We start from the raw sequence: 71,370 nt of genomic DNA, 5'->3' as shown, positions 1-71,370 counted from the left end.
TAACCATCCTCCCTTTCAACATAAAAATTACTCTAATATGTTTAAGTCACTAAAATTGAACAAGAAAGCGGGAGTAATTACTATTATTAGCAATAAAATCCCATTTCAATTGATTGAGGAAGAGATAGACCCAGGAGGAAGATTCCATATATTAATCTGTAATCTTAGCGGCAAACCTTTCACGATTGTTAATATTTATGCCCCGAATACACGACAATTTCCCTTTTTCAATAAATTGATCAAAAAAATTGAGAAGATTAAACGGGGCGAGTTGCTGCTGGTGGGGGATTTTAATATAGTGCCTAGTACTAGTATGGACTCATCATCCAAGGCTCGTTTGAAATGTCCATCCCTAGATAACTGGATTTCTGCCAATGAACTGTATGATGTTTTTCAGTGTCACAATACCTCTTCTAGAGCGTACTCTCATTACTCTATGGTTCACAAATCCTCTTCAAGAATAGACCTATTTCTTGCTAATATTTTTTCATTGTCTAAATTTAAATCCATTGAAATTTTGAATAAATTGTTCTCAGACCATTCGCCAATCAGGGCAAAGTTTGCATTAGGCCCTCCGTCCAACAATACTTTCTTATGGAAGACCAATTTAACAATTCTTAGAACACAAAAGTATAGGGGCATCATAGAAGAGTCATTGAATAATTATTTTAAAGAAAATGCTACAGAAAATGTAGACCCATTTATATTGTGGAAAGCACACAAGGCGGTCATTAGGGGTTGTATTATACAGTTGTCCTCTCGGTTTAAGCGAGAAAAAAGGGACAAAATAAGGAATCTACAATCCCTAATTAACTCAAAGGAGGATCAGCAAAATAGGTTACCTATCCCATCGCATGATATTCACATGGAAATTCTAGAATTACGGCAACAATTAAAAACACAACTAATGTCCGACTATGATGCTGCCATACGAGCGTCTAAATTTAATTATTATGTGTCTGCAAATAAGCCTACCCATTATATGATGAAAAAATTAAAAAGAGATAGACTTACCAGGAGAATAAATAGGATTAAAAGTTCAACAGGATGTCTCCATTCGCATCCACAGGACATTGCGAATGTCTTTGCTACATTTTTTGAAACATTGTACAACTTACAACAAGATCCCACGATTCAGTCTCCAGATCAAAATGCAATCAACTCCTTTTTAGCGGGCCTAAATCTTCCTCAAATAGATAAATTAGATTTGGAACAATTAAATAAACCCATTTCCATAGAAGAAATCAATAATATCATTCACAAACTTAAATCGTTGAAGTCTCCTGGTCCCGACGGGTTTGCTAACGAATACTATCAAATATTTTCTAAAACACTCTCTCCTCAGTTAAAAATTTTATTCGATCACGTAGTGAATCTAGGTTCATTTCCGGCAGACATGTTGGAGGCTACTATAATACTAATTCCTAAAGAGAAGGGAGAATCAGAGTGTGTAAAGGATTGTAGGCCTATTTCTCTGATCAATGGAGACATAAAAATATACTCAAAGATCTTAGCGGAAAGACTTAAGCATATTTTGCCTCACCTGATCAGAGAGGATCAGGTGGGTTTCATTACTGGGAGGCAAGCGACTGACGGTACCAGACGCGTTCTTAATCTACTTCATTTGGCCCAATCCACTAATGTTCCCTCTCTCTTTTTAACATTAGATGCGGAGAAAGCATTCGATAGAATCAATTGGTTATATCTCAAGAATGTCCTGTTTAAATTTGGCTTTGACGACAAATTTGTCTCTTCCTCCCTTTCATTATATTCTAATCCCAATGCCAAAATTTATATAAACAATCATTTATCCAAATCCTTTAACATTACTAATGGTACTAGGCAGGGATGTCCCCTGTCTCGCCTTCTTTTTGCATTGGCTATAGAGCCATTAGCCGAAAAAATAAGAACAAATCCTTCAATTTCGGGTTTCCATACTAAAAATCGTTCACACAAATTGAGCCTTTTCGATGATGATTTATTTGCTTCAGTAACTAATCCTGTCAATTCTGTGGTAAATTTAATAGAAGATTTGGGACATTTCTCAAATATTTCCTTTTTCAAGATAAATACGCAAAAATCTAAAGTTTTCCCTTTCAATTTATCAAAAAGTGATATCAAGCTGATTTTAGATCAGACTAAGTTCCAATTGGAAACAAAAAGTTTAAAATATCTTGGTATTGAAATCACCAAAACTTTGAGTCACATTGTCCCTGCTAACTTTGAAAATCTTATAAATACCTTATCAAGGGATTTTCTTCATTTTGATCTCATAGATCTTACACTTATGGGCAGAGTTCTAGTTGTAAAATCGATTATATTGCCCAAAATTCTCTATATATTCAGGTCTATTCCTTTGAAATTTAATGCGAAGCTCTTGCATAAAATACAGACTTTGGTGAAATTGTTTGTTTGGAAAAACAAGAAACCTAGGGTTTCTCATAACATATTGTATAGGGGTAAGAAGCATGGAGGTTTGGCGTTGCCAAACATTGAGGCTTACTATCAGGCGACTCTTGTTAAAAATAGTGTGCATTGGTTCACAAAAGGGGTTTCTCCTATGTGGTTAGATCTGGAGCTTGCAGGTAATAATTATAAGCCTCTGCAGGATACTTTCTTTAGTTTTCTTTTAGAGACTAAGAACAGAAATCATACGCACCCGATTCTGGATGCTATCTTAGGAATATGGTTGAAATTCTCTAAATTAAAAAGAAAAGAAGCTAGAACTTCCTCCTTCAAAAATTTTCCTTTTAAATTGCTAGCTGATATATGCCAATTCTCTCTGCCCAGTGTCTGGTCTGATCGGAAAGTAACAAAAATAGGGGATATATGGGATGGTTCTCGGGTCATTTCATTTTCCGAGATAAAGGAAAAGTTTCATATACCCTCTGACGAGTTTATGTCTTATCAGATTTTAAAAGATATTCTCCATAAATTATTACGCAAAAAGTCTTTGAATCTAGATGTCGTAGTCTCTTTGCTTGGTAACATTAACTCTAGGACTAAATGGTCTCTTAGAAACATTTACTCTCGACTCAATGGAGACATTACTTTCTCCAAACATACCTATATGGAACGGTGGGAGGCGGACTTAAGAATGACTTTTAGTCTAGAGCAATGGGAATATGCTATAGATCACTCATATAGATCTACTGCATCCATGGCCTTGATGGAAACTTATTACAAGGTATTAGTCAGATGGTACAATACCCCAGCGAGATTAGCCCATATAAGTCAGGATGCTTCTTCTTTATGTTGGAGGGATTGCCATTTACCAGGGAACCTTTATCATATTTTTTGGACTTGTCCTAAGCTAAAATTGTTATGGTTAGAGGTTAAAGCTCATGTGGCAAAGCTATCACCAGTTAACATTATCGCCCCAGATGGTACTGTTATCAATGGACATGGAACAGGTGGATGCTTCAATAAAGTATGTGTTGTTACACTTGTTTATTACGGTTAAAAACATAATAGCTCTTTGGTGGAGGAAACCTGATGCACCACCTTTTTCCACCGTTGTTGACAATTTACGATTGCATAGCCAGATGGAGGAAAGAATTGCTCTCAATAACAATGACTTGTCTAAATACCATCTCAAATGGGCTGTCTGGAATTCTATCTTTATGTAAACTTGTTCTCACTCTGGAAAAAGTATTATTTTATGCATTAAGTCTGGACTGTATATTGTATCTATTTCTGTATCAATGTGGAGTTCTCTATTTTTTATTTCATTTCCTTTCCCTTACCCCTTGTTACCCCCTTCTTTCCCTTATGAATTAAAAATTAATAAAATATTATTTGAAAAGAAAAAGTCAAATGGTGCTCATTCCCTTCCAAGCTCTGCCATGCGCCCAAACAGTGTTTTACCCCCACATATGGGGTATCAGCCTGCAACAACATTTGGGGTCCAATTTCTCCTGTTACCCTTAGGAAAATAAAAAATTGGGGGCAAAAATATAATTTTTGTGGAAAAAAATATGTTTTTTTATTTTCATGCCCGGTCGTTATAAACTTCTGTGAAGCACTTGGGGGTTCAAAGTGCTCACCACACATCTAGAAGTCTGAATTCCAAAACGTCACTACTCCCCTTCCAAGCCCTGACGTGTGCCCATACAGTAGTTTTCTCCCACATATGAGGTATCAGCGTACTCAGGACAAATTGGACAACAACTTTTGGGGTCTAATTTCTCCTGGTACCCTTGGGGAAATACAAAAATTGGGGACTAAAAGGTCATGTTTGTGGAAAATATATGATTTTTTTACTTTCATGCCCGGGCGTTATAAACTTCTGTGAAGCACTTGGGGGTTCAAAGTGCTCACCACACATCTAAGTTCCTTGGGGGGTCTAGTTTCCAGAATGGGGTCACTTGTGGGGGGTTTCCACTGTTTAGGTACATCAGGGGCTCTCCAAAGACAACATGACACCTGCAGACCATTCCATCAAAGTCTGCATTCCAAAACGTCACTACTTCTCTTCCGAGCCACGGCGTGTGCCCATACAGTAGTTTTCTCCCACATATGGGGTATCAGCGTACTCAGGACAAACTGGACAACAACTTTAGGGGTCCAATTTCTCCTGTTACCCTTGGCAAAAGAAAAAAAATTGGGGACTAAAAGATCATGTTTGTGGAAAAAATATGATTTTTTTATTTTCACGCCCGGGCGTTATAAACTTCTGTGAAGCCCTTGGGGCTTCAAAGTCCCCACCACTCATCTAGATAAGTTCCTTGGGGGGTCTAGTTTCCAAAATGGTGTCATTTGTGGAGGGTTTCCAGCCAAAAAAGTCAAATGGCGTTGCTTCCCTTCTGAGCTCTGCCATGCGCACAAATAGTGGTTTACCCCCACATGTGGGGTGTCAGCATACTCAGGACAAATTGCACATTAACTTTTGGAGTCCTGTTACCCTTGGGAAAATAAAAATTGGGGGTGAAAAGATCATCTTTGTGGAAAAAATTTGATTTTTTTTAATTTTATGGCTGTACGTTATAAACTTTTGTGAAGCCCTGGGAGGTTCAAAGTTCTCACCACACAACTAGATAAGTTCATTGGGGGGTCTAGATTCCAAAATGGTGTCATTTGTGGGGGGTTTTCACTGTTTTGGCACATCAGGGGCGTTCCAAACGTGACATGGCGTCCAATCTCAATTCCAGCTGTTATGAGCTCATTTTCTCCTTCACTTTTGATGTCCGATGAACTCCCTCTGCTGGTGAAAGTAGGTAGTGAAATTGATTTGGATGGGAAAAACCTGTCATCTGAACAGGTGGAGTGTGATTGGACATCCGGAATCTCTGAGTGGATATAAGGCCGCCGACGCCCTGCTGGGTTGCTGGTGATCCTCTCTGCTCTGAGCTCTGGCCTCCAGTTTAGTCCTGTCTACTAAAGATAAGTTTTTGCTCTGCTATTGTTCCATGAGATTTTGTCTGGTTTACTTAGTGTTTGTGTTCAGCCAGCCCTGGTTGGGACTGGCTGAACTCCATTTTTGTCTCTGATCAGTTGATCTCTTTGCTCTGTTTTCAGAATATACCTGAGTGCTGATATAGTGATTTTGAAGTCTAGTGACTTCAGGGCCTTTTCTATCAGACGTGTTGGACATTATTTTTGGCAGGGTTTTTGCGTGATTGCAGACAGTTGCTTTTCTTTCCTGTCCTATCTAGTTAGTGAGGGCCCCATCGTTTGCTCAGCCTGTCTTTCTGTCTGTGTTTGTGTTTTCATCTGTTTTCACCGTCAATACATGTTGGGGGCTGTCTGTTGCTTTGGGGTCTGCTCTGGGGCAGTTTAGATTTCCCCTTTCTTTCTTTAGGTTTATTTAGTTCTCCGGCTGTGAACGAGGTGTCTAGGACCACCGTAGGAACACCCCACGGCTACTGTTAGTTGTTGTAAAGAGGATCAGGGGTCTGCAATCCACTAGCTTCCAACCTCTCCGGTTTTCTGGACTTAGCTTGTATTTTTTGTTTTTTCCTCCTCCGGTGACTCATTCATAACAGAATCACCAGCCATACCACAGATTCTAGGGTACTCAGCAGGAAAGAATTGTAAAAAAAAAAAGTGTCAGAATTTTTTTTTTTTATGTATATTTTTTCCTCTTTTTCTCTGGGGCCGTAGGAGGAATTTTCTTAATGGAGATTAAGCAATTGTCTGATCGTGTGGAGCAGCTGGCTGCTGAAGTGCGGGGAATTTCCGCCTATCTTGCTCATTCACATGCTGCTGAACCAAAGATTCCTACTCCTGATGTGTTTTTTGGGGATCGGTCAAAATTTTGGAATTTTAAGAATAATTGTAAATTATTTATTGCCTTCAAGCCTAACTCATCGGGGAGCTCTGTGCAGCAGGTTAAAATTGTCATCTCTTTGCTGCGCGGCGATCCCCAGGATTGGGCGGTCCTTACTACCTGGAATGATGGTGCCTTGGCAGCTCTCTTTCGGAAGGGGTTGTCAGAAACCGTAAAAGATACTATGGTGGGATATCCTGTTCCCTCTGGTCTTGACGATTCTATGTCATTAGCCATTCAGGTTGATCGGCGTTTACGTGAACGTAAAAGTACACGAGAAATGTTGCCACCTGTTGAACAAATGTCTGAACCTATGCAATGTGATAGAGTTTTGTCTAGGGCACAACGTCAGGCGTTCAGAAGGCGTAATAAGCTGTGTTTTTCTGTGGAGATGCCTCTCATATGATTTCTGTCTGCCCTAAATGAGAGAAACGCTTTGCACACACATTTGCTGTGGGTGGTGTTCAACCTAAGTTTCTTCTGGCAATTACTCTGATCTGCTCCCTGTCCACATTTTCTGCTAAGGCTTTTGTGGATTCGGGAGCGGCTCTGAACCTGATGGACTTGGATTTTGCTAAAGGTTGTGGGTTTCCTATGACACCTCTGCGGACGCCTATCCCTTTGAGGGGTATTGATGCTACTCCTTTGGTGAAGAATAAACCTCAGTTTTGGACCCAGGTGGTAATGCGGGTCGCCCCAGACCATCAAGAAAATTGCAGATTTTTGGTGATGCATAATTTGCATGGTACCATTGTTCTGGGATTTCCCTGGTTGCAAATCCATAATCCAGTTTTGGATTGGAAATCTGTGTCTGTGGTGAGTTGGGGTTGTCGGTGTGCTCTTGGTGACGCTCCTGTTTTCTCCACCTCTCCCCAGTCGCATGATGTTCCTGACTATTTGGCTGATTTTTGTGATGTATTTAGTGAAAATAAGTCTGCATCTTTGCCTCCTCATAGGAGTTATGACTGTGCAATTGAGTTGAGCCCTGGGTGTAAATTTCCCAAGGGTCGACTTTTCAATTTATCTGTACCCGAGCACGAGGATATGCGATCTTATATTAAGGAGTCGTTGGAGAAGGGTCATATTAGACCATCCTCTTCACCCTTGGGTGCTGTTTTTTTTTCGTGGCCAAGAAAGATGGTTCATTAAGGTCTTGTATTGACTATTGCTCCCTCAACAAAATTACTGTTAAATATCAATATCCGCTACCCCTGATTTCTGATCTATTCTCCAGAGTTAAAGGTGCTGGTTGCTGGTTTACCAAGCTTGACCTCAGGGGGCGAATAATCTTATTCGCATTAAGCATGGGGATGAATGGAAGATGGCGTTTAATACTCCGGAGGGACATTTTGAGTACCTGGTGATGCCTTTTGGGCTCACTAATGCCCCTTCTGACTTCCAGTGCTTCATGAATGATATTTTACGGGACTTTGTGGATAAATTTTTGATCATCTATCTGGATGATATTTTGATCTTTTCCAGGGATTGGGACTCTCATGTGGAACATGTTCGGACTGTGTTCCGGATTTTGAGGGAGAATTCCCTGTATGTCAAGGGATCGAAATGCCTTTTTGGTGTACAGAGGATTTCATTTTTGGGATTTATTTTGTCTCCGTCAACTATTGAAATGGACCCGGCCAAGGTACAGGCCATTTATGATTGGGTTCAGCCCACTTCTTTGAAGGCCCTCCAGAAGTTTTTGGGTTTTGCTAATTTTTATCGTAAATTTATAGCTAATATTTCTGGTATTGCCAAACCATTGACTGATTTGACTAAGAAGGGTGCTGATGTGCTGAATTGGTCACCAGAGGCTGTTTCTTCGTTTCAGGAGCTGAAGCGGAGGTTCACTTCTGCTCCGGTTTTGCGGCAACCTGATGTCTCACTCCCGTTTCAGGTAGAGGTGGACACTTCTGAGATTGGTGCAGGAGCTGTTTTGTTCCAAAAAGATCTGGTAACATCTAAAATGAATCCCTGTGCTTTCTTTTCCCGAAAGTTCTCCCCATCCGAACGCAACTATGATGTGGGGAATCGGGAACTGTTAGCCATGAAATGGGCATTTGAGGAGTGGAGACATTGGTTGGAGGGAGCTAAACATCAAGTCGTGGTCCTTACTGACAACAAGAATTTGATTTACCTTGAGTCGGCCAAACGCTTGAATCCTAGACAGGCTAGGTGGGCCTTGCTTTTCACACGTTTTGATTTTGTGGTCTCTTTTCTTCCGGGCACTAAGAATGTCAAGGCAGACGCCCTCTCTAGGAGTTTCTTTGCTGATTCTCCTATTGTGACCAAGCCTGCTACCATCTTAGGTGAGGGGGTAGTTCTTTCTGCCATCTCGCCCGATTTGAGACGTGCTCTGGAAGAGTTTCAGGAGGACAAACCTGAGCGTTGTCCCATTGGAAAATTGTATGTTCCTGACCAGTGGAGGAAGAGAGTAATGTCTGAAGTTCATTGCTCCGCATTGGCTGGTCATCCAGGTATTTTTGGTACTAGAGATTTGGTGAGTCGGTCTTTTTGGTGGCCCGCCTTGTCTCGTGATGTCAGGAATTTTGTGCAGTCCTGTGGGACTTGCTCCCGGTCTAAACCTTGTTCTCGCTCTAGTGGGTTGTTGATGCCTTTGCCGGTGCCCAGGAGGCCATGGACCCATATTTCAATGGATTTTATTTCTGATATGCCTGTCTCTCAGAGAATGACTGTTATTTGGGTGATTTGTGATAGATTCTCCAAGATGGTCCATTTTGTACCACTCCCTAAGTTGCCATCTTCCTCAGAGTTGGTGCCCTTGTTTTTGCAACAGGTGGTTCGTTTGCATGGGATTCCTGAGAACATTCTGTCTGACAGAGGAGTTCAGTTTGTTTCTAGATTTTGGAGGACTTTTTGTTCCAAGCTGGGAATTCAGTTGTCCTTCTCCTCTGCATTTCACCCTCAGACCAATGCGCAGACGGAGAGAACAAACCAGACTTTGGAGTCTTATTTGAGATGTTTTATTTCTGCTGATCAGGATGATTGGGTTTCATTTTTGCCCTTGGCCGAATTTGCTTTAAATAATAGAGCTAGTTGTGCCACTTTGATGTCACCTTTTTTTTGTAACTTTGGGTTTCATCCTCGATTATCTTCAGGGCAGGTGGAGTCTTCTGCCTGCCCAGGTGTTGACACTGTGGTGGAGAGAATGCACCAGATCTGGGACCAAGTGGTGGATAAGTTGTCTCTCTCCCAGGAAAAGGCCCAGCGGTTTTCCAACCGGCATAGGACCATTGGTCCCCGGTTTAAGGTGGGTGATATGGTTTGGTTGTCATCAAAGAATATCTCTATGAAGGTGGCTTCTCCAAAGTTTAAACCTAGATTTATTGGACCTTACAAGATTTTGGAGATTCTTAATCCGGCCTCTTTTCGATTGGCTCTTCCTGTAACATTCAAGATCCATAACGTGTTTCATAAGTCTCTGTTAAAGAGGTTTGTTGAGCCAGTAGTTCCTGTGGTGGCACCTCCTGACCCTGTATTGGTTGAAGGTAATGTGGAATATGAAGTTGAGAAGACAATGGATTCTCGTCTGGCTAGACGGAGACTCCAGTATTTGGTTAAGTGGAAGGGTTAATGCCAGGAGGATAATTCTTGGGTCTCTGCATCTGATATTCATGCCAAAAGATTGGTTCGTGCTTTTCATCGGGCCCATCCTGATCGCCCTGGTGGCGTGGATGAGGGTTCGGTGACCCCTCCTCAAGGGGGAGGTACTGTTATGAGCTCATTTTCTCTTTCACCTTTGATGTCCGATGAACTTCCTCTGCTGGTGAAAGTAGGTAGTGAAATTGATTTGGATGGGAAAAACTTGTCATCTGAACAGGTGGAGTGTGAGTGGACATCCGGAATCTCTGAGTGGATATAAGGCCGCCGACGCCCTGCTGAGTTGCTGGTGAACCTCTCTGCTCTGAGCTCTGGCCTCCAGTTTAGTCCTGTCTACTAAAGCTAAGTTTTTGCTCTGCTATTGTTCCATGAGATTTTGTCTGGTTTACTTAGTGTTTGTGTTCAGCCAGCCCTGGTTGGGACTGGCTGAACTCCATTTTTGTCTCTGATCAGTTGATCTCTTTGCTCTGTTTTCAGAATATACCTGAGTGCTGATATAGTGATTTTGAAGTCTAGTGACTTCAGGGCCTTTTCTATCAGACGTGTTGGACATTATTTTTGGCAGGGTTTTTGCGTGATTGCAGACAGTTGCTTTTCTTTCCTGTCCTATCTAGTTAGTGAGGGCCCCATCGTTTGCTCAGCCTGTCTTTCTGTCTGTGTTTGTGTTTTCATCTGTTTTCACCGTCAATACATGTTGGGGGCTGTCTATTGCTTTGGGGTCTGCACTGGGGCAGTTTAGATTTCCCCTTTCTTTCTTTAGGTTTATTTAGTTCTCCGGCTGTGAACGAGGTGTCTAGGACCACCGTAGGAACACCCCACGGCTACTGTTAGTTGTTGTGAATAGGATCAGGGGTCTGCAATCCGCTAGCTACCAACCTCTCCGGTTTTCTGGACTTAGCTTGTATTTTTTGTTTTTTCCTCCTCCGGTGACTTATTCATAACATCCAGCCATAAAAGTCAAATGGCGCTGCTTCCCTTCCGAGCTCTGCCATGCGCCCAAATAGTGGTTTACTCCCACATATTGGGTATCAGCGTACTCAGGACAAATTTCACAATAACTTTTGGGGTCACTTATGGGGTGTTTCCACTGTTTAGGAACATCAGGGGCGCTCAAAATGTGACATAGCGTCCGATCTGAATTCCAGCCAATTTCGTATTGAAAAAGTCAAACGGCGCTCCTTTCCTCCTGAGCTCTGCCATGCGCCCAAACAGTGGTTCCCCCCACATATCAGGTATCAGCGTACTCAGGACAAATTGCAAACTAACTTTTTCTGTCCAATTTCTCCTGTTACCCTTGATAAAATAAAAAAAATTGTATCTGAAGTAATGTTTTTGTGAAAAAAAAGTTAAATGTTAATTTTTTTTTTAAACATTCAAAAAATTCCTGTGAAGCACCTGAAGGGTTAATAAACTTCTTGAATGTGGTTTTGAGCACCTGGAGGGGTGCAGTTTTTAGAATGGTGTCTCTTTTGGGTATTTTCTATCATATAGACCCCTCAAAGTGACTTTAAATGTGATGTGGTCCGTAAAAATAAAATGGTGTTGCAAAAATGAGAAATCGCTGGTCAACTTTTAACCCTTATAACTTCCTAACAAAAGAAAATTTTGGTTCCCAAATTGTGCTGATGTAAAGTAAACATGTGGGAAATGTTACTTATTAAGTTTTTGGTGTGCCATATCTCTGTGATTTAAGGGCATAAAATTTAAAGTTGTAAAATTTCCATTTTTTTCACAAATAAACACAAGTTATATCAAAGAAATTTTACCACTTTCATGAAGTACAACATGTCACAAGAATGGCAGGCACCACACTGTTTATGGAGGATGCATCTGATGGCGGAGCCTTCCTTCTCTTTTTTCCCCCTCCCCTGGTTTTTCCTGAGGCAGGCTTCGGTGGTTGTTGCACGGATAGGGTATATGGGGGCGGAGTGGGTGAGTTTCGTGGAACCAATCAGGATCAGGGGTAGTTGTTGACCCCTCCCCCCCTTGGAGGGTCATATATAAGGTGTTTCCCCCCTCCTTTCTCCCTCTTCCTCCCAGTTTTGGAAGCGGGTCCTGGAGGGGCTTGTGGAGCGCTGTCTGATTGGAAGAGGTATGGCAGACCTTCTGCTGGAGGGTGAGCGCTGGCTGCAGGCTCTGATTGTGGGTCTCAGCGCTCACCTCGCCTTTGTTCCGCCACTGGCCCCGTCTCTTATGCCCCCTCCATTACCTGCTCTCTCGCCAGCTGCCGTCAGTGTGCCTGCCCCACTTTTACCTCAGTCCAAGCAGGGAGGCAGGCGGTCCATTAGGCGACCCCGCCTCCTGCTTGGCTGAAGGAGAATCCTCCTGCACAGGCCGGGAGTGCTGGCTGGCATCGTGCTAAAGAGAAGTGCCAGGCCACTGTGTTTCTGCCCACAGGTAACGCGGCCTGTACACTGTAGTAGCGGTGTTCCCTCACCGCCATTGTCACTTACACAGCCGCTTTATAGGACACAGCAGGATCAGGAGGGCCCGGTGAGCGCTGTCTGTGAATTCAATTCACAGCAGCGCAAAGAATTGACAGTTTCTTCAGTCGTGGCCCTCATGGGTTCTAGACATAGTACCTCTTCCACAGGGTCTGTGGAAGAGCAAGGGCATTCACATGCAATTGGGCAGGACTGCGCTCCACCGGCTTCATCCAAGCCCGTGGTGATACCCACACAAGCAAGTGGGTGGTTTTCTATTACTGACCAGCCGGCATTTATACCCTTAATAAATACCCAGCCTTCTAATACTGTAGTGGCGTCGGCACCCCCTCTTGTTCTAGATACGCAGTTGCAGGGTCAGTTTGCCCCCATTTCAGGCATGTCTGTGGGTCGCCCTCCCATGGCCGTGGGGTACTCGGTACCGGGCTGGTATCAGTGGGATGTATCACAGCAGCGGTGACCCGGACCGTGGCCCTGGGCGCCCAAGTAATAGGAAGATGTGAATGGTGGAATGTAGTTAGATGAATAGTTTGTGACGCCACCTGTGGTGTTCGGCTAGGGAGGTGTAAAGCCGACGCTGCAGACAGATCCTCCGGGACAGATGGTGTGGTGCAGCAGTAATGTTATAGCCCTCCACAGGCAGGGCTGTTGTCCCAGGGCAGTGTAGAGTGTAACCCTATGGAGACACTTAGATGATGTAGTGTTTGGCGCAGGGGATGTTGCAGTGCCAGGCGGACGGACGCAGTAAGGAATGGAGGACACCAGAGCATGTAGTTCCAAAGCTTTACTCAGTCTCATAGAATCATAGAATCATAGAATCGTAGAGTTGGAAGGGACCTCCTGGGCCATCTGGTCCAACCCCCTGCTCAAAGCAGGATTCGCTAAATCATCCCAGTCAGATGTCTGTCCAGCCTCTGTTTGAAGACTTCCATTGAAGGAGAACTCACCACTTCTCGTGGCAGCCTGTTCCACTCATTGATCACTCTAACTGTCAAAAAGTTTTTTCTAATATCTAATCTGTGTCTCCTCCCATTCAGTTTCATCCCATTGCTTCTAGTCTTTCCTTGTGCAAATGAGAATAAAGTTGATCCTTCTACAATGTGACAGCCCTTGAGATATTTGTAGACAGCTATTAAGTCTCCTCTCAGTCTTCTCTTTTGCAAACTAAACATTCCCAAATCCTGCAACCTTTCCTCATAAGACAGGGTTTGCAGACCGGTCACCATTCTGGTCGCTCTTTTCTGAACTTGCTCCAGTTTGTTGATGTCTTTTTTAAAATGTGGTGCCCAAAACTGGACACAATATTCCAGATGAGGTCTGACCAAAGAGGAGTAGAGGGAAATAATGACTTCACGTGATCTAGACTGTATGCTTCTGTTAATACATCCTAGAATTGCATTTGCCTTTTTTGCTGCTGCATCACACTGTTGACTCATATTCAGTCTGTTATCTATTAGTATACCCAAGTCTTTTTCACATGTGCTGTCACTTAGCCCTATTCCTCCCATTCTATATATGCTTTTTTCATTTTTATTGCCCAGATGTAGTACTTTGCATTTCTCCCTGTTAAAAACCATTCTGTTAGTTGCTGCCCACTTCTCCAGTTTATTTAAATCTTTTTGAATCCTCTCTCTCTCTTCTCTAGTATTAGCTATCCCTCCTAGCTTTGTGTCATCGGCAAATTTAATCAGTTTACCCTCAATTCCTTCATCTAAATCGTTGATAAAGATGTTGAACAATACAGGGCCCAGGACAGAGCCCTGTGGTACCCCAGTTGAGACATTCTTCCAACTGGATGTGCAGCCATTTACGACCACTCTTTGGGTCCAATCACTAAGCCAGTTATGAATCCACCTAACAGTTGCCTTGTCCATTCCATACTTAGTCATTTTTTCAATAAGGATTGTATGAGAGACTTTGTCAAATGCTTTGCTGAAGTCAAGATATACTATATCTACAGCATTTCCTTGATCCACCCAATCAGTGATACCGTCATAGAAGGAAATTAAGTTAGTCTGACATGACTTATTAGTTACAAACCCATGCTGACTCTGTTTAATCACTTCATTCTTATCCAGGTATTGACATACATGTTGTTTAATAATTTGTTCAAAGATCTTTCCTGGTATAGAAGTCAGACTCACCGGCCTATAGTTGCCTGGGTCAACCTTCTTCCCCTTTTTGAAGATAGGAACAACATTTGCTCTTCTCCAGTCTTCTGGCACTTCTCCTGTTCTCCAAGAATTTTCAAAGATTATGGAGAGGGGTTCGAAAATTTCTTCTGCTATCTCCTTCAGTACTCTGGGGTGTAATTCATCTGGACCTGGAGACTTGAATTCATTTAGGTTAGCTAAGTGTTTCCTCACTATCTTTCTGTTTATAGATATCCTGGATTCTTCTATTCCCTTAATAGGACAGTGAATAACAGTTGATGTTACATTTCCTTTCTGAGAGAAAACAGATGCAAAATAGGAATTTAAAAGTTCAGTCTTCTCAACATCCTGTCTTACCATTTCATCATTTTCATCCTGTAAAAATCCTATAGCATCTTTGACTTTTCTTTTACTTTTGACATATCCCCAAAATCCTTTATTATTGCTTTTGACATCTCTTGCAAGCCTCAATTCATTTTCAGCTTTAGCTAATCTGATTTGTGCCCTGCAGGTTCTGCAGACAGCATTATATTCTTCTTTAGATATGCCTCCCTCTTTCCATTTTATAAACATTTTTTTCTTACTTTTTAGCATGTGCTTAAGTTCTGTGTTCATCCATCCTGGTTTCCTTAAATGCTTCCTATTCTTCCCTCTTTTCGGAATTGTTAACAACTGTGCTTTGAGAATTTCATTTTTCAAGATTTCCCATCCTTCCTGGACATTTTTGTCTTTAAGGATATCCAGCCATTGGATCCCTCCAATTCTCTTTCTGAATCCTTTAAAATCTGCCTTTCTGAAATCTAACCTTGATGTCTGAGTCTTCACAGGTCTTCCGCCTCTAGTTATCCAAAATTCTAAAATAGCATGGTCGCTACCTCCTAGGGTCCCAGCCACTTTTACCTCCTCAACCATTTCCTCCCTGTTTATAAGGATTAGATCCAAGGTAGCAGTTCCCCTTGTTTTCTCCCTTACCTTTTGGAAGATAAAGTTGTCAGCAACAGAGGATAAGAATTTCCTTGACCTGTTAGTTTTGCCTGAGAGAGATTCCCAACAAATGTCTGGATAGTTGAAATCTCCCATGACAACTATGTCATATTTTTTGGAGAACTTGGCCATTTGATGCATAAAGAGTTCATCCATATCTTCAGCTTGCACAGGCGGCCTGTAGTAAATGCCTACAATGGTGTCCTTTCCATTGTTCTGCCCTTGTATTCTTACCCAAACAGTTTCCACAGAACTCCCAGTCTCTGAAGCTTCAATCTCTGTGCAGATATACGCGTTTCTAACATACAATGCGACACCCCCTCCTCGCTTATCAAATCTGTTTCTTGCAAATAAGTTGTATCCTTCTAGTCTTGTATTCCAATCATGTGTATTGTCCCACCAAGTTTCAGTGATTCCAATGACATCATATTTCTTTTCCTGTGTTAGTAGTTCCAATTCTCCTTGTTTGTTGCCCATGCTTTGTGCATTAGTATAGAAACATTTTAGTTTGTGATTGGTTTCTCTTTCTCCAATGTTTTTATTAATTAGATTCTTTCGTCTTTGTTCTTCCTTTCCACTTCTAATAGCAGAGTTCTCAATAGCATTTGTCAGGTGTATGGCTTTTTCTGGTCTTTTGCTTCCCTTCCCATGTTGTTCTAGTTTAAAGCTCTCCTTACAAGTGTAGCAAGGCGACTTCCAAATACATGCTTTCCAGTCTTCGTAAGGTGCACCCCATCTCTAGCAAGTAGTCCATCGTATAAGTAGTTCACTCCGTGATCCAGAAATCCAAATCGTTGCTGACGGCACCATCGACGTAGCCAGTTGTTCACCTGCAGAATCTTATTCCACCTCCTTGTTCCATGGCCATCCACTGGGAGGATGGAAGAGAAGACCACCTGCGCTCCCAGTTCTTTCACTTTCTTGCCTAAGTCTTCAAAGTCTCTGCAGATGGTTTCCAGGTCATTTCTTGCGGTGTCATTTGTCCCCACATGTAGTAGCAGGAATGGGTAGTCATCTGTAGGTCTGAAGAGTCCTGATATCCTGTCAGACACATCTTTAATTTTTGCACCTGGAAGACAGCACATTTCTCTTGAAGTTATATCCGGTCTGCAGATAGCGGCCTCTGTTCCTCTCAACAGGGAATCCCCCATGACCACCACTCTCCGTTTCTTCTTCACAACATTATTCTTTCTCCATCCAGGAGGACTCTGAAGGCGTACAAGGTTGCTGTTTGTTGGCAAAGTCTTATCCTGATGTATTTCTTCATCGTTTTCCTGCGTGAGAGCCTGGTACTGGTTCCTGAGAAGTATGGGTGCTGACTGCCTCCTGATCCTCCTGCTTCTCTGGGTCACATGTCTCCATTCCTCTTTTTCTTCAGGTGCACTTCGAATTTCTTCTCTTTCTGTAACATGAAGAGATAATTCTGCTCTGTCCAAGAACTCTTCACCTTCCTTAATGATGTTCAACGTAGCTAACCTCTCTTCGAGATTTTGCAACTTTTCCTCCAACAGGGACACCAGCTTGCATTTGTGGCATGTGAAGTTTGGCTTTTCCACTGGTAAATCTGTGAACATGTAGCAAGAAATGCAGCTCACCAAATGGCTCCTGGCCTCTTCCATCTTGAGATTTCTTAAAAACGATGAAAGATGAGCCAAAATTCGCGCGCCTATCTGTGCGCAGTTTTTCCGATTTCCTCTTTTCAGCTGCAACGGCCAAAACCCAGTGATCGTTGAGCCCGCGGAGACTCTTCACTTATCCCAGAAGGCACTGGGAATATGCAAATGATCTCCTCAAGACTGGTCCCCTGGTTTTCCGATTTCCTCTTTTCAGCTGCAACGGCCAAAACCCAGTGATCGTTGAGCCCGCGGAGACTCTTCACTTATCGCAGAAGGCACTGGGAATATGCAAATGATCTCCTCAAGACTGTTCCCCTGGTTTTCCGATTTCCTCTTTTCAGCTGCAACGGCCAAAACCCAGTGATCGTTGAGCCCGCGGAGACTCTTCACTTATCCCAGAAGGCACTGGGAATATGCAAATGATCTCCTCAAGACTGTTCCCCTGGCAGTCTGTAGTGCTCGCTTCTGTGCCGTGTCCTCCGGGTCAGGGACTCAGTCAACCTCCAGGCAAGATGGAATGCTCCCTTCCAACACTCCGCCAACTTATGTGCCTTTCCTGAACGTCTCCTCTATAGCGCCTTTAAGTGTGAAGAACTCCTAGTACTGAGTTACACTGGAGTTCCTCCTGACAAATGTTCCCAAGAACTCTACTTGCACGGTAGACAGCTGTAGCCTGCTTCGGGGACTCTCTACTCCTAAGTCCCGGCTCTCTATCCGTGTTGCTGTTGTGCCCTCAAGTCTTAGATGGGAGTAGTGCATTTACAGCCCACTACTCCACCGGTGTCTGCTGCAGAACCATTATTGTCCATACAAACTCGGCGACCGGACCCCGGCCTTGCGCTTAGAACTTCTAGGCAGGGTTCTTCCTCTATTCTATTCCATTAACAACTACAGTGGGGAAAAAAAGTATTTAGTCAGTCAGCAATAGTGCAAGTTCCACCACTTAAAAAGATGAGAGGCGTCTGTAATTTACATCATAGGTAGACCTCAACTATGGGAGACAAACTGAGAAAAAAAAATCCAGAAAATCACATTGTCTGTTTTTTTTTTCATTTTATTTGCATATTATGGTGGAAAATAAGTATTTGGTCAGAAACAACATTTCATCTCAATACTTTGTGATATATCCTTTGTTGGCAATGACAGAGGTCAAACATTTTCTGTAAGTCTTCACAAGGTGGCCACACACTGTTGTTGGTATGTTGGCCCATTCCTCCATGCAGATCTCCTCTAGAGCAGTGATGTTTTTGGCTTTTCGCTTGGCAACACGGACTTTCAACTCCCTCCAAAGGTTTTCTATAGGGTTGAGATCTGGAGACTGGCTAGGCCACTCCAGGACCTTGAAATGCTTCTTACGAAGCCACTCCTTCGTTGCCCTGGCGGTGTGCTTTGGATCATTGTCATGTTGAAAGACCCAGCCACGTTTCATTTTCAATGCCCTTGCTGATGGAAGGAGGTTTGCACTCAAAATCTCACGATACATGGCCCCATTCATTCTTTCATGTACCCGGATCAGTCGTCCTGGCCCCTTTACAGAGAAACAGCCCCAAAGCATGATGTTTCCACCACCATGCTTTACAGTAGGTATGGTGTTTGATGGATGCAACTCAGTATTCTTTTTCCTCCAAACACGACAAGTTGTGTTTCTACCAAACAGTTCCAGTTTGGTTTCATCAGACCATAGGACATTCTCCCAAAACTCCTCTGGATCATCCAAATGCTCTCTAGCAAACTTCAGACGGGCCCGGACATGTACAGGCTTAAGCAGTGGGACACGTCTGGCACTGCAGGATCTGAGTCCATGGTGGCGTAGTGTGTTACTTATGGTAGGCCTTGTTACATTGGTCCCAGCTCTCTGCAGTTCATTCACTAGGTCCCCCCGCGTGGTTCTGGGATTTTTGCTCACCGTTCTTTTGATCATTCTGACCCCACGGGGTGGGATTTTGCGTGGAGCACCAGATCGAGGGAGATTATCAGTGGTCTTGTATGTCTTCCATTTTCTAATTATTGCTCCCACAGTTGATTTCTTCACTCCAAGCTGGTTGGCTATTGCAGATTCAGTCTTCCCAGCCTGGTGCAGGGCTACAATTTTGTTTCTGGTGTCCTTTGACAGCTCTTTGGTCTTCACCATAGTGGAGTTTGGAGTCAGACTGTTTGAGGGTGTGCACAGGTGTCTTTTTATACTGATAACTTTAAACAGGTGCCATTACTACAGGTAATAAGTGGAGGAAAGAGGAGACTCTTAAAGAAGAAGTTACAGGTCTGTGAGAGCCAGAAATCTTGATTGCTTGTTTCTGACCAAATACTTATTTTCCACCATAATATGCAAATAAAATGAAAAAAAACCAGACAATGTGATTTTCTGGATTTTTTTTTCTCAGTTTGTCTCCTATAGTTGAGGTCTACCTATGATGTAAATTACAGACGCCTCTCATCTTTTTAAGTGGTGGAACTTGCACTATTGCTGACTGACTAAATACTTTTTTTCCCCACTGTACATTCCGCCATTGACTTGGGCGCCCAGGGCCACGGTCCGGGTCACCGTTGCTGTGACACATCCCCCTGACACCGGCCCGGTACCGAGTACCCCGCAGCCCTGGGAGGGCGACCCATTGTGGCAGTACAGAATGCTATCCGCCTTCGAATACGTAAATCGAAAACAGATCCATCAGGCAAAAGGGGCCTGGGTAATTTTACAGCCATCTGGAAGTCACCCGTGTCCTGTTACTTTAATTAATATTCATCTCTCAGACATGAGGGTAGGTTTTACGTATCACGTTTGTAGTTCCCCTCTAACAAGATTTCAATTTCAATCTATTTTCGCAAAAATTTTGTTGTCACTGGGTGTGGATCCGCGGGAATACGGCACTCACTCGTTTCGCATTGGGGCAGCAACGGAAGCGGCTAGAGCGGGCCTACCCGATTCAGAAGTTCATAAGTTGGGCCGTTGGCGTTCAGCATGTTTTGCCAGGTACATCAGGCCTGATCTCTTATATTGACCTTATGTGTTTTCCCACAGGTGCTGATAGGCCTACGGTCTGGCTTCTGGGCCATTCATATATATTTTTGGCTGCTCAGCGGGCTGAATACCGTCCCGGAGGGAGAAATTTAGGATTCCTGGATCTGGAGTTTATGTGGCGGGGTATAGGAGGTTTGCAATGGCCTCAAGTGCTTCCTGAGGTGGTGGAAATCGCTAGAACATCTACTGGGCCAGTAATCCTCGTTCTTCATGCCGGAGGAAATGACCTATGCTCCTACAAATTAGTGGAGCTCATGACCATGATGTGTTCTGACATGGATCGCACTCTGGCAACGTGCAAGGGATGGGACGGCCGTGGAACGCACAAGGCGTAAGCTTAATGCTCGAATTTCTAAGTTTACTCGCGATCATTTTGGGGTGGTCATTCATCGACAACTTGAAGGGGATAACGCAGCGTTATTGAGGTCAGACGGCGTCCACTTGACCGATATAGGGCTCGATATATTTTTATCAGGGCTCCAGGACGGTATGGAGCTGGCCCTTTTGTTGATGGGTGGGGGTCGGTTTCCTGCATAAGTTACAGGATCCTCCATGGCGATAAAAGGAACGATAGGACACAAGTTACGGCTCGTTAGCTGACTTGCCTGTAATTTTGGTAAAGGGCATTGGGCGACGAGCGCATCTTAGGAAAATATAAGTTCCTTTCTAAATGGTTGTCATTGTTAAAAATAATAAAGCCGTGACCGACCTTCCCCCATCCTGTCTTGTGCATTATTTGTTTAGGTTTCGTTGTGTGATAAGGTGCCGAAGAGGGGATTTGGGGTTTTGGCTGTGGGGTCGCCACGGTCAACAGTGTCAGAATCACCGGGACCCATGGAAGCTCCAGAGTTACGACCTCATAAAGGGACGGTGGCCAGAATTGTAAGGATTGGCCCGGTCACTAAGGGTCAGACTGCACTCGGTTTTATTATGTACACCCCTCCACATGCAGAGTGTGAGATCAGCTGCCCAGTCACTTAACCCTTTGAATAACTCCCTTCGGTGCCCACTGTGATGCCCATTATTGTCGGGCACCTCGCTGCGCTGTATTTTATTATTGTGGTTCTTATTTTTGTTGTTTTACCAATAAAAAAAAAAACAGAAAAAAAAAATTGCTCATTAAGAAACCAACTTGATCCTCGTCACTCTTCTTCAGGTCTAGGGAATGACGTGCTAAACCCCCGCCCCTCGTGACGCAAAGCTTTATCCACGCCACCTGCATGACGCAAAGCTTTATCCCCGCCCCTGAAGTGACGTGCCGCTGTAGTCCTCGCCCTCCGGAGTGTGGTACCGTTAGTCCCCGCCCCCGGGTGATGTGCGCTATAGTCCCCGCCTCCCGGAGTGACGTGCCCTGTAGTCCCCGCCCCCCGCAGTGACGTGCCCTGTAGTCCCCGACCCCGCAGTGACGTGCCCTGTAGTCCCCGCCCCCCGCAGTGACGTGCCCTGTAGTCCCCGACCCCGCAGTGACGTGCCCTGTAGTCCCCGCCCCCCGCAGTGACGTGCCCTGTAGTCCCCGACCCCGCAGTGACGTGCCCTGTAGTCCCCGCCCCCCGCAGTGACGTGCCCTGTAGTCCCCGACCCCGCAGTGACGTGCCCTGTAGTCCCCGCCCCCCGCAGTGACGTGCCCTGTAGTCCCCGCCCCCCGCAGTGACGTACCCTGTAGTCCCCGCCCCCCGGAGTGACGTGGCGCTGTAGCCCCCGACCCCGGATGTGAGCCGCGCACAGTGAGGGCTCGGCCTGGGTCCATGGGCTCCGGCGCTTTGTCCGCCGGGATTCCGGCCGCCCCTATAGCGAACAAGAAGATGAAGAAACGCAAGGAGCTGAACGCCTTGATCGGCCTGGCCGGAGACGGCGGGAGGAAGAAGGCTAAGAAAGGTTCCGGTCACCGGCTGCTGCTGCGCACCGAGCCCCCGGCTTCCGATTCCGACACCTACACGGAGGAGGACGAGTTCTCTGCCCAGGGGGAGGGCCGCATCCGCTGCGGGAGGTCGGTAAAGTCCGAGACACAGAGCCTGCTCCCTGCTGTGCGCGGTCAGGGCCGCTGACTGCTCTCACTGGCCATAAAATCCTGGGTTTCGGAGGACGTAACTCCGCCCACCTGACCCAAACCCCACCCATTCACAACGTAATTGGCTGACAGCAAGTGGGTGGGGTTTCATCCACATTGATGTGTTCACCTTGGTGCTGGACTGCCCATCACTAATCTGCTGGGGGTGGAGCCTTCGGGAGATCCACCCTCTGCCGCCGGAGAGCAGGGCGTGGCGTGACCGCTGCCGCCGCGCATAGGCGGCTGACTGCTCCTCTCCGGCGGTCACGCCACGCCCTCCGGATTTTTCAGCACGAATTTTGCTAAATCCGCAGGTAAAATGACCTGCGTTTTACCTGCAGAATCCTATAATAGAAGAGGTGTAAAAACGCTGCGGAATCCGCACAAAGAATTGACATGCTGCGGATTCAAAACCACAGCATGTGCCCAGCGTTTTTATCTTACATTGACTATGATGGTAGTGTACACCGCAGCAGAATCCGCAGTGTGTGCACAGACCCTTAAACGTCTTCATAGATCTTTTGTCTCAAAAGGCCCCATATGGGGTATATGGAGCTGTGGGAACTGTAAAGCATGCAAATACACTGCTCAAAAAATAAGGGGAGCACTTAAACAACAGAATACAACTCCAAGTAAATCAAACTTCTGTGAAATCAAACTGTCCACTTAGGAAGCAACACTGATTGTCAATCAATGTCACATGCTGTTGTGCAAATGGAATAGACAACTGTTATTGGCAATTATCAAGACACCCTCAATAACGGAGTGGTTCTGCAGGTGGGGACCACAGACCACATCTCAGTACCAATGCTTTCTGGCTGATTTATTGGTCACTTTTGAATGTTGGTTGTGGTTTCACACTTGTGATAGCATGAGACGGACTTTACAACCCACACAAGTGGCTCAGGTAGTGCAGCTCATCCAGGATGGCACATCAATGCGAGCTGTGGCAATGTTGGCTGTGTCTGTCAGCGTAGTGTCCAGAGGCACTACCAGGAGACAAGCCAGTACTCCAGGAGACTAGGAGGGCAACAACCCAGCAGCAGGACCGCTACCTCCACCTTTGTGCAAGGAGGAACAGGAGGAGCACTGCCAGAGTCCTGCAAAATGGCCTCCAGCAGGCCACAAATGTGCATATGTCTGCACAAATGGTTAGAAACGACTCCATGAGGGTGGTCTGAGTGCCTGACGATCACAGATGGGGGTTGTGCTCACAACCCAACACCGTGCAGGACGCTTGGCATTTGCCACAGAACACCAGGATTGGCAAATTGCTCTTCACAGATGAAAGCAGGTTCACACTGAGCACATGTGACAGTCTGGAGACGCCGTGGAGAGCGATCTGCTGTCTGCAACATCCTTCAGCATGACCGGTTTGGCAGTGGGTCAGTAATGGTGTGGGGTGGCATTTCTTTGGAGGGCCGCACGGTGTTGGGCTTGAAGCCGAAGTGGGGGTCATCAGACTGAGACCTTGGTCTTGCATCGGTGACGTACTACCGTTTGCGGGCGGGACAGAGTACCGGGAGCGTGGGCCTGCGGTAGCGCCCGATAATATGGCACTTCTGATTTGTAGTTAATTACAGCTGTAATTGCCCTGTATAATGCATCTCCTGCACCTCACTCCCTGACGAAGCGGCAGCGAAACGTGCGCTGCAGCAGGTGGGGGGGCTGTGTTGTGCCTATGGTCAGTATCTTGTTTGGATATTGTTGACTTATTTTTACATTAACTGATCATGATGCCATTGATTAGTTGATCCATAATTGGTTAGGCTGGTTTCACATTTGCGTTAAAACAACGCTGCGCCCTGCGTCGTTAAGCCCCGCCCCGAGCCGGCTCCCTGCCTGCCCCATCCGGGATCACCGCCTACTTTCGCATTTGCACGCATGCGATCGGCGCACCCTATCTTTAGCATAGGGTGCGCAGATCATGCGCTGCCAGTGCGAAAGTAGCGTGCTGCGCACTTTTGACGGTGCGCGCCGAAATGCAGCATGTTACATTTCGGCGCGCACGGCGCACCGTCAAAAGTGCGCAGCACGCTACTTTCGCACTGGCAGCGCATGATCTGCGCACCCTATGCTAAAGATAGGGTGCGCCGATCGCATGCGTGCAAATGCGAAAGTAGGCGGTGATCCCGGATGGGGCAGGCAGGGAGCCGGCTCGGGGCGGGGCTTAACGACGCAGGGCGCAGCGTTGCTTTAACGCAAATGTGAAACCAGCCTTAGGCATGCATTTTCCATGCATTAATTCGTATGCACAGGCTATTTACTCTGTGCGTGTGCATGCCTATATTGATACTCATCTTACCCACTGTGTATGTAAGTTTTTCTAAGTAATATAATTTGTTCAATATTCATTATTTCTATGCACTTCCTTGTGGAATTCACAAATGTTGTGATATATACTCCTGGTTGGTTTAACAATCTAATGGTTGCATTGTATTATTTTGTATTTATTTACAAGTCCGGCATAAGCACTTTATTGTCACTTATTTATTAGTGGGGTTAGTTGCTGGTGGCTATTACTAGGCACTGATCAATTGTATTGTTATTATCGGGTTGAATCTCCAGGTTGTAATCCGATCTCTTATATTTATCGTGCTTTGAAGAAACCACTATCTTGTAATCCGAACGCTTTTAACTTCTTATTATTATTATTCAGTTGATTTCCGCAATTAATGCGGCCCGAACCGCTACACGCACAGACTCCGTTGAGGTGGCGTTTCGAAGCCAGCGTCCACGAGAGGTGTGCTAAGTATTTTTCGTGTCGATCGGATTTGTAGTTTTTGGTCAATTTGCTTTTGAAAATTTTTTTTCCTGTCATTGGAATGCACTGTCTCAATGCATTTGAATGGGAAAATGTTGCCATAGGAAAACATTGGGCAGTCATGAGGTGATTCAAATAGCAGGGGGCGGGTTGTCAGAAGCTGTCGGAGCCTGGGGCAGGTTGTCACAGGCGATCTATGAAGGAGAGGTCACTCTGACCCCGTTCTAGTGATTTGGGGATATTCTTAAGTAATTTTTTACACAGTCAGCCTTTGGGGGGTGCCCTGATCCTCTAATGCACACGCTTAAAATTAAATCTGTGATGAAAAAGTCACTTAGACCCCGTTTTTTTTCAGGGTATTTTTTTGTCGCAGTGCAGTTTTAATGTGTGCATTAGCATCAGCTAAGGAATCCTCAGATTTTAAAACGCATGCGTTCTTTGCGGGAAAATCTGAGGATTCCTTAGCTGATGCTAATGCACACATTAACATAAATACCCTGAAAAACAGGCTGACTGTGTAAAAAAATTACTTAAAAACATCCCCAAATCACTAGAACGGGGATGTGTAATGCGGGGGGCAGGGTTAGCATGATTTGTAGTTTTTGCACAATTTGTGTTTGAAAATTTTTTTTCCCGTCATTGCAATGCATTGTCTCAATGCATTTCAATGGGAAAATTTTGTCATAGGAATACATGGGGCAGTCGTGAGGCGATTCAAATTTGAGCACCAGTTGCGGCAGTTAAGCTCGTTGATATGCGCAGGCAGACCCAGTTACTATGCCAACGCCTGCGAAATTTACATGACCCCACCAGGACACAGTTTCTGCCAGATAATATCAGCTCTTAAAGCGAAACCCAAAGCACAAATGTAAATCTAGCTTCATCACATGACGCATGCCCCTGAGAGCGAATGTGCGCCAAAATGGATTTAGAAGCCCAGTGCGCCAAACTGGCTCTTAAAGGGCCAACACGCCAAAGTGATTCTTAAACGGCCGGCGCACCAAAATGAGTCTTAAAGGAGCGGTGTGCCAAATCGAAAGCTGAGTGACCCCAGGCTCCAAATCGGACCCAGAGTGGCCCCGCCCACAAAATCGGACCCAGAGTGGCCCCGCCCACAAAATCGGACCCAGAGTGGCCCCGCCCACCAAATCTGACCCTAAGGGGCCCCGCCCACCAAACCGGACCCAGAGTGGCCCTGCCCACCGAATCGGACCCAGAGTGGCCCCACCCACCAATTCAAGCCCTGAGGAGCCCAGGCCACCGAATCAGATACTGAGGGGCCCCACCCACCAAATCAGACCCTGAGGCCAAAGTGGCCCCTGAAAGGCACCCACAGTTAAAACGGATCCTGAGTTGAAAGTCTTGCAGGGGCAGCAGGCAAGTCTCTCTTAAAGGGGCAGCCCGGGAACCATTTCAAAGCACTATCTGGACTTCCTTCAGGAAATACACATCTAGTTTATTATAGTGGTTTGAAAAAACCACTATATTGTAATCCGAACGCTGCTAACTTATTCTTCTTATTATTAAGTTGATTTCCGCAATTAATACAGCACGAACCGCTACACGCACAGACTCCATTGAGGTGTCGTTTCGAAGCCAGCGTCCACGAGAGGTGTGCTAAGTATTTTTCGTGTCGATCGGATTTGTAGTTTTTGCGCAATTTGCGTTTGAAAATTTTTTTTCCCGTCATTGGAATGCACTGTCTCCAATGCTTTTCAATGGGAAATGGCAAAACGTGCCCTGAGGCGATTGAAATGGCAGTTAAGCTCATTGATATGCGCAGGCACACCCAGTTACTATGCCAACGCCTACGAACGTCACATGACGCCCCCAGGACAGAGCTTCTGCCAGATAATATCAGCTCTTAAAGCGAAACCCACAGCACTAATGCAAATCTAGCTTCATCACATGACACATGCCCCTGAGAGAGAATGTACGCCAAAGTTGATTTAAGAGAAGCCCAGCGAGCCAAACTAGCTCTTAAAGGGCCGACGCGCCAAAGTGATTGTTAAAGGGCCAGCGCACCGAAATGAGTCTTAAAGGGCCGACACGCCAAATCGAAAGCTGAGTGACCCCAGGCTCCAAATCGGAGGCTGAGCCACCCCGGCCTCCAAATCGGAGGCTGATCGACCCCGGCCTCCAAATCGGAGGCTGAGCCACCCCGGCCTCCAGATCGGAGGCTGATTGACCCCTGCCACAAAATCGGACCCTGAGGGGCCCCAACAAAATCGGACCCTGAGGGGCCTCGGCCACCAGATTGGACCCTGAGGGGCCCCAGCCACAAAATCGGACCCTGAGGGGCCCCGGCCACAAAATCGGACCCTGAGGGGCCCCAACCACAAAATCGGACCCTGAGCGGCCCCAACCACAAAATCGGACCCTGAGGGGCCCCAACCACAAAATCGGACCCTGAGGGGCCCCAACCACAAAATCAGACCCTGAGGGGCCCCAACCACAAAATCAGACCCTGAGGGGTCCCAACCACAAAATCGGACCCTGGGGGCCCCGGACACAAAATCAGACCCTGAGGGGCCCTGGCCAGAAAATCGGACCCTGAGGGGCCCCGCCCACCAAATCGGACCCTGAGGGGCCCCGCCCGCCAAATCGGACCCTGAGGGGCCCCGCCCGCCAAATCGGACCCTGAGGGGCCCCGCCCGCCAAATCGGACCCTGAGGGGCCCCGCCCGCCAAATCGGACCCTGAGGGGCCCCGCCCGCCAAATCGGACCCTGAGGGCCCCGCCCGCCAAATCGGACCCTGAGGGGCCCCGGACACAAAATCGGACCCTGAGGGGCCCCACTCACAATATCGGACCCTGAGGGGCCCCACTCACAATATCGGACCCTGAGGGGCCCCACTCACAATATCGGACCCTGAGGGGCCCCACTCACAATATCGGACCCTGAGGGGCCCCACTCACAATATCGGACCCTGAGGGGCCCCACTCACAATATCGGACCCTGAGGGGCCCCACTCACAATATCGGACCCTGAGGGGCCCCACTCACAATATCGGACCCTGAGGGGCCCCGCTCACAATATCGGACCCTGAGGGGCCCCGCTCACAATATCGGACCCTGAGGGGCCCCGCTCACAATATCGGACCCTGAGGGGCCCCGCTCACAATATCGGACCCTGAGGGGCCCCGCCCACAAAATCGGACCCTGAGGGGCCCCGCCCACAAAATCGGACCCTGAGGGGCCCCGCCCACAAAATCGGACCCTGAGGGGCCCCGCCCACAAAATCGGACCCTGAGGGGCCCCGCCCACAAAATCGGACCCTGAGGGGCCCCGCCCACAAAATCGGACCCTGAGGGGCCCCGCCCACAAAATCGGACCCTGAGGGGCCCCGCCCACAAAATCGGACCCTGAGGGGCCCCGCCCACAAAATCGGACCTTGAGGGTCCCCGCCCACAAAATCGGACCCTGAGGGGCCCCGCCCACAAAATCTGACCCTGAGGGGCCCCGCCCACAAAATCTGACCCTGAGGGGCCCCGCCCACAAAATCTGACCCTGAGGGGCCCCGCCCACAAAATCTGACCCTGAGGGGCCCCGCCCACAAAATCTGACCCTGAGGGGCCCCGCCCACAAAATCTGACCCTGAGGGGCCCCGCCCACAAAATCTGACCCTGAGGGGCCCCGCCCACAAAATCTGACCCTGAGGGGCCCCGCCCACAAAATCTGACCCTGAGGGATCCCGGCCAACAATTCAAGCCCTGAGGAGCCCAGGCCAAGGAATCAGATCCTGACGAGCCCCACCCACCAAATCAGACCCTGAGGCCAAAGTGGCCCCTGAGAGGCACTCACAGTTAAAACGGATCCTGAGTTGAAAGTCTTGCAGGGGCAGCAGGCAAGTCTCTCTTAAAGGGGCAGCCGGGTACCATTTCAAACCACTATCTGTACTTCCTTCAGGAAATACACATCTAGTTCTACTTCTTCTCCGCGTTTTCTGCAATTAATGCAGCCCGAACAGCTCGGCGCAGAGACCCCGTTCAGGTGGCGTTTCGAAGCCCTCGGTGGGGACGGGTGTGCTATGTATTTTTGGAGTCGATCCAATTTGTAGGTTTTTTTAAAAAATCGCATTTTATGCAAAAATTTTCCCATAGGAATCAATGGTGACCTTTCCATGACCCTCAACTGACATGGATTGAAGCCACAGCGCAGGTGCAGTGACCTTACAAAGATGGCAGCTCTGTAAATGCAGCTTCCACACATGATCTGTATTAGCGAATAGCCATGAGTGGCTACCAAGTTGTCAGAGGCTGGGGCAGGTTGTCAGAGGCTGGAAGAGCCTGGGGGCAGGTTGTCAGAGGCTGTCGGAGCCTGGGGGCAGGTTGTCAGAGGCTGGGGGCAGGTTGTCAGAGGCTGTCGGAGCCTGGGGGCAGGTTGTCAGAGGCTGTCGGAGCCTGGGAGCAGGTTGTCAGAGGCTGGGGGCAGGTTGTCAGAGGCTGTTGGAGCCTGGGGCAGGTTGTCAGAGGCTGGGGGAAAGTTGTCAGAGGTCGTCAGAGCCTGGGGCAGGTTGTCGTAGGCTGTCAGAGCCTGGGGCAGGTTGTCGTAGGCTGTCAGAGCCTGGGGCAGGTTGTCGTAGGCTGTCAGAGCCTGGGGCAGGTTGTCGTAGGCTGTCAGAGCCTGGGGCAGGTTGTCGTAGGCTGTCAGAGCCTGGGGCAGGTTGTCGTAGGCTGTCAGAGCCTGGGGCAGGTTGTCGTAGGCTGTCAGAGCCTGGGGCAGGTTGTCGTAGGCTGTCAGAGCCTGGGGCAGGTTGTCGTAGGCTGTCAGAGCCTGGGGCAGGTTGTCGTAGGCTGTCAGAGCCTGGGGCAGGTTGTCGTAGGCTGTCAGAGCCTGGGGCAGGTTGTCGTAGGCTGTCAGAGCCTGGGGCAGGTTGTCGTAGGCTGTCAGAGCCTGGGGCAGGTTGTCGTAGGCTGTCAGAGCCTGGGGCAGGTTGTCGTAGGCTGTCAGAGCCTGGGGCAGGTTGTCGTAGGCTGTCAGAGCCTGGGGCAGGTTGTCGTAGGCTGTCAGAGCCTGGGGCAGGTTGTCGTAGGCTGTCAGAGCCTGGGGCAGGTTGTCGTAGGCTGTCAGAGCCTGGGGCAGGTTGTCGTAGGCTGTCAGAGCCTGGGGCAGGTTGTCGTAGGCTGTCAGAGCCTGGGGCAGGTTGTCGTAGGCTGTCAGAGCCTGGGGCAGGTTGTCGTAGGCTGTCAGAGCCTGGGGCAGGTTGTCGTAGGCTGTCAGAGCCTGGGGCAGGTTGTCGTAGGCTGTCAGAGCCTGGGGCAGGTTGTCAGAGGCTGTCAGAGCCTGAGGCAGGTTGTCAGAGGCTGTCGGAGCCTGGGAGCAGGTTGTCAGAGGCTGGGGGCAGTTTGTCAGAGGCTGGAAGAGCCTGGGGGCAGGTTGTCAGAGGCTGTTGGAGCCTGGGGCATGTTGTCAGAGGCTGGGGGAAAGTTGTCAGAGGCTGTCAGAGCCTGGGGGCAGGTTGTCAGAGGCTGGGGGCAGGTTGTCAGAGGCTGTCGGAGCCTGGGGGCAGGTTGTCAGAGGCTGGAAGAGCCTGGGGCAGGTTGTCAGAGGCTGGGGGCAGGTTGTCAGAGGCTGGAAGAGCCTGGGGCAGGTTGTCAGAGGCTGTCAGAGCCTGGGAGCAGGTTGTCAGAGGCTGGGGGCAGTTTGTCAGAGGCTGGAAGAGCCTGGGGGCAGGTTGTCAGAGGCTGGAAGAGCCTGGGGCAGGTTGTCAGAGGCTGTCGTAGCCTGGGAGCAGGTTGTCAGAGGCTGGGGGCAGGTTGTCAGAGGCTGTCAGAGCCTGGGGCAAGTTGTCAGAGGCTGCTGGAGCCTGGGGCAGGTTGTCAGAGGCTGGAAGAGCCTGGGGCAGGTTGTCAGAGGCTGGGGGCAGTTTGTCAGAGGCTGTCGGAGCCTGGGGGCAGGTTGTCAGAGGCTGTCGGAGCCTGGGGGCAGGTTGTCAGAGGCTGTCGGAGCCTGGAAGCAGGTTGTCAGAGGCTGGGGGCAGGTTGTCAGAGGCTGCTGCAGCCTGGGGCAGGTTGTCAGAGGCTGGAAGAGCCTGGGGCAGGTTGTCAGAGGCTGGGGGCAGGTTGTCAGAGGCTGTCGGAGCCTGGGGCAGGTTGTCAGAGGCTGTCAGAGCCTGGGGCATGTTGTCAGAGGCTGCTGGAGCCTGGGGCAGGTTGTCAGAGGCTGGAAGAGCCTGGGGCAGGTTGTCAGAGGCTGGGGGCAGGTTGTCAGAGGCTGGGGGCAGGGTTGTCAGAGGCTGCTGGGGCAGGTTGTCAGAGGCTGTCGGAGCCTGGGGGCAGGTTGTCAGAGGCTGGGGGCAGGTTGTCAGAGGCTGTCGGAGCCTGGGGGCAGGTTGTCAGAGGCTGTCGGAGCATGGGGCAGGTTGTCAAAGGCTGGGGGCAGGTTGTCAGAGGCTGTCGGAGCCTGGGGCAGGTTGTCAGAGGCTGTCGGAGCATGGGGCAGGTTGTCAAAGGCTGGGGGCAGGTTGTCAGAGGCTGTCGGAGCCTGGGAGCAGGTTGTCAGAGGCTGGAGGCAGGTTGTCAGAGGCTGTTGGAGCCTGGGGCAGGTTGTCAGAGGCTGTCGGAGCCTGTGGGCAGGTTGTCAGAGGCTGGGGGCAGGTTGTCAGAGGCTGCTGCAGCCTGGGGCAGGTTGTCAGAGGCTGGAAGAGCCTGGGGCAGGTTGTCAGAGGCTGGGGGCAGGTTATCAGAGGCTGTCGGAGCCTGGGGCGGGTTGTCAGAGGCTGTCGGAGCCTGGGGGCAGGTTGTCAGAGGCTGGAAGAGCCTGGGGCAGGTTGTCAGAGGCTGGGGGCAGGTTATCAGAGGCTGTCGGAGCCTGGGGCGGGTTGTCAGAGGCTGTCGGAGCCTGGGGCGGGTTGTCAGAGGCTGTCAGAGCCTGGGGCAGGTTGTCAGAGGCTGTCAGAGCCTGAGGCAGGTTGTCAGAGGCTGTCGGAGCCTGGGAGCAGGTTGTCAGAGGCTGGGGGCAGTTTGTCAGAGGCTGGAAGAGCCTGGGGGCAGGTTGTCAGAAGCTGTTGGAGCCTGGGGCATGTTGTCAGAGGCTGGGGGAAAGTTGTCAGAGGCTGTCAGCCTGGCGCAGGTTGTCAGAGGCTGGAAGAGCCTGGGGCAGGTTGTCAGAGGCTGGGGGCAGGTTGTTAGAGGCTGTCGGAGCCTGGGGCAGGTTGTCAGAGGCTGTCGGAGCCTGGGAGCAGGTTATCAGAGGCTGGGGGCAGTTTGTCAGAGGCTGGAAGAGCCTGGGGGCAGGTTGTCAGAGGCTGGAAGAGCCTGGGGCAGGTTGACAGAGGCTGTCGTAGCCTGGGAGCAGGTTGTCAGAGGCTGGGGGCAGGTTGTCAGAGGCTGTCAGAGCCTGGGGCAGGTTGTCAGAGGCTGCTGGAGCCTGGGGCAGGTTGTCAGAGGCTGGAAGAGCCTGGGGCAGGTTGTCAGAGGCTGGGGGCAGTTTGTCAGAGGCTGGAAGAGCCTGGGGGCAGGTTGTCAGAGGCTGTCGGAGCCTGGGGCAGGTTGTCAGAGGCTGTCAGAGCCTGGGGCAGGTTGTCAGAGGCTGCTGGAGCCTGGGGCAGGTTGTCAGAGGCTGCTGGAGCCTGGGGCAGGTTGTCAGAGGCTGGAAGAGCCTGGGGCAGGTTGTCAGAAGCTGGGGGCAGGTTGTCAGAGGCTGCTGGGCAGGTTGTCAGAGGCTGTCGGAGCCTGGGGGCCGGTTGTCAGAGGCTGCTGGAGCCTGGGGCAGGTTGTCAGAGGCTGGAAGAGCCTGGGACTGGTTGTCAGAGGTGATCTGTGAAGAAAAGGTCACTCTGACCCCGGTTTACGGGGAATTTTGGCATCGCAGTGCAATTTTCATGTGTGCAGTAGCATCAGCTAAGGATTCCTCAGAATTTCCCACAAAAAAAGCATGCTGTTTTTAAATACCGCTTGCGTTTTTTGCTGGAAAATCTGAGGAATCCTTAGCTGATGCTACTGCACACATTAACATTCGACTGCGACGAAAAAATACCCCGAAAAGCGGGGTCTGAGTGACTTTTTCGTTACAGATTTAATTTTAAGTCTGTGCATTAGGATCAGGGCACCCCCCAAAGGCTGACTTTGTAAAAAAATTAATTAAAAACATCTGCAAATCACTAGAACGGGGATCTGTAATGCATTCATATTCTAACTTTACTTTCTTGCAGTCAAGCTGGCAGCGCTGTTCAAGCACCATGTATTTCCTTCAGGAAATGCCCATCTAGTTATTATTCTACTTCTCCGCGTTTTCTGCAATTAATGCAGCCCGAACCACTCGGCGCACAGACCCATTCAGGCGGCGTTTCGAAGCCCTTGGTGGGGACAGGTGTGCTATGTATTTTTGGAGTTGATCCGATTTGTAGTTTTTAAAAAACTAGCATTTTAAGCAAAAATGTTCCCATAGGAATTAATGGCGACCTTTCCATGACCCCAACTGACATGGATTGAAGCCACAGCGCAGGTGCAGTGACCTTACAAAGATGGCAGCTCTGCAAATGCAGCTTCCACACATGACCCGTATTAGCTAATGGAAGCTGACAGATTGCCGATTCAAGGTCTTAAAGACGCAGCACGCCTGTCACGGTCCCCATGCCTTCTGTCGCGCACCTCGCCAGGCCCCCCGTCGCACACGCTCATACTTACCCTGCGCCGTAGCCTTGCTCCCTCTTGCTCCGGCGACAGCGTCCTCCTCTGACCAGCCCGTCTCTCATCTTTATCCTCCGGCGGTGCCCTGACCCGGTAGCACCGCCGGACCAATGGGGGCACATCTGCGTGTATATCAGGCTGCCCTCCCATAATGGAGGAGCCTGATCGTTGTTGTTTTAGCAGCACTCTAGGTCCTGTGGTTTGCCTTGCATTCGGCTTCCACCCTCTTATTGCTTTGTGCTTCTTTGCAGTCCTACTCCGGTCCTGCCTGTCCGTGTCCGTTCCTGCAGTCCTGCTCCAGTCCTGCCTACCCGTGTCTGTACCTGCAGTCCTGCTCCAGTCCTGCCTACCAATGTCTGTACCTGCAGTCCTGCTCCAGTCCTGCCTACCAGTGTCTGTACCTGCAGTCCTGCTCCAGTCCTGCCTACCAGTGTCTGTACCTGCAGTCCTGCTCCAGTCCTGCCTACCAGTGTCTGTACCTGCAGTCCTGCTCCAGTCCTGCCTACCCGTGTCTGTACCTGCAGTCCTGCTCCAGTCCTGCTTACCCGTCTCTGTACCTGCAGTCCTGCTCCAGTCCTGCCTACCAGTGTCTGTACCTGCAGTCCTGCTCCTGTCCTGCCTACCAGTGTCTGTACCTGCAGTCCTGCTCCAGTCCTGCCTACCAGTGTCTGTACCTGCAGTCCTGCTCCAGTCCTGCCTACCCGTGTCTGTACCTGCAGTCCTGCTCCAGTCCTGCTTACCCGTCTCTGTACCTGCAGTCCTGCTCCAGTCCTGCCTACCCGTGTCTGTACCTGCAGTCCTGCTCCAGTCCTGCTTACCCGTGTCTGTACCTGCAGTCCTGCTCCAGTCCTGCCTACCAGTGTCTGTACCTGCAGTCCTGCTCCAGTCCTGCCTACCCGTGTCTGTACCTGCAGTCCTGCTCCAGTCCTGCCTACCCGTGTCTGTACCTGCAGTCCTGCTCCAGTCCTGCCTACCCGTGTCTGTACCTGCAGTCCTGCTCCAGTCCTGCTTACCCGTCTCTGTACCTGCAGTCCTGCTCCAGTCCTGCCTACCCGTGTCTGTACCTGCAGTCCTGCTCCAGTCCTGCTTACCCGTCTCTGTACCTGCAGTCCTGCTCCAGTCCTGCCTACCAGTGTCTGTACCTGCAGTCCTGCTCCAGTCCTGCCTACCCGTGTCTGTACCTGCAGTCCTGCTCCAGTCCTGCTTACCCGTCTCTGTACCTGCAGTCCTGCTCCAGTCCTGCTTACCCGTGTCTGTACCTGCAGTCCTGCTCCAGTCCTGCCTACCAGTGTCTGTACCTGCAGTCCTGCTCCAGTCCTGCCTACCAGTGTCTGTACCTGCAATCCTGCTCCAGTCCTGCCTACCAGTGTCTGTACCTGCAATCCTGCTCCAGTCCTGCCTACCAGTGTCTGTACCTGCAGTCCTGCTCCAGTCCTGCTTACCCGTTTCTGTACCTGCAGTCCTGCTCCAGTCCTGCCTACCAGTGTCTGTACCTGCAGTCCTGCTCCAGTCCTGCTTACCCGTGTCTGTACCTGCAGTCCTGCTCCAGTCCTGCCTACCAGTGTCTGTACCTGCAGTCCTGCTCCAGTCCTGCTTACCCGTGTCTGTACCTGCAGTCCTGCTCCAGTCCTGCCTACCCGTGTCTGAACCTGCAGTCCTGCTCCAGTCCTGCCTACCCGTGTCTGTACCTGCAGTCCTGCTCCAGTCCTGCCTACCAGTGTCTGTACCTGCAGTCCTGCTCCAGTCCTGCTTACCAGTGTCTGTACCTGCAGTCCTACTCCAGTCCTGCCTACCAGTGTCTGTACCTGCAGTCCTGCTCCAGTCCTGCTTACCAGTGTCTGTACCTGCAGTCCTGCTCCAGTCCTGCCTACCAGTGTCCGTTCCTGCAGTCCTGCTCCAGTCCTGCCTACCCGTTTCTGTACCTGCAGTCCTGCTCCAGTCCTGCCTACCAGTGTCTGTACCTGCAGTCCTGCTCCAGTCCTGCCTACCAGTGTCTGTACCTGCAGTCCTGCTCCAGTCCTGCCTACCAGTGTCTGTACCTGCAGTCCTGCTCCAGTCCTGCCTACCAGTGTCTGTACCTGCAGTCCTGCTCCAGTCCTGCCTACCAGTGTCTGTACCTGCAGTCCTGCTCCAGTCCTGCCTACCAGTGTCTGTACCTGCAATCCTGCTCCAGTCCTGCCTACCAGTGTCTGTACCTGCAGTCCTGCTCCAGTCCTGCTTACCCGTTTCTGTACCTGCAGTCCTGCTCCAGTCCTGCCTACCCGTGTCTGTACCTGCAGTCCTGCTCCAGTCCTGCCTACCCGTGTCTGAACCTGCAGTCCTGCTCCAGTCCTGCCTACCAGTGTCTGTACCTGCAGTCCTGCTCCAGTCATGCCTACCAGTGTCTGTACCTGCAGTCCTGCTCCAGTCCTCCTTACCAGTGTCTGTACCTGCAGTCCTGCTCCAGTCCTGCCTACCAGTGTCTGTACCTGCAGTCCTGCTCCAGTCCTGCCTACCAGTGTCTGTACCTGCAGTCCTGCTCCAGTCCTGCCTACCCGTGTCTGTACCTGCAGTCCTGCTCCAGTCCTGCCTACCCGTGTCTGTACCTGCAGTCCTGCTCCAGTCCTGCTTACCCGTCTCTGTGCCTGCAGTCCTGCTCCAGTCCTGCCTACCAGTGTCTGTACCTGCAGTCCTGCTCCAGTCCTGCCTACCAGTGTCTGTACCTGCAGTCCTGCTCCAGTCCTGCCTACCAGTGTCTGTACCTGCAGTCCTGCTCTAGTCCTGCCTACCAGTGTCTGTACCTGCAGTCCTGCTCTAGTCCTGCTTACCCGTGTCTGTACCTGCAGTCCTGCTCCAGTCCTGCCTACCAGTGTCTGTACCTGCAGTCCTGCTCCAGTCCTGCCTACCAGTGTCTGTACCTGCAGTCCTGCTCCAGTCCTGCCTACCAGTGTCTGTACCTGCAGTCCTGCTCCAGTCCTGCCTACCAGTGTCTGTACCTGCAGTCCTGCTCCAGTCCTGCCTACCCGTGTCTGTACCTGCAGTCCTGCTCCAGTCCTGCCTACCCGTGTCTGTACCTGCAGTCCTGCTCCAGTCCTGCCTACCCGTGTCTGTACCTGCAGTCCTGCTCCAGTCCTGCCTACCCGTGTCTGTCTGTCCAAAGTGGCTACTGAGGTGCTGAATATGCCAAAGTGGCTACCAAGTGGCTGTGTGCACCAAAGTGGCTATCAAGGATTCCTGCATGCCAAAATGGCTACCAAGGGGCCAAAATGGCTACCCATGGGGCAGGGCCCTGCATGCCAGAGGTTCATTGGCACCAAAGTGGTTTCTGAGGGGCCCTGGGAACCAGACTCGGTCCTGAGGGGGCCCGCACATCAAAGTGGGTCGTGGGCTTCACATACTAAAGTGGCCCCTGAGAGGCCTCACATGCCAGACTGGCTCCTGAAAGGCCCCGACATCATAGTGGTTGTTGAGGGGCCACACCATGCCAAAGTGGCTTGTGAGGGGCTGTACTATGCCAGTCGCTCTGGCTTTTACCAACCTGTGATTTGCACCACTAGAATGTCCACAAAATATTTCCATGAAAGCGCGACATGTGCTTTTGTCCATTTTTATTTTTCAGGTTTACAGCTGCAATTAAATGGTCGCTATCATTACTCAGGTCCCCATCACACTGAGCGAGCATCCGATCCATGACGTTTCAGCAATACCCCGCTGTGACGGCGGGATACAACATCGCGGGGGGCATTCCTGAGCATGGCAGATCCCAGTCCCGGACGTTTTCATAGCTGGGGTGTCAGGCATCGTACACTCCCAGCGAAGAAAATTGCTCATTGTGACCGCTGCGATGTCGGGTTTGCGGTATCATTCAGTGTGAATGCTACAAGAAATGTATGTGACAAGGTTCCCTGATTTCTATAACAAATGTTAGTGGCCTGATTAATGAAAATTGCCTCAGAGTAAAACCATTTTGGTTGTCCATAGCAACCAGTGGTCAGCTTTCATATTTGAAACTGCTGAGGTGAAATGAAAGCTGACCTCTGATTGGTTGCCTGTCAGGCAGTGTCACTGTGTGCGGCCTGCTCTTCCTAATCTGCTCGCCACCTTCTATTTTCTGTGTTCGGTGAATAACAAAGCAGAATTTCTGAAGGAATTTCCACTGAGGTAAATCTGCCCCTAAGGGTGTATTCACACGTGTGAGAGGAGCCGTTAACAAAATGCTGCCATTTTTTTCTCATAGCAAATTTTGCCATACAGTATTATATAAGGGCTGGGAGCCAAAAAATAGGGCGTCTCATTGATTCCTTCCCACAGCCCTAAAATACAGTATTTCACCTATGTTATTAACCCCTTCCCGACCAAGTACGCCACATAGGCGTCATGAAAACCTGTGCCAATCTGACCAGTGACGCCTATGTGGCATCATGACTTTAAAGCCCCCCTGCGGGTCGGGTGACCGGGGTCACTAAAAGGTCACCCGACCCGCAGATACAGGAGGCTGTGTTTCTTCACCACAGGGGGCGTGGCTTCGCCCCCACGTGGCTACGATCGCTCTGATTGGCTGTTTCACTTTTAACAGCCAATCAGGGCGATAGTAATATTTCATCAATGAAAATTGATGAAATATTACAATCCAGCAATAGCCGATGCTGCAGTAGCATCGGACATGACTGGAGACCGTGATCCGACCCCCCCCACGACTCGCAGGGCCGATCGACCCCCAATACCGAATGACGGCGGCAATGTGCCGCCACCGTCATCATCTGCTCCCCTCCCCTTTCTCTAGGCTCCCCCCACCTTCCGACCCCCCCCCCCCCCCCCCGGTACCTCCGATGTCCCTCTCCGGCTCCCGGTGTCCCGTGGTCCTGTTTCATGGGCGCCGCCATCTTGGAAAATGGCGGGCGCATGCGCAGTGCGCACGCCGGCTGCAGATTCATTCATTCATTTTGATCACTGTGATAAACTCTCACAGTGATCAAAATAGAATGAAAAGTAAATAAACCCCCTGTTTATCACCCCCATAGGCAGGAACAACTAATAAAATAAAGAAATTATTTTTCCATTAGGGTTAGGGTTGGAATTAGGGTTAGAGTGGAATTAGGGTTAGGGTTGGAATTAGGGCTGTGGTTAGGGGTGTGTTGGGGTTAGGGTTGGAGTCAGAATTGAGGGGTTTCCACTGTTTAGGCACATCAGGGGCTCTCCAAACGCGACATGGTGCAACCATTGATTCCAGCCAATTTTGCGTTCAAAATGTCAAACGGTGCTCCCTCCCTTCCAAGCCCCGACGTGTGCCCAAACAGTGGTTTACCCCCACATATGGGATATCAGCGTACTCAGGAAAAATTGCAGAACAACTTTGGTGGTCTAATTTCTCCTGTTACCCTTGGGAAAATATAAAATTGGGGGCTAAAAAATGATTTTTGTGGAAAAAAAAATGATTTTTTTATTTTCACGTCTCTGCGTTATAAACTTCTGTGAAGCACATGGGGGTTCAAAGTGCTCACCAGACATCTAGATAAGTTTCTTGGAAGGTCTAGTTTCCAAAATGGGGTCACTTGTGGGGGGTTTCTACTGTTTAGGCACATCAGGGGCTCTGCAAACGTAACGACGACCGCAGACCTTTCCATCACAGTCTGCATTTCAAAACGTCACTACTTCCATTCTGAGCCCTTACGTGTGCCCAAACAATGGTTCCCCCCCACATATGGGGTATCAGCGTACTCAGGACAAACTGAACAACAACTTTTGGGGTCCAATTTCTCCTGTTACCCTTGTGAAAATAAAAATTTGTGAGCTAAAAAATCATTTTTTGAGGAAAAAAAATGATTTTTTATTTTCACAGCTTTGCGTTATAAACTTCTGTGAAGCCCTTGGGGGCTCAGTGCTCACCACACATCTAGATAAGTTCCTTGGGGGGTCTAGTTTCCAAAATGGGGTCACTTGTGGGGGGTTTCCACAGTGTAGGCACATCAGGGGCTCTGCAAATGTAACATGACGCCCGCAGACCATTCCATCAAAGTCAGCATTTCATAATGTCACTACTTCCCTTCCAAGCCCCGACGTGTGCCCAAACAGTGGTCCCCACCCACATATGGGGTACCAGCGTACTCAGGACAAACTGGACAACAACTTTTGGGGTCGAATTTATCCTGTTATCCTGGTGGAAAAAAAAAAATTGCTGGCTAAAAATCATTTTTTTTTTAGGAAAAAAAATGATTTTTTATTTTCACGGCTTTGCATTATAAACTTCTGTGAAGCACTTGGGGGTTCAAAGTTCTCACCACACATCTAGATAAGTTCCTTGAAGGGTCTAGTTTCCAAAATGGGGTCATTTGTGGGGTGTTTCCACTGTTTAGGTACATCATGGGCTCTGCAAATGTAACATGATGCCCGCAGACCATTCCATCACGGTCAGCATTTCAAAATGTCACGACTTGTCTTCCGAGCCCCGACGTGTGCCCAAACAGTGGTCCCCCCCCCCACACACATATGGGGTACCAGCGTACTCAAGACAAACTGGACAACAACTTTTGGGGTCCAGTTTCTCCTGGTACCCTTGTGAAAATAAAAAATTGTGCACTGAAAAATAATTTTTTGAGGAAAAAAATATTTTTTATTTTCACGGCACTGCGTTATAAACTTTTGTGAAGCACTTGGTGTTTCAAAGTGCTCACTATGCATCTAGGTAAGTTCCTTAGGGGGTCTAGTTTCCAAAATGGGGTCATTTGTGGGGGAGCTCCAATGTTTAGGCACACAGGGGCTCTCCAAACGCGACATGGTGTCCGCTAACGATTAGAGGTAATTTTCATTTCAAAAAGTCAAATAGTTCTCCTTCCCTTCTGAACCCTGCCGTGCGCTCAAACTGGTTCCCCCCCACATATGGGGTATCGGTGTGCTCAAGACAAACTGGACAACAATTTTTGGGGTCCAATTTCTCCTGTTACCCTTGTGAAAATAAAAAATAGCGTGCTAAAAAATCATTTTTGAGTAAAAAAAAAATGATTTTTTATTTTCACTGCACTGCGTTATAAACTTCTGTGAAGCACCTGGGGGTTCAAAGTGCTCACTACACATCTAGATAAGTTCTGTAAAGGGTCTAGTTTGCAAAATGGTGTCACTTGTGGGGGGTTGTCACTGTTTAGGCACATCAGGAGCTCTCCAAACGCGACATGGTGTCCGATAACAATTGGAGCTAATTTTCCATTCAAAAAGTCAATTAGCACTCCTTCGCTTACGGACCCTGCCGTGCGCCCAAACAGTGGTTTATGACCACATATGAGGTATCTGTGCACTCAGGAGAAATTGCCCAACAAATTTTAGCATCCGTTTTATCCTGTTGCCCATGTGAAAATGAAAAATCTGAGGCTAAAAGAAAATTTTTGTGAAAAAAAAGCCTTTTTTTTTTTTTTTACCGATCAATTTGTGAAGCACCTGGGGGTTCAAAGTGATCACTATGCATGTAGATAAGTTCCTTGGGGGGTCTAGTTTCCAAAATGGGGTCACTTGTGGGGGAGCTCCAATGTTTAGGCGCACAGGGGCTCTCCAAACGCGACATGGCAACCGCTAAATATTCCAGCATGTTTTCCATTCAAAAAGTCAAATGGCGCTCCTTCCCTTCTGAGCCCTGCCGTGCGCTCAAACAGTGGTTTATGACCACATATGAGATATCGGTGTACTCAGGAGAAATTGCCCAACAAATTTTAGGATCCATTTTATCCTGTTGCCCATGTGAAAATGAAAAAACTGATGCTAAAATAAAATTTTTGTTGGAAAAATTAAAATGTCCATTTTTTCTTTCCACGTTGCTTTAGTTCCTGTGAAACACCTGAAGGGTTAATAATCTTCTTGAATGTAGTTTTGAGTAGCTTGATGGGTGCAGTTTTTAGAATGGTGTCACTTTTGCGTATTTTCTGCCATATAGACCCCTCAAAGTGACTTCAAATGTGAGGTGGTCCCTAAAAAAATGGTTTTGTAAATTTTGTTGTAAAAATGAGAAATGACTGGTCAAATTTTAACCCTTATAACTTCCTAACAAAAAAAAATTTGTTTCCAAAATTGTGCTGATGTAAAGTAGACATGTGGGAAATGTTATTTAGTAACCACTTTGTGTCACATAACTCTCTGGTTTAACAGAATAAAAATTAAAAATTTGAAAATTGCGAAATTTTCTAAATTTTTGCCAAATTTCTGATTTTTTTCACAAATAAACGCAAAAATTATCAGCCTAAATTTACCACTAACATGAAGCCCAATATGTCACGAAAAAACAATCTCAGAATCGCTAGGATCCGTTGAAGCGTTTGAGTTATTACCTCATAAAGGGACACTGGTCAGAATTGCAAAAAATGGCCAGGTCATTAAGGTCAAAATAGGCTTGGTCATGAAGGGGTTAATTTCCATGGGGGGAACTATGCCGTGCTTATTCCAGCAGATTTGCTACAGGTTTTGTGGCAATAAGGTCGTTTCACACAGGAGATTCTTTGGCGCGAATATTGCCGGACATTTTAGCTCTACAAATCACAACCTATTATTTTCAATGGCCGTATTCACATGGTCACATGACATCACATGGCCACATGTGAATATGCTCATTGATAACAATGGGTCATGATTGTCCGCAATTCTCATGCCAAAAAACGGCCCTAATGCTGTGGATTTGCTGCATGTCTGTAACAATTTTGCAGTCTGCAGTAAATTTGGGAAAATTTACTAAAATAGGTCTCAGGCATACAGCAGAGTTTGATCATTGATTTTTCAATGATGTTTGGAGGCGAAAACCAGGAGTGAAACTCAAAGACAAAATTTATACTGGAAAAATTTGCACCAATTTTGTATTTTGCACCTACTCCTGATGCTTTTACAGGGCTTTTCATGGCCCCTTTATAAACGTCTATGTTAAAATCACCTGCAAAAATGCGCAGCCAGATGTTTTTGCAAGCGATTTTCAAGGCTCCCGTAGGTTATAATGGGCAATTTCCCAGTACTAATGCGCTTAAATTAAACAGGCTTAAACACATTAGTGATTGTGATACTTGGTCGACTTTTTGCTTGCAACTTTTGACCCCAGTCACATGATTTCACAGGTGTCGTACTCCCCATTGAAATCAATGGGAGAAGGGGAAAAAATCGCCAGTGGTCGCACAACCCCCTGGCATGTTTTTGGCAATTTTTTTTCTTTCCCATTCATTTGAATGGGTAGTGTGAACGCGACTCTTGCACAAAGATAAGACATGACCACAATTTATTTCTCTCTCTGCTTTCGCGCTGAGAAAGTTTGCCAGTGTGCATGGGCACATTGAAATCAAGGGGATGCATCTGCAGCACGATTTTGTCATGTGACAGTTGAATAAAAAAGAGCCAGTGTAGAAAGGCCCTACCGCTGATGGATAAGTATGCAATTAACATGCGCTTTTCTATCCCATAGACTTTTATGAGGCTATGATTGTGTTTTTTTAGTGCTTTTCAATCACTACATGTAAGTAAAAGAGTTTAGCGCTGAAAAAAGTGCTTGTCTAAATAACCCCTAAGGCCTTATTCAGACAAGCACGTTCCAGGTGATATTGCCCTGTGCGTAAAAAAAGTACCAACATCTGCGCTTTTTTAAGTACCAGTCAAAATCACCCAGAAAAGCACTTTTCCTGGGCACTTTCTAGAGAGCTGTTGGCAGCCGGCTGTCACTGCAGGGTGACAGCCAACCCCTAACAGTTAATCGCGGAATATCTCAATGTCACCACCTGTCACATACCGGATAGAAAAGGGTTAATACTCACCCACCCTGTCCTTACTGACGTCAGTGTTCCATGTGACCAATGGATCGTCCCATGAACTAGTCACATGGGTTGCTGATGTCACGCAGGTACTTTTGCACCACAAAGAAAACACCATGGCCAGCAGGACAGGTGAGTATTAACCCTTTACTGTCCGATGTGTGACAAACTGGACCATGCTGTGAAAATCGCCTGCAAAAAACACCTAGGCAGGTGTTTTTGCAGGCAATTTTGCCCTCTAGATAGGAGATAATGGGTGATTTGTCAACGCCAAACGCAGGATAATAGCTCATGTTGCTGTAATTTAAGCACTTTAAAAAAAAAGTACCTTTAACCCCTTCCTGCCATCCGACGTACTATCCCGTCCATGGGAACTGGGCCCCTATGCCCATGGACGGGATAGTACGTCTCAGCGATCAGCGGCGCCCACGTGGTGAGCGCCGCTGATCGCGGCCGGGTGTCAGCTGATTATCACAGCTGACACCCGGCACAATGTGTCAGGGGCGGTCACGGACCGCCCCCGACATGTTAACCCCTTGCACACCGCGATCAAACATGATTGCGGTGTACTAGGGGTTAAAAGGAAGCATCGGCAGGGAGGGGGCTCCCTCCGTGCTTCCCTGAGCCCCCCACGGCAGCGCAATGTGCAGCGCTGCTGCGGGGGGCTCCTTTCCTGCAGGCCCCCGAATCCAAGATGGCGACGGGGGCCTGCAGGAAGCTGGCTTCCTCAGTGCCTGCAAAGCGCAGGCATGAGGAAGCCTTCGGCACTGCCTGTGACAGATTGCTGATCTGTCACTGTGATGTGACAGATCAGCGATCTGTCACAGGACAGTGATGTCCCACCTGGGACTATTTAATAAAGTTAAAAAAAAAATAAAAGTGTTAAAATAATTAAAAAACGCCAAATAAATTAGAAAAAAAAAAAATATTCCCCCAAATAAATCCATTTTTTGGAAATAAAAAAAAAACAAACAAAAGTACACATATTAGTTACAGTATCGCCGCGTCCGTAACGACCCGCCCTATAAAACTGTCCCATTAGTTAACCCCTTTAGCGAACCCCTTAAAAAATAATAAAAAACGAAGCAAAAAATAATGATTTATTATCATACCGCCAAACAAAAAGTGTAATAACGCGCGATCAAAAAGACGCATATAAATATCCCTGGTACCGCTGAAAATGTCATCTTGTCCCGCAAAAAACGAGCCGCCATACAGCATCATCAGCGAAAAAATAAAAAAGTTATAGCTCGCAGAATAAAGCGATGCAAAAATAATTATTTTTTATGTAAAATAGTTTTTATTGCATAAAACCGACAAAACATAAAAAAAGACCTAAATGAGGTATCGCTGTAACCGTACTGACCCGAAGAATAAAACCGCTTTATCAATTTTACCGCACGCGGAACGGTGTGAACGCACCCCCCCAAAAGAAATTCATGAAACGCTGGTTTTTGTTCATTCTGCGTCCCAAAAATCGGAATAAAAAGCGATCAAAAAATGTCACGTGCCCGAAAATGGTACCAATAAAAACGTCAACTCGTCCCGCAAAAAATAAGACCTCACATGACTCGGTGGGTCAAAATACGGAAAAATTATAGCTCTCAATATGTGGTGATGCAAAAACTATTTTTACAATAAAAAGCGTCTTTTAGCGTGTGACAGCTGCCAAATATAAAAACCCGCCATAAATAGTAAATCAAACCCCCCGTTATCACCCCCTTAGTTAGGGAAAAATAATAAAATAAAAAAAATGTATTTATTTCCATTTTTCCATTAGGGTTAGGGCTAGGGTTAGGGCTGAGATTAGGGTTAGGGGTGTGTTGGGGTTCAGGTTGGAGTTAGAATTGGGGGTTTCCACTGTTTGGGCACATCAGGGGCTCTCCAAATGCAACATGGCGTCTGATCTCAATTCCAGCCAATTCTGAGTTGAAAAAGTCAAATGGTGCTCCTTCCCTTCCAAGCTCTGCCATGCGCTCAAACAGTGTTTTACCCCCACATGTAGGGTATCCGCCTACTCAGGACAAATTGCAAAACAATTTTTGGGGTCCAATTTCTCCTGTTACCCTTAGGAAAATAAAAAATTGGGGGCAAAAATATCATTTTTGTGGAAAAAAATGATTTTTTTATTTTCACGTCCGAGCGTTATAAACTTCTGTGAAGCACTTGGGGGTTCAAAGTGCTCACCACACATCTAGATAAGTTCCGTGGGTTGTCTAGTGTCCAAAATGGGGTCACTTGTGGGGAGTTTCAATGGTTTAGGTACATCAGGGGCTCTCCAAACGCACATGACACCCGCAGACCATTCCATCAAAGTCTGCATTCCAAAACGTCCCTGCTTCCCTTCCGAGCCCCAACGTGTGCCCATACAGTAGTTTTCTCCCACATATGGGGTGTCAGCGTACTCAGGACAAATTGGATAACAACTTTTGGGGTTCAATTTCTCCTGTTACCCTTGGGAAAATGAAAAAATTCGGGATTAATTGATCATGTTTGTGGAAAAAATACGATTTTTTTATTTTCATGCCCGGGCATTATAAACTTCTGTGAAGCCCTTGGGGGTTCAAAGTGCTCACCACACATCTAGATAAGTTCCTTAGGGGGTCTAGTTTGCAAAATGGGGTCATTTGTGGGGGGTTTCCACTGTTTAGGTACATTAGGGGCTCTCCAAATGCAACATGACACCCGCAGACCATTCTATCAAAGTCTGCATTCCAAAACGTCACTACTTCCCTTCCGAGCCCCGACGTGTGCCCATACAGTAGTTTTCTCCCACATATGGGGTATCAGCATACTCAGGACAAATTGAACAACAACTTTTGGGGTTCAATTTCTCCTGGTACCCTTGGGAAAATAAAAAAATGGTGACTAAAAGATCATGTTTGTAGAAAAAATACGAATTTTTTATTTTCACGCCCGGGTGTTATAAACTTCTGTGAAGCACTGGGGGGTTCAAAGTGCTCACCACACATCTAGATAAGTTCCTTGGGGGGTCTAGTTTTCAAAATGGGGTCATTTGTGGGGGGTTTCCACTGTTTAGGTACATTAGGGGCTCTCCAAAGGCAACATGACACCCGCAGACCATTCTATCAAAGTCTGCATTCCAAAACGTCACTACTGCCCTTCCGAGCCCAGACGTGTGCCCATACAGTAGTTTTCTCCCACATATGGGGTATCAGCATACTCAGGACAAATTGGACAACAACTTTTGGGGTCCAATTTCTCCTGGTACCCTTGGGAAAATAAAAAAATGGTGACTAAAAGATCATGTTTGTGGAAAAAATACGAATTTTTTATTTTCACGCCCGGCGTTATAAACTTCTGTGAAGCACTGGGGGGTTCAAAGTGCTCACCACACATCTAGATAAGTTCCTTAGGGGGTCTAGTTTCCAAAATGGTGTCATTTGTGGGGGGGGTTCCACTGTTTAGGTACATCAGGGGGTTTCCAATCGCGACATGGTGTCCAATCTCAATTCCAGCCAAAAACGTCAAATGGCGCTGCTTCCCTTCCGAGCTCTGCCATGCGCCCAAATAGTGGTTTACCCCCACATGTGGGGTATCAGCGTACTCAGGACAAATTGCACAATAACTTTTAGGGTCCTGTTACCCTTGGAAAAATATGAATTGAGGGTGAAAAGATCATTTTTGTGGAAAAAATATGATTTTTTAATTGTATGGCTTTATGTTATAAACATCTATGAAGCCCATGGGGGTTCAAAGTTCTCACCACACATCTAGATAAGTTCCTTGGGGGGTCTAGTTTCCAAAATGGTGTCATTTGTGGGGGGTTTCCACTGTTTTGGTACATCAGGGGTTTTCCAATCGCGACATGGTGTCCGATCTCAATTCCAACCAAAAACGTCAAATGGCGCTGCTTCCCTTCCGAGCTCTGCCATGCGCCCAAATAGTGGTTTACCCCCACATGTGGGGTATCAGCGTACTCAGGACAAATTGCACAATAACTTTTAGGGTCCTGTTACCCTTGGGAAAATAAAAATTGGGGTGAAAAGATCATTTTTGTGGAAAAAATATGATTTTTTAATTGTACCGCTGTATGTTATAAACTTCTGTAAAGCCCGTGTGGGTTCAAAGTTCTCACCACATATCTAGATAAGTTCCTTGGGGGGGGTCTAGTTTCCAAAATGGGGTCACTTGTAGGGGGTTTCCACTGATTAGGTACATCAGGGACTCTCCAAACGTGACATGGCGTCCAATCTGAATTCCAACCAATTTTGCATTGAAAAAGTCAAACGGCGCTCCTTCCATTCTGAGCTCTGCCATGCGCCGAAACAGTCGTTCCCCCCCACATATCAGGTATCAGCGTACTCAGGACAAATTGCACAATATCTTTTGCAGTCCAATTTCTCCTGTTACCCTTGGTAAAATAAAAAAAATTGAACCTGAAGTATTTTTTTTATGAAAAAAAGTTAGATGTTCATTTTTTTTAAATATTCAAAAAAATTCCTGTGACGCACCTAAAGGGTTAATAAACTTCTTGAATGTGGTTTTGAGCACCTTAAGGGGTGCAGTTTTTAGAATGGTGTCACTTTTGGGTATTTTCTATCATATAGACCCCTCAAAGTGGCTTCAAATGTGATGTGGTCCTAAAAATAAAATGGTGTTGTAAAAATGAGAAATCGCTGGTCAACTTTTAACCCTTATAACTTCTTAACAAAAAAAAATTTTGGTTCCAAAATTGTGCTGATGTAAAGTAAACATGTGGGAAATGTTAGTTATCAAGTTTTTTGTGTGCCGTATCGCTGTGATTTAAGGGCATAAAAATTCAAAGTTGGAAAATTGCTAAATTTTCGCCAAATTTGTATTTTTCTCACAAATAAACGCAAGTTATTTGAATGAAATTTTACCACTAACATGAAGTACAATATGTCACGAGAAAACAATGTCAGAATCATCGAGATCCATGGAAGCGTTCCAGGGTTATGACCTCATAAAGGGACAGTGGTCAGAATTGAAAAAATTGGCCCGGTCATGAACGTGCAAACCACCCTTGGGGGTGAAGGGGTTAATGCATACTTTTCTGGCACATAGAGTTCTATGTAGCAATGCTCACATTTTTCAAGCACATTTTCGGCACTATATGTGATTAAAAAAGGTGCGAGTTTAAAAAAGTTCACGTTTAGTGCCGGAAAAGTGCTCCTGTGAATAAGGCCTAAGTCTATTATTTGACAGTATTTATGGTTGTATTAGCATCTTTATAAAGAAATGTATTATTACTGTTGCAGAATGCCACGTAAAGGGAAAACGGTCTGAAGCTCAAAAAAACCGTTGGAAAGGGATAAATTTATCTGAATATAAAATATGTCAACTGCCATTAGTTCACAGCTCATTCGAGAAGAAGCAATTAGAAGATATGTATGGATCTGCTAGTTTAAAAAAAGAACATATCAAAAATGTTATTTGTGTACAAGCTTCTCAATATCCTGAAACATCTAGGAACAAACAATGTACTTTGAATGCATTGACATTTCTCATTGTTCTTCATGAGCGTTTACAGCTTAAGAGTAAAGACCTAGATTACATTTTGAAAAAGGGCAACTTCTTGCACACTAGCATAAAGGAAAAGCTAATTGCTGAAGGGAAGTTTGTCCATGACTATTTAAGTTTTGAAGATCTTCCAAACACTGTCTTAATCAATAAGGATACATGCAGTGTTAATAAACTTCCCTCACTTTATGGATATTTCAGGGCTCCTGCACCTGATGGTGCTACCGACCTCTGGACACTTTCCAAAAGACTGCAGTGTTTGACATCAGAGGTTAAATATGCATTACTCTTAATGCGCAGTTTAACTATCGCTGTGTTCCGGGATAACTCGGGGTGTTATGCTTTCTTTGACTCTCATTGCAGGTCTCCTGAAGGGTTGTCCTGCGATGACTGTTTAGGTACTGCTGTGATGCTGACTTTTGAACATCTAAGTGATATGATTGAAAGACTTCTATTGTTTCATGCATTAATAGAAACATCTGATGACTGCCTATATGAGTTCATGCCAGTTTTCTTTATACACATAATGGACAGTCAGCAGCCAAACTGTTCTTCTATGTCTGCTGTGAGTCAAGAGAACATGTCAATCTGCCAAAAGCAGACAGACTTTACATTAGCAGAGTCTACCTGTGAGAACTTGCTGCTAGAGAGATTATTCGTTGCAATCAGAATTTGTAGTGAAATCAATAAATCAAACTGAGCAGCCACAATTTCTTACATACAGACTCTGCCTAGGACAGTCTGCCTTTTCTTCACAAGTGTCCGGACCCTGTTCATTTCATCATTGTGGGTCCCAGCGTCCCCTTGAAGCAAATGGTGGAGACATCACACAGGTCCTTTAGCCTGCAACCAATATTCTATGATGGTGACATCACTACATCACCCCCATTGGCTTCATATACAACCCATCCCAGGTTGTGCCATCGCTATACACAACATTCATATTCTAACTTTACTTTCTTACAGTTGACACCTGATACACTGCTGTAAAGCTGGCAGCGCTGTTCAAGCAGCATGTATTTCCTTCAGGAAATGCCCATCTAGTTCATTTTACTTTCTACTAAGTGCACACTCATTTCCCTCTCTACATATATTTTTTAATCTTTCCCACCCTATTTTTTGCTTTTTCCCTTTTTATCATGTCTGTGTTGTGTCTTTTTAAATTGTTTAATAAAGTGACAAATATGTTAAAATTCTATTTTGTGCCTAATTTTAGGAAATAGTTGTTTAGTTTTATATATGTGGGCATATCCTTGGGCATCTATAAACTTTCGATATTTCCTTCTTGTGTAGGTGTGAGCAGTCTTTATTAGAGCCTTCTATCTTTCCTGTTCTCGCAGGTGGAGCATTCTCCGGTGCTGCCGGATGTGCTACCCTCTCTGCGGCTTCATCGTGCTGGCAGCCTGTGTGGTGACATGTATTGGCCTGGTCTGGATGCAAGTCGTCCTGAAGGAGAACATAGATGCCCTTAAAGAACAGTTCAAAGCAAGTAAGAATGTGTCAGCCTGGCAAGTTCCCCATCAGGAGCTGGAACTTAACCCTTTCACATCCGGATGGTAACTATTAGATCCCTGGCGGTGGAAGGGTTAAAATGAACCAAAAATGACATCTGTGTGAGTTGTGGACCCTATGATTATGACCTCCTTTTCACAGTGGAATCCGCTCAGCGGAGCTCGGGCCAAGAGATCCCGAAGATCAGTGAAAGCTTAATGGTGAAACAGAGGCGCCTCGAGGAAATAGAGAGTGGAGACAAGGGGTTAAATAGACTGTGGGATAACATAACAGAGATGAATAATCAGGTGAGTGGTGATCAGGGGCACAAGGCTACCCCCATGACAATAGATCTGACGCCCCTACTGCTGAGAACCAGGAAGGATGGAGGAGAGTAGATCTGACAGCATAGTGCTCCACAGTGTCCTCTACACCAGGGTTCCCCAGCCCCAGTCCTCAAGACCCACCAACAGATTATGTTTTCAGGATTTCCTTAGTATTGCTCAGGTGATCATTGCTTCACCTGTGCAAGACAAAGGAAATCCTGAAAACATGATCTGTTGGTGGGCCTTGAGGACTGGAGTTGGGGAACCCTGCTCTACACTACTACAGCTCGGACGTTATCTAATCGGGTACCGTGCTCTATACTGTTCCTTGTATGCTTGGATTAATGTATGCATTTGTTTTGCCACTTTCTTGCAGATTGCATTTCTGACCGCCACTGTCACTCAGCTGAAAGTCAGTCTTAAGTCAGCGTCCGATAGGATCAACCTACCTAAAGCAATGGAGGAGCTGCAGAAGGTATGAACCTGCCCGGACCCCATACTCCTCATACCTCTCCCCAGCTGTTCATTGTGCTCTGCTATCTTGTGTTGTTTGTCTCCCACCTGTTTGCATAGAGCAGTGTTCCCCAAATCCAGTCCTCGAGCCACCAACAGGTCATGTTTTCAGGATTTCATTAGTATTGCCCTGGTGATGGAATTATTGCCTATGCAAGTACTGCAATTATCACCTGGGCCATACTAAGGAAATCCTGAAAACATGAACCGTTGGTGGCTCTTGAGGACTGGAGTTGGGGAACACTGGCAGAGTATGTAATGCCTGCTTTTCTTCTATTACAGAGTGTGGCTACTTTGGGCAGTACGTTGACCAGTGTCCATCATGATGTGGAGACATTACAAATAGCAGCAGAGGAACAGAAGAAGAAAGTAGAGGCTCTTCAAAGTGATGTGGTGAGTGGCCACCAGTAGATCATCTCTCTCCACGACACCGTTCATTTGGGGAGGAATGCTTGTTCACCTTCCTGGTCATCTTTTGCAGGTCGTATCTGAGCCCTCAGCTACAAGCATGAGTAGTGTTCTTCAGGTAGGATCCCTATCACTCATCTTCTCTGTCCTGGGTGGAATGGGGTCTGGGGTGGGATTATGATTGCTTCTTATTCTGTGCTACAGGTTCAGGTCTCCTTGGAGGATCTGAACACCACTTTGCTGATGTACATGAAGCAGAATGACCAGCGGCTCCTCCACATGGACTTCACCATAGCTAACCTAAGCCAGAGACTGGCTGCTTTAGAGAGCATACATCTGCATGATAAGGAGGTCGGCATGGTGAGTGTCTGATCCAGTGGCCATCGTCCTTTGGGTCAGTGGCTGCAGGCTCAGCAAAGTATCCTTGTTTCTAGGTGGAAAATTCAACATACTCAATTAACGCAAGCCGAGCGGATGCCTCCGAGGTAAGAGCCAAGTGCATGCCTACCATTGGAATGTCTTAAAATCATGTGTTGAATTAAAGTGCAACTCCCTGGAACTTTTCAGCCTTTTCCCACATGTCATGCTTCAACCATAAAGATACCAAATGTAAATTTTTGGTGAATAATCAACAAGTGGGACACAATTGTGAAGTTGAACAAAATTTATTGGTTATTTTAAATTTTTGTGGAAATTCAAAAACTGAAAAGTGGGGCATGCAATATTATTTGGCCCCTTTACTTTCAGTGCAGCAAACTCACTCCAGAAGTTCATAGTGGATCTCTGAATGATCCAATGTTGTCCTAAAAGACTGATGATGATAAATATAATCCACCTGTGTGTAATCAAGTCTCCGTATAAATGCACCTGCTCTGTGATAGTCTCAGGGTTCTGTTTGATGCACAGAGAGCATCATGAAGACCAAGGAACACAACAGGCAGGTCCGTGATACTGTTGTATAGAAGTTTAAAGCCGAATTTGGATCCAAAATGATTTCCCAAACTTTAAACATCCCAAGGAGCACTGTGCAAGCGATCATATTGAAATGGAAGGAGTATCATACCACTGCAAATCTAGCAAGACCCGGCCGTTCCTCTAAACTTTCATCTTAAACAAGGAGAAGAGATGCAGCCAGAGGCCCATAATCACTCTGGATGAACTACAGAGATCTGCAGCTGAGGTGGGACAGTCTGTCCATAGGACAAAAATCAGTCATACACTGCACAAATCTGGTCTTTATGGAAAAGTGGCAAGAAGAAAGCCATTTCTCAAAGATATCCATAAAAAATGTTGCTTAAAGTTTGCAACAAGCCACTTGGGAGACACACCAAACATGTGGAAGAAGGTGCTCTGGTCAGATGAAACCAAAAATGAACTATTTGGCAACAATGCCAAACGATATGTTTGGCGTAAAGGCAACACAGCTCTTCACCCTGATCACACCATCCCCACTGTCAAACATGGTGGAGGCAGCATCATGGTTTGGGCCTGCTTTTTTTGGAGAAAGAGAAATCAATCACAAACTAAAATGTTTCTATACTAATGCACAAAGCATGGGCAACAAACAAGGAGAATTGGAACTACTAACACAGGAAAAGAAATATGATGTCATTGGAATTACTGAAACTTGGTGGGACGATACACATGATTGGAATACAAGACTAGAAGGATATAACTTATTTGCAAGAAACAGACTTGATAAACGAGGAGGAGGTGTCGCATTGTATGTTAGAAACGCGTATATCTGCACAGAGATTGAAGCTTCAGAGACTGGGAGTTCTGTGGAAACTGTTTGGGTAAGAATACAAGAACAGAACAATGAAAAGGACACCATTGTAGGCATTTACTAGAGGCCGCCTGTGCAAGCTGAAGATATGGATGAACTCTTTATGCATCAAATGGCCAAGTTCTCCAAAAAATATGACATAGTTGTCATGGGAGATTTCAACTATCCAGACATTTGTTGGGAATCTCTCTCAGGCAAAACTAACAGGTCAAGGAAATTCTTATCCTCTCTTGCTGACAACATTATCTTCCAAAAGGTAGGGGAGAAAACAAGGGGAACTGCTACCTTGGATCTAATCCTTATAAACAGGGAGGAAATGGTTGAGGAGGTAAAAGTGGCTGGGACCCTAGGAGGTAGCGACCATGCTATTTTAGAATTTTGGATAACTAGAGGAGGAAGACCTGTGAAGACTCAGACGTCAAGGTTAGATTTCAGAAAGGCAGATTTTAAGGGATTCAGAAAGAGAATTGGAGGGATCCAATGGCTGGATATCCTTAAGGACAAAAATGTCCAGGAAGGATGGGAAATCTTGAAAAATGAACTTCTCACAGCACAATTGTTAACAATTCCGAAAAGAGGGAAGAATAGGAAGCATTTAAGGAAACCAGGATGGATGAACACAGAACTTAAGCACATGCTAAAAAGGAAGAAAAAAATGTTTATAAAATGGAAAGATGGAGGCATATCTAAAGAAGAATATAATGCTGTCTGCAGAACCTGCAGGGCACAAATCAGATTATCTAAAGCTGAAAATGAATTGAGGCTTGCAAGAGATGTCAAAAGCAATAATAAAGGATTTTGGGGATATGTCAAAAGTAAAAGAAAAGTCAAAGATGCTATAGGATTTTTACAGGATGAAAATGATGAAATGTTAAGACAGGATGTTGAGAAGGCCGAACTTTTAAATTCCTATTTTGCATCTGTTTTCTCTCAGAAAGGAAATGTAACATCAACTGTTCTTCACTGTCCTATTAAGGGAATAGAAGAATCCAGGATATCTATAAACAGAAAGATAGTGAGGAAACACTTAGCTAACCTAAATGAAGTCAAGTCTCCAGGTCCAGATGAATTACACCCCAGAGTACTGAAGGAGATGGCAGAAGAAATTTTTGAACCCCTCTACATAATCTTTGAAAATTCTTGGAGAACAGGAGAAGTCCCAGAAGACTGGAGAAGAGCAAATGATGTTCCTATCTTCAAAAAGGGGAAGAAGGTGGACCCAGGCAACTATAGGCCGGTGAGTCTGACTTCTATACCAGGAAAGATCTTTGAACAAATTATTAAACAACATGTATGTCAATACCTGGATAAGAATGAAGTGATTAAACAGAGTCAGCATGGGTTTGTAACTAATAAGTCATGTCAGACTAACTTAATTTCCTTCTATGACGGAATCACTGATTGGGTGGATCAAGGAAATGCTGTAGATATAGTATATCTTGACTTCAGCAAAGCATTTGACAAAGTATCTCATACAATCCTTATTGAAAAAAATGACTAAGTATGGAATGGACAAGGCAACTGTTAGGTGGATTCATAACTGGCTTAGTGATCGGACCCAAAGAGTGGTTGTAAATGGCTGCACATCCAGTTGGAATAATGTCTCAAGTGGGGTACCACAGGGCTCTGTCCTGGGCCCTGTATTGTTCAACATCTTTATCAATGATTTAGATGAAGGAATTGAGGGTAAACTGATTAAATTTGCTGATGACACAAAGCTAGGAGGGATAGCTAATACTAGAGAAGAGAGAGAGAGGATTCAAAAAGATATAAATAAACTGGAGAAGTGGGCAGCAACTAACAGAATGGTTTTTAACAGGGAAAAATGCAAAGTACTACATCTGGGCAATAAAAATGAAAAAACATATACAGAATGGGAGGAATAGGGCTAAGCAACAGCACATGTGAAAAAGACTTGGGTATACTAATAGATCACAGACTGAATATGAGTCAACAGTGTGATGCAGCAGCAAAAAAGGCAAATGCAATTCTAGGATGTATTAACAGAAGCATACAGTTTAGATCACGTGAAGTCATTATTTCCCTCTACTCCTCTTTGGTCAGACCTCATCTGGAATATTGTGTCCAGTTTTGGGCACCACATTTTAAAAAGACATCAACAAACGAGCAAGTTCAGAAAAGAGCGACCAGAATGGTGACTGGTCTGCAAACCCTGTCTTATGAGGAAAGGTTGCAGGATTTGGGAATGTTTAGTTTGCCAAAGAGAAGACTGAGAGGAGACTTAATAGCTGTCTACAAATATCTAAAGGGCTGTCACATTGTAGAAGGATCAACTTTATTCTCATTTGCACAAGGAAAGACTAGAAGCAATGGGATGAAACTGAATGGGAGGAGACACAGATTAGATATTAGAAAAAACTTTTTGACAGAGTGATCAATGAGTGGAACAAGCTGCCACGAGAAGTGGTGAGTTCTCCTTCAATGGAAGTCTTCAAACAGAGGCTGGACAGACATCTGACTGGGATGATTTAGCGAATCCTGCTTTGAGCAGGGGGTTGGACCAGATGGCCCAGGAGGTCCCTTCCAACTCTACGATTCTATGATTCTTCAGCAGGGACAGGGAAGATGGTTAAAATTGATGGGACGATGGATGAAGCCAAATACAGGACCATTCTTGAAGAAAACCTGTTTGAGTCTGCAAAAGACCTGAGACTGGGACGGAGATTTGTCTTCCAACAAGACAATGATCCCAAACATAAAGCAAAATCTACAATGGAATGGTTCACAAATAAACGTATCCAGGTGCTAGAATGGCCAAGTCACAGTCCGGACCTGAATCCAATCGAGAATCTGTGGAAAGAGCTGAAAACTGCTGTTCACAAACGATCTCCATCCAACCTCACTGAGCTCGAGCTGTTTGCCAAGGAAGAATGGGCAAGAATTTGAGTGTCTCGATGTATAAAACTGATAGAGACATACCCCAAGCGACCTGCAGCTGTAATCGCAGCAAAAGTGGCGCAACAAAGTATTAAGTTAAAGGGGCCAAATAATATTGCACGCCCCACTTTTCAGTGTTTGAATTTCCACAAAAATTTAAAACAACCAATAAATTTCGTTCAACTTAACAATTGTGTCCCACTTGTTGATTCTTCACCAAAAATTTACATTTGGTATCTTTATGTTTGAAGCATGATATGTGGGAAAAGGTTGAAAAGTTCCAGGGGGCCGAATACTTTCGCAAGGCACTGTATATGTACGGCCAGGTTCATACTGCGTTAAAGCAGTCCGTTCAACGCATAGCGTTGACGAGCTGCGTTAACGCTATAGCATAACGCGATCACGTTATGCTATACAGCTAGCGCAGATGCTTCATCTGTGCTAGCGGAGACGGATGCTGCGGCCCACGTCCGAGGGTCCGTCACAGAATGAAGGCACATCGCTAGCGCATGCCGATTTATGGCATGCGCTAGCGATGCGCTCCTAATGGAAGTGAATGGCAGCGTTAACGGATTGCATTATGCCGCGGTGTAACGCAATCCATTAAACGGACTGCCTTAACGCAGTGTGACCCCAGACTAACACTGGGTGCTTCTGTTTGCCATACCCTGCATTTCTATGCTTTCGTACTACAGCGTTGTAGGTGGGGAAAATGTAGCTTCCTGATGGTTGTGCACTCTTGCAGCTTCTTCTGGACCCCCTCTTTATGGAGGGTATTGCCCTAGTTTGGTTGATTATGGCATATTAGTAAGCTAGGGTAAGGATTAAGGGGGATCATCCGACTCACTAGGCATGACTTTAAGAATGAGAAGAGGTGCGTCTTGTACATGTGGGTAATCCAGTGCACCAGTGCATCAGAAGTGGAATATAAATATATGGTGGGCTCTATTTTCTGAGATTGATTTCCATACTCCCCCAGATATTTCTTTCAGACTCCTCCTTGCCCCCCAGATATTTAACATTCCTCCCTGCTCTCCCCAGATGCTGCCTTCACAATCCTCCCTGCTCCCCCGCATGCTTTCTCCAGACTCCTTCCTCCCTTCTCCTCTGCATGCTTTCTCCAGACTTCTTCCTCCCTGCTCCCCCGCATGCGTTCTCCAGACTCCTCCCTGCTCCCCCGCATGCGTTCTCCAGACTCCTCCCTGCTCCCACACATGCGTTCTCCAGACACCTCCCTGCTCCCCCGTATGCGTTCTCCAGACTCCTCCCTGTTCCCCCACATGCTTTCTCCAGACTCCTCCCTGCACCCCCGCATGCTTTCTCCAGACTCCTCCCTGCTCCCCCGTATGCGTTCTTCAGACTCCTCCCTGTTCCCCCACATGCTTTCTCCAGACTCCTCCCTGCACCCCCGCATGCTTTCTCCAGACTCCTCCCTGCACCCCCGCATGCTTTCTCCAGACTCCTCCCTGCTCCCCCGCATGCTTTCTCCAGACTCCTCCCTGCTCCCCCGCATGCTTTCTCCAGACTCCTCCCTGCTCCCCCGCATGCTTTCTCCAGACTCCTCCCTGCTCCCCCGCATGCTTTCTCCAGACTCCTCCCTGCTCCCCCGCATGCTTTCTCCAGACTCCTCCCTGCTCCCCCGCATGCTTTCTCCAGACTCCTCCCTGCTCCCCCGCATCCGTTCTCAAGACTCCTCCCTGCTTCCCCGCATGGTTTCTCCAGACTCCTCCCTGCTCCCCCCGCATGCTTTCTCCAGACTCCTCCCTGCTCCCCCCGCATGCTTTCTCCAGACTCCTCCCTGCTCCCCCCGTATGCTTTCTCCAGACTCCTCCCTGCTCCCCGCGCATGGTTTCTCCAGACTCCTCCCTGCTCCCCCCGCATGCTTTCTCCAGACTCCTCCCTGCTCCCCCTGCATGCTTTCTCCAGACTCCTCCCTGCTCCCCCCCCGCATGCTTTCTCCAGACTCCTCCCTGCTCCCCCATCTTGTGCTTCCTGCGGTCTCCTACCTGACCCTGACTCTAAAGCGGGAGTCACACATAGCAATCTCACTAGCGAGATCGCTGCTGAGTCACAACTTTTGTGACACAACAGCGATCTCACCAGCGAGATCGCTGTGTGTGACAGCGATCAGCGACCGGCCCCCCTGTCGGCATCGCTGATCGCTGCAAGAAACCTCTGGACATATTTTTCGTCGCTGGTCTCCCGCTGGCCAGCACACATCGCTGCGTGTGACAGGCGGGAGACCAGCGATCAGCTGTAAAAAATAATAAAAAAAATAAAAAATATTGTTATTCTCACCTGCCGACGTCCCGCGCAGCCATCCCGCCTCTCTCCACGCTCCGGTCCCAGTGATCCTTTGCACGAATGACCACGAGATGTCGCGCTGACGCAAGACCGTGACATTCTCGCAAAGGATTACTGGGACCGGAGCGTGGAGAGAGGCGGGATGGCTGCGCGGGACGTCGGAAGGTGAGAATAACAATATTTTTTATTTTAATTCTATTTTTTTACAGGGATATGGCATCAGCGCTAACGAACACAGCGATGACGGGCGCTCGGCATCGCTGTGCTGATCGCTGGTGAAGCTGTCTGTAAGACAGCTCACCAGCGATCACATAGCGACTTACCAACGATCCTGACACGTTGATATCGTTGTCGGAATCGCTGGTAAGTCGCTATGTGTGACTCCAGCTTAAGATTCTTCCTCCAGACTCCTGTTTCTCCCTCTCCCCAGCTGCTTTCTGCAATCTCCTGCCTTTCCCCCATACCACACTTTCATCATGTTCTTTCTCAAGACTCCTCCCTGCCCTCCCCTTGTCATTTCTCCAGACTTTGTTGGCCTCCATGCTTCTTTCAGTCACCTGCCTCCATTCCTCTTTGTCTATTCAGTCACTAGTTTTTCATATGTTCTGTTGATATTTCTCTTTCCCCCATGACGGCACCACGGAGAGAGAGAGGGATCCGCCCTCAGGGACAGGAAACCTACAGATGAAAAAGGCGGTACCTCTCTCCCACATCAGTTGGTTTCCTGTCCCTGACGGGGAACCTACAGCACGTACCTGCAGTCGTCGTGGGATGCCGGGGACCGAGCCAGTCCGGTGATAGGCAGCGGGGCTCCCTGCCTCAGCTGGGTCGAGGCCTTGCGCAGGCTCCCCCCATAGCACCACCACCGAGGCGGCGGGCCTTGAGGGTGAGTGGGGGAGAGGCAGCGAAGATCCGTGGACGAAGCCTGCTGATCCCAGAAGAAAAAAAAAAAAAGGGGGTTGCTGTCTCCTTTAAGAGTGACGGTGGTCACTCGTAGAGAGCCCCCTGCGAGAGACCCAGAGCTGCCTGCGGAGGATGGCGGCGGCCACCGGGACCGCAAAAGGTACAGGGGTCGGGGCAGGACCTGGGAGCGGCCCGGAGGGGGTGGCGGCGGCGGCCACCGGGAGCCGCAAGGTATATGCCCACAGGGCTTGCAGCGATGGGGGTGGCGGCGGTCACCGCGGGCTGCTGAACGACGGTACCGGGCGTGCGCGAGCAGCATCTTTCTTCAGGAGTCGCAATGCACTGCTGGGAGATCCCGCAGTGCGCATGCGCAGGCGTCACTTCCGGCGAGGGCTCAGACAGCGGGGAGGAGGCGCCAAATTAAAAAAAAAAAAAAATAGTATATATTAAAGCCCCACAAAAGAGGAGAGGCGATCACTGAGTGGAAAGCCTCAGAAAGAGAAGGAGACGCGGCAGCGATCCCCGAAGCAGGGGCGGCAGCAGTCACGAGAACAGCGCCAACGCAACTCTTCGCGGCAGCAGCGGTCATACAGGATCGCGGCGCAGCCAAAGCTCCACCATGGCAGCACAGCCAGAAGTGGATTCAGCGGTGGAAATAATGCCTACGCCCGAGACGGTACCTCTCGTTCCACAAGGGGGTGAGTGATCTCCGTGAAAGCCCGCTTTCTAATGTGCGATTATTCATTTTTTCTTCTCAGGGGCGCAAGTGCACAGCAAAATCCAAGCACATGGTATGTGCTATATGCACGGAGGAGCTGCCCCCTACATGGCAGAAAAAGCTCTGCGCAGCATGCATAGAGCAGACTATAGAGGAGGAATCTCCGAGGTTTGCTTCAGACCTCAAAACATTGATAAGGACCCAGGTAGAGGACGCCCTCAAGCTAGAACCACTAAGAAAAAACGCAGGTCCAGGCATAGATCTCCGGAGTCCAGTACTAGTGAGTCAGGGAGTGAATCATCTAACTTAAGTTGTTCATCAACCTCCCAGTCATCATCATCATCCTCAGAAGGGGGACGCAGCTGCTTCCCTATTGATGAGACGGACGCACTGGTAAAAGCCGTGAGGACAACTCTGGGGCTGGTAGATGAGCGCCCTAAAAAAACGGCGGAAGAGTTGATCTTCAGTGGACTGGAACAAAAAAAACGGAGAGTTTTTCCAGTAAATGAGAAAATCCACTCTCTAATTAAACGAGAATGGAAAAAGCCAGACACGAAGGCCCTCCTAACACCCAAGAGAAAATACCCTTTTGATGACCCGGCCTGCTCCCTACGGAGTAAAGCACCTAAACTGGATGTGGCGGTTGCAAATTTGCCCTTCCCTTCGAAGACATGGGTACCCTGAAGGACCCAATGGATAAAAAGGCAGAAAGCTTTCTGAAAAAACGCTTGGGAGGCGGCAGGAGGGGGACTAAAGCCAGCCATAGCGGCCACATGCACGGCACGCGCCCTAATGGTCTGGTTAGATCACTTAGATTCCCAAATAAAAGGGAAAGTCCCAAGAGAAACAATACAATGGTCAGTTTCTGTAATGAAGGGAGCAGCAGCCTTCCTGGCGGATGCGTCAGTAGCCTCAACTAGGTTGGCGGCCAGAGCGGCCTCCTTCTCAAATGCCGTGAGACGCGCCTTATGGCTAAAATGCTGGCTGGGATATCTGCAGACTAAAACCAGATGCGCGCAATACCATGTGAGGGAGAGTTCTTATTTGGCCCAACGTTAGACGACATCTTGGAGAAGGCGGGAGACAGGGAAAAATCCTTTCCAGGTTTCCCTAATCAGTCATACAAACGGCCTTTTCGGAACAGAAGATTCATGTGGCGAAGACCCCCAAAAGGAAACAGGGAAGGTTGGGAGGATAAGAGAAATAAGAACAAAGGCTTTATGTTCAACAAGCCACCCGATAATAAAAAGCCACAATGAAGGTGCCCCCCGGGTCATGGGAAGATTGTCCTACTTCTTCCAGGCCTGGGAAAAGATATCCGCAAGCCCGTGGATCCTGAGCATAATAAAAGAAGGACTGAGGCTAAAATTCAATACCCTCCCCAACCATTTTTTCGTGATAACACCCCAAAAGACACCACACGAGCAGCTGGCTCTACAACAAGAGGTCGCGAACCTGAGGGAAAAGGGGGTACTACAAGAAGTCCCCTCCCAGGACAGGCAAAAGCTTCTATTCCCCTCTCTTTCTCCGCAGAAAGCCACACGGAACATACAGGGCCATAATAAATCTAAAAAGACTAAACAAGTTCTTGGAAATTCAGCGTTTCAAGATGGAAACAATAAAATCTTGTGTAAAATTGCTTCCCCCATCATGCTTCATGGCTGTATTAGACCTGAGAGATGCATACTACCATGTACCAATTCACAAAGACCACAGGAAATACCTCAGGGTGGCGGTGACAATCCAGTGGGAGATAAAACATTATCAGTTCATAGCTCTCCCCTTCGGTCTAGCTATTGCCCCAAGAGTATTTACAAAAATAATGTCGGAAGTAATGGCCCACATAAGAGAGCAAAACATCCTGATAGTCCCATACCTGGACGATCTCTTAGTAGTGGGCGTCACCTTTCACCACTGCAAACAACAATTGGACATGGTCATGGGATCTCTAACGAATCTAGGATGGATGCTGAATTTGCCCAAATCCAAACTCGTACCAAGCCAGGTACAGGAATACTTGGGAATAATACTGGACTCAACCGAACAAAAATGTTACCTTCCACAGGCGAAGATTCAAAAGATGACACAGATGGTGTCACAAATGATGGCTTCCCCAGTAACTACCCTGAGAAAGGCAATGTCTCTATTGGGGTCAATGACAGCCTGCATGCCAGCAGTACAGTGGGCACAAAGCCACACACGAGTCTTACAGTGGGAAATATTAGACGCAGACGTTTCCCTACACGAGAATTTAGACAGGCGGTTAAATATCTCACCAAGCACAATACACTCCTTAGCTTGGTGGACAGACCCAGCCAATCTAACCAAGGGGGTCTCTTGGGCATTACCAGCGGCAAAGATCTTAACCACAGATGCAAGCCCCTGGGGTGGGGTGCACACCTAGGCAGCCAGATAGCGCAAGGGCCCTGGGCTCAAGAAAGACAGTCAGCTTCCTCAAACATGAAAGAGCTGCTGGCAGTGAAGCTAGCTCTCGTTCATTTTCTAGACTCTCTTCGCTCCCAACACATAAGGGTCTTTTCAGACTACCAAGTAGTGGTAGCATATCTAAACCACCAGGGAGGCACCAGATCTCGAGCACTGATGGAAGTAACAAAATCCATCTTTCATCTAGCGGAACACAATCTGGAATCCCTGACAGCCCTCCACATAAAAGGGTCGGAAAACCGAACAGCAGACTTCTTGAGCAGAACACGCCTAAACTAAAGCAGGGGGAGTGGGAACTAAGCCAGAAATAGACTTATTTGCAAACAGTCAGAACCGGAAATTGGAAGCCTTCTGCTCAATAGATCCCCGGGGGGGCCCAGTAGCTCTAGATGCCTTCACGATTCCCTGGGATTACCATCTGGCTTACGCTTTCCCTCCAATATCTCTTATTCCCTTAGTACTGAGGAAAATACGGGGGGACAAAGCGACGGTAGTAGTAATAGCACCCTTCTGGCCCCAGAGAATATGGTTCCCCTGGCTGAGAAGAATGTCCGTAACAGACCCCTGGGTTCTGCCAGAATCTCCAGACCTGCTATCCCAGGGACCAGTGTATCACCCACACATAAAAAAACCTACACGACAGCTTGGCTTTTGAGAGGGAACTCCTAAGCAATAGGGGCTTTTCATCAAACTTGGTAACCACGTTACTGCAAAGTAGAAAACCAGTAACCACTATGGCATATGGGAAAGTATGGAAAAAATTCATATCAATATCAGATTCTGACCCAACGGGGGAGATCCCAATAGGAAAAATTCTGGAATTCCTACAGAAGGGGTTGGAAATGGGACTAGCTACAAGCACCCTGAAAGTACAGGTGGCGGCCTTAGGGGCTTTGTATAATCATGACTTAGTCGGGAATCGGTGGGTTAGGAGGTTCATGAGGGCCGCAAGTAGATCTAGGCCGATCCCCCTACGTACCACCCCCCCCCCCCCCTTGGGATCTAAACCTAGTATTGAACGCACTAACCAAATCTCCCTTCGAACCCCTGGCGGAGGCTCCCTTAAAAATATTATCCCTTAAGACCTGCCTCCTCGTAACCTTAACTTCCGCCCGCCGCATTAATGATATACAAGCTTTGTCTGCCTACTCACCCTTCACGCAAGTTCTGGATTATAGGGTAGTTCTTAGAACCGACCCAGCATATCTTCCCAAGGTGTCCTCACAGTTTCATAGGACCCAGGAAATCTCCCTACCCTCCTTCTGTCCCAATCCCAAAAACAAAACAGAGGAGGTATGGCACACTTTAGACGTAAAAAGATGCCTGGTCCAGTATTTAACAACCACAAGGGAGCTTAGGAAGGATAGGGCTCTGTTTGTCTGTTTTCAGGGTCCTCGAAAGGTTCAAAAAAGCATCAAAGGCCACACTGGCGAGGTGGATAAGAGAGGCCATCACCCTATCCTACTCCTCCTGCGGGGTGGCCATCCCGGAGGACGTAAGGGCCCATTCAACCAGGGCACTGGCATCATCTTGGGCGGAGAAAGCCGGCGCTTCAATAGAACAAATATGTAGAGCTGCCACTTGGTCTTCCCCCTCTACATTTTTCAAACATTACCGTCTAGGCTTGACCTCCTCTTCAGATCTCACCTTTGGGAAAAGGGTTCTGGAAGCGGTGGTCCCTCCCTAGATGTACAATCTTTGCAATTCTCTCCGTGGTGCCGTCATGGGGGAAAGAGAAAATCGTAGTTACTTACCGATAACGGTATTTCTCTGATCCCATGACGGCACCCGTACATCCCCTCCCCTTCACACACACAGGTGTGCACATTAGAGTGAGTTAGTTAGCTTTAGTACTTAGCCACACGGTGCCTCTATTAAGCTTAAGTTTAGTAATTTGATTAATTTTGGATTTTTTATAACCATTTGAGTTGCAGCTGAAAGTTCTGTGTAATGCTCTGTAAACCAACTGATGTGGGAGAGAGGTACCGCCTTTTTCATCTGTAGGTTTCCTGTCCCTGAGGGCGGATCCGTCTCTCTCTCCGTGGTGCCGTCATGGGATCAGAGAAATACCGTTATCGGTAAATAACTACGATTTTCTTATCCATACATTACTCATTGTTCTCTTCTAAGATCCCAAAGAATGAAGATGTTTCTGAGATCCAAGAGAAGCTGCAGCTCATCCATGTGCTGACTAATGCCCCGGACAGTGACAAGATGAAGGCTGGTGAGTGACATGGAGCATAAACCACAAAAGAAAATTCAGACCTTGACTTCTAGCCTGAGTTTCTAATAAAAGCTGCAACTTCCCAATCTCTGGACTGATCTGAGGGGTACAGTTTGGGTAAACCATGCCCATATGAGCTCCTGGAGCATGATCAGGGCAAGTGACCATTCAGCAATGAGTGGCTGTCTGCACTCCAGGCCCCCAAACTCCTGACACACTGAAGAGCCATTTTAATTGAAAACAAACTGATATTTAAGTAAAGAAGAGCTGTGACCATTCTCATTGACAATATGCACTTGTCTCGTTACCAGTGCTCCGTTTCAATGGCTCCTATGCTGGACACATGACTTAATGGCCTGTTTACAGCAGCTGATAGTCAATCCATGCCACTTACCATCCAACCAGTGAGCAAATCGTTAATTTGACAGTTTATGCGGGAATAAAAATCACTGGAAACAATGGGCCATAACATGCACTCTGTATGCGGACAGGAACATCGAAATAAGAGTGCAGCTCTTATTTTACAAGATTCATCAGAGACTTCACAGGGTCTTGCTCACAAAATAGTCTGTACTGGAGGACCAGATGTGTCCGTTCTCTTTCACATGTGCCGAGCTCTGGTCTCGTGCCCTGTCACCAGCTGATGTTGTAGGACTGCAGTCTGCGGGGATCGAGAAACAAGGCTTCTGTACTAGGTTCATGGTTACATCACTACTAAAGTAATTGCCAAATAATCAGCCATGCTGGCTCCATGCCATCTGTTGTACGTGGTGGCGGTCTCACTACACATTACATACTCTAGAAGATTACCAATTTTCATCCTTCTGCACTATGTTGGGTGTCTCGTGAATATATTGATGCCCTTAATTGAGCCAACTCAAGAATTGATCCAATGCGAAACCTAAAGAGCAAAGAGTGTTCACACTGCACCACCAGCGTGTTCCTCAGGCTTGAGCCGTGCAGCAGCTGTGACAGGCATGATTGTAGTTAGTGATGTACCTCCAGGCTCATGTGGGCAAGAAAATGCTGGTCAATTGTTCTACGGGTAATGCCACGTTTCATTTTTGACCCCATATGTTATTGGTTTCAGACTGGCGCTTGAAGCATTATTGCGCCAGATTATGGTAAACTTTGAGGAAAAAATGTTGAAAAATTTTACAAGCCGTAGGTGGTGTGTAGGCAGAAGACACTGCCTGTAATCCTTCTCGAGGAGGTAAGTGAATCTGTTTCTTGTTAATTTTCTACAGATGATGCAGTGACATCTCCACCACCAGAGAAGAAGAATCCAAGAACAAGACGACGACAGCGGCGTGATTTATTGTTACAGGGAAGTTCTACAGTACAAGGCAAGGGGATGCCTCTTCACTGAGAGACTGGAGGTTGCACTATGTTCTGAATCCTGATGGCAGCTTAAATCTCTTCTTCCTGGCGGTAGCAATGTCGATGTTCCCTTCTGGTGTCATTGGTGTCAGCTTAGGCTGTCCCCTCTCCTGGACACATTGTGAAATGGGTTAGTCGTTAACCCTAATGACTGTTGTCTTTTTGCTCTCCAAATCTTGAGAATATCTTCATGAAATCTGCCCACAGAATCTATGGAACAATTTTCCTTCCATGATCTCCCGCTCTCACTAAAGTTGGGGTCTGCTGCATTGCCAGTTTTGAAGGCGTATGATAGCAATGGAGACAATCGTTTCGCACTGACAGAACTGAAGCTGCTGGTTGGTGTGTATCTGCCATGTTCCATGTTAGACTGTGATGACTGTAGGAGCAGCCTGTGCACGCGCCCTCACCGGCAGCACTCAGGGCTGGAGTCATACCTTCCCCAGCAATAGGAACGCAGATGTTTTATCATTTGTGTGAAAACTGTCTTGTCTTGTAGTTTACATGGACTTGCCTTAAACTTGTCTTGCACTTTACCCTTCTCACATCACGTAGTGATAAGGACTCTGCTCCTGCAGTCGCAGTGTCTGCTGGGTCCTCGGGTTGTGATCAGTGGGTGATTGAACACGAAATTTAGAGATGAATAACTGCGGATAATATGACTGTCCCTTGCTTCTAAAAATCCAGCAGCAATTATAGGGTTAATTTCCAGCTACATTTTCAGCTCATGATATGAGGGCCAATCTCGGGGTTGCAGATTACTCAGATTTGTGTGCAGTTTTCTGTTTAATATACCTTCTATGGGGTACTTGTGTCCTGAGATGGTGTAAAATGTGAAGGCCCCACTGCTAAACAGGGTGACGTGCAGTCTTCATACTGGTGAATTATGCTGCGATTCTTACCTCTGATAAGTGCACTTTACATGGTGAGTCTTGATTGGAAGGTCTTCCATACAAAGCTGTAACCAGAGTGTACAGGACTCTACTGGTTGTCAGTTCCGCTCCAACAAGGGAGGAGGAAGAAACTTGGATCCTGTCAGACCATGTGATAAACTCCAAAGTTGTACGTTGCTCTAATAAAACTGTTTCTATTAACGATGAGATGCCAGAGCATGAGTGAGACTAAAGCCGTGTGTACCCTAGCTGTTGATATAAATGGGAAGCTCTTTCTTTTCTTACCTCGGGTTCAACATATAATGTTTGCCTGCAGTCACTAGAGGGGGAGGCTCTCTGCATACAAAGATACATTATAAGATTCTTTCTGCAGCCACCTCTAGAGGGAGCTTCCTGAATACGGTGATACGTGATAAGATCCTGTCTGCAGTCACCACTAGGGGGAGCTCCCTGTATACAGAGACGTGATAAGATCCTGTCTGCAGTCACCACTAGGGGGAGCTCCCTGTATACAGATATACATGTTAAGATTGTGGCTGCAGTCACTAGAGGGGGAGACTCTCTGCATACAGAGATACATTATAAGATTCTTTCTGCAGCCACCTGTAGGGGGAGCTCCCTGAATACAGAGATACATGATAAGATCCTGTCCGCAGTCACCACTAGGGGGAGCTCCCTGTATACAGAGATACGTGATAAGATCCTGTCTGCAGTCACCACTAGGGGGAGCTCCCTGTATACAGATATACATGTTAAGATCCTGGCTGCAGTCACTAGAGGGGGAGGCTCTCTGCATACAGAGATACATTATAAGATTCTTTCTGCAGCCACCTGTAGGGGGAGCTCCCTGAATACAGAGATACATGATAAGATCCTGTCCGCAGTCACCACTAGGGGGAGCTCCCTGTATACAGCGATACATGCTAAAATCCTGTTTGCAGTCACCACTAGGGGGAGCTCCCTGTATTCAGAGATACATTATAAGATTCTTTCTGCAGCCATATGTAGGGGGAGCTCCCTGCATACAGAGATACATGATAAGATCCTGTCTGCAGTCACCACTAGGGGGAGCTCCTTGTATACAGCGATACATGAGAAGATCCTGTCTGCAGTCACCACTAGGGGGAGCTTCCTGTATACAGAGATACATGAGAAGATCCTGTCTGTAGCCACCACTAGGGGGAGCTCCCTGTATACAGAGATACATGATAAGATCCTGTCTGCAGTCACCACTAGGGGGAGCTCCCTCTATAGAGATACATGACAAGATCCTGTCTGCAGTCACCACTAGGGGGAGATCCCTGTATACAGAGATACATGATAAAATCCTGTCTGCAGTCACCACTAGGGGGAGCTCCCTGTATACAGAGATACATTATAAGATCCTGTCTGCAGTCACCACTAGGGGGAGCTCCCTGTATACAGAGATACATGATAAGATCCTGTCTGCAGTCACCACTAGGGGGAGCTCCCTCTAGAGAGATACATGACAAGATTCTGTCTGCAGTCACCACTAGGGGGAGCTCCCTGTATACAGAGATACATGATAAGATCCTGTCTGCAGTCACCACTAGGGGGAGCTCCCTGTATACAGAGATACATGATAAGATCCTGTCTGCAGTCACCACTAGGGGGAGCTCCCTGTATACAGAGATACATGATAAGATCCTGTCTGCAGTCACCACTAGGGGGAGCTCCTTGTATACAGCGATACATGATAAAATCCTGTCTGCAGTCACCACTAGAGGGAGCTCCCTGTATACTACAGAGATACATAAGATCCTGTCTGCAGTCACCACTAGGGGGAGCTCCTTGTATACAGCTATACATGATAAGATCCTGTCTGCAGTCACCACTAGGGGGAGCTCCCTGTATAGAGATACATGATAAGATTCTGTCTGCAGCCACCACTAGGGGGAGCTCCCTGTATAGAGATACATGATAAGATCCTGTCTGCAGTCACCACTAGGGGGAGCTCCCTGTATACAGAGGTACATGATAAGATCCTGTCTGCAGCCACCAATAGGGGGATGTTATGATTGGGTCACCGAGGAGGAGAGCAGGTCCAGGCTAAGCCACAGAAAACCAGAGAGGTTGGTACCTAAGTGGATTGCAGACCCCTGATCCTATCCACACAACTAGCAGTAGCTGTGGAGCGTACGTACAATGGTCCTAGACGCCTCGGCACAGCGGAGGCTGCATGCTGGCGCTGACAGGATCCTGACATTATAATTGACCTTTAAGTTTTTCTGCTGAGAAATATGGATCCCATACAATCTCTTGCTGAGCAAATGAAAAATCTGAGTCAGATGTTTCAGGGTTTATCTCTGGAGCAGCAAGCTCTGGCTCGTTCTCAGCAGCAGGTTTCTGAGACAGTGCGGGGGGCTTTAGCTGCTGGGTCTCTGGGGGCTGGGGCGAGTGATGTTGTTTTGATGACCCCAGAACCACCTGTTAAACTGCCTGATTTCTTTTCTGGGAACAAAAAGGAGTTCAGGGTCTTCATGGAGGGGTGCAAACTCTTCTTTAGTTTGAGGCCACATTCCTCTGGGGATGAAAGTCAGAAGGCTGGGGTCATTATGTCTCTGTTAGGAGGGTCCCCTCAAGCTTGGGCTTTCTCCCTCCCACTGCCCCTGAGAGTGTGAATGTGCTTTTTGAGGCCCTCAGGCACATATATGATGAGCCGGACCGAGTACGATTGGCAGAGGACATGGTGATGAGTGTCTGTCAGGGGAAACTCGGCTGAGTGGTTTTGTACAGAATTCCGCCGCTGGGCAGCAGAGGTCTCTTGGGATGACGACGCACTCCGAGGACTCTTTCGCAGAGGCTTGTCCGAGCGGTTACAGGATGCCTTGGCATTACATCCCCCACCTAACTCACTCGAGGACGCCATGACCCAGGCCGTCCGGATGGGCTGCGGGCCAGGGGGGTGATGCAGACAGAGAACCCATTGTTCCCTAGTGGAAAAGAGACTGTTTCTGTGCCCATGGACGTAGGGGCTCTCTCCCTGAAGGAAAAGGAGAGACAATGCCGGAGAGAAAAGCAGTTATGCTTCTAATGTGGTAAAACGGGACATTGGAAAAGGGAGTGTCCTGATTGTCCATCCTCAACCCGGTCGACGGGAAACGAGTAGGTCTGGGTATTCAGCGGGGAGACTACTCAGACCCTCAGGTACATTTTTCCTCGTTTTCTAAGGTGTTGCTTCATGTGGAACTGTTAGTGGACGATTGTTGTTTTCCCTCTACAGCTTTCGTGGACTGCGGATCATCCATCAATCTCATTGACTCCCAATTGGTCACACGCTGTAAGATAGGGACAGTTAGACTTAAGGTTCCGATCAAAGTGGTGGCCATTGACTCCTCCCCCCTCACTAAAGAGAGAATTCTCTTTATGTCTGACTTGTTTTCGCTCAAAGTGGGTGCTACCCACGTGGAAAAATTAAGTTGTTTGGTTCTGGACAATCTACCAGCAGGATTGGTGTTGGGCATGCCCTGGTTACAACGCCATAACCCAGTCATTAACTGGAAAACGGGGGAGATTGTTCAGTGGGGGTTTAATGATTCGATGTTATGTGATAAGTCTGCACTATTGGTTGAACCTGTTAAATATGTATCTGTGTCATCTGGCGAGCTGGAAGGTATTCCAGAGTATCTGAAAGAATTCGAAGATGTGTTCTCTGAAAGCGAGGCCGAGATGTTGCCGCCACATAGACCCTTTGACTGCGCTATCGAGTTAGTCCCGGGGGCTAAATTGCCTAAAGCCCGTCTGTTTAATTTATCTGGCCCTGAGCACTTGGCCATGAAAGATTACATTGCTGAGAGTCTTCGCAAAGGACACATACGTCCCTCAGTTTCACCTGTGGCGGCAGGGGTTTTTTTTGTTATGAAAAAAGATGGTGGTTTACGTCCTTGCCTCAATTTTCGTGATTTCAACAAGATTACTGTACGAAATACGTACCCCCTTCCATTGATTCCCGATTTGTGTAACCAACTTTCAGGGGCAAAATGGTTCTCCAAACTGGATCTTCGGGGGGCATATAATTTGATAAGGGTCCGGGAGGGGGATGAATGGAAAACCGCATTCCTCACGACCGAGGGACTGTTTGAAAATTTACAAAACAGAAGCCGCGGAGACACCATCACATGTTTCTAAACGCAAGCAATGACCAGCCAGGTCTTTCCCCGGGAAGGAACAACCACGGGAAGGGCAGTCTCCAATGAAGGAAACCACCTATGCCAAAACATGGTATCCATCCACAGACAGCTGTTTCGGGGTATTTCCCCTCATCAGT

General features: G+C 47.5%; 1 protein-coding gene and 1 long non-coding RNA gene across 3 annotated transcripts; both read left to right on the top strand.

The window, feature by feature from the left end:
• The first annotated feature begins 11,923 nt into the window (after positions 1 to 11,923).
• LOC141073875 (uncharacterized) lies at positions 11,924 to 20,821 on the top strand. Its single transcript, XR_012227082.1, has 2 exons — positions 11,924 to 11,978; positions 20,103 to 20,821. It is a non-coding gene; the product is annotated as an uncharacterized lncRNA (long non-coding RNA).
• Positions 20,822 to 21,776: 955 nt separating this feature from the next.
• On the top strand, positions 21,777 to 67,289 carry EFCAB14 (EF-hand calcium binding domain 14). 2 transcript variants are annotated; one of them, XM_073561409.1, is made up of 10 exons: positions 21,778 to 22,089; positions 50,134 to 50,282; positions 50,447 to 50,592; positions 50,987 to 51,085; positions 51,406 to 51,516; positions 51,605 to 51,649; positions 51,736 to 51,891; positions 51,966 to 52,016; positions 64,716 to 64,809; positions 66,057 to 67,289. In XM_073561409.1, the coding sequence occupies exons 1-10, from the start codon at positions 21,848 to 21,850 to the stop codon at positions 66,176 to 66,178; spliced, it is 1,215 nt and encodes a 404-aa protein (XP_073417510.1). In that variant the 5' UTR covers positions 21,778 to 21,847; the 3' UTR covers positions 66,179 to 67,289. The 2 variants fall into 2 exon arrangements, with proteins under 2 accessions (XP_073417511.1, XP_073417510.1); XM_073561410.1 differs by lacking the exon at positions 64,716 to 64,809 and having other exon boundaries at positions 21,777 to 22,089.
• The last annotated feature ends 4,081 nt before the right edge of the window (positions 67,290 to 71,370 follow it).

This window comes from Dendrobates tinctorius, unplaced genomic scaffold (genome assembly GCF_039654945.1).
Source record: "Dendrobates tinctorius isolate UK_male_01 unplaced genomic scaffold, ASM3965494v1 ptg000317l, whole genome shotgun sequence".
NCBI lineage: Eukaryota > Metazoa > Chordata > Amphibia > Anura > Dendrobatidae > Dendrobates > Dendrobates tinctorius.
The sequence above is the reverse complement of the archived record's forward strand: the minus strand, read 5'-3'. Positions and strand labels throughout refer to the sequence as shown.

Coding starts and splice junctions, on each gene's coding strand:
- EFCAB14 (XM_073561409.1), top strand. CDS start 21,848: ATGGGCTCCGGCGCTTTGTCCGCCGGGATTCCGGCCGCCCCTATAGCG. Junction 50,593..50,986: donor TAACAGAGATGAATAATCAG/GTGAGTGGTGAT, acceptor ACTTTCTTGCAG/ATTGCATTTCTGACCGCCAC. Junction 51,517..51,604: donor AGGCTCTTCAAAGTGATGTG/GTGAGTGGCCAC, acceptor CATCTTTTGCAG/GTCGTATCTGAGCCCTCAGC.